We start from the raw sequence: 72,089 nt of genomic DNA on the forward strand, positions 1-72,089 counted from the left end.
TGACAGGACACTGCCTGGGGCAACCTGGTCTTGGTGGCCCTACCTGAGTGGGGGGGCAATGTGTGGACTAGACAATCTCCAGAGGTCCCCTCCAACCTCAACTATTTTGTGATTCTGTGATTTTATTTTTAGTTAAGGAACCAACCCATTATAGCTTTAATACTCGAACGCTGGGGTTTCCATATTTTTCTTTGGGATACTAGACCTTCAGAATATGAGGACTTATGTGTTACTAAGATTATACCTCTCCATTTTAACACATCACCCTAATCAAGTGGTCATTTTTTATATTTGTTTAAATAAAATGTGGAACAAATATTTTCTGTCTTCTTCCTGAAGAGTTAATTAAGAGTTAACATATGAGGTAAAGTTTACAGTCATATGACATCATTAACTTTATATGTCATGCAGAAAATTTACTATATATCAATGTCTTAAAACTACATATCAGTTTTGAAATCTGGATGTCTTCCTTTATTAATTCCATTTCAGTGTCACTATGGGACCAAGGCATGCAGTTCTACACGTTCTTCCATTTCCTTTTTCCTCACACCCTTGTTTTCATAGAAGGCAAAATCAGGATGGATGGGACTGCAGTGTCTTCTAGGAGTACAGAACTTGTTCTGTGTTACATTCAGTGTATGTCTACCCTGAAGTTAGATGTAGCCTTGGAGTATAATATTGAGAAAAGGTAGTCCAATATCCAATTTGTTACTTATGATCCCTCCCTTTTGTAATCAATACCATCTAGATATATTAGTTTAAGTTCAAATTCTTCAGAAATGTGGAAGCACATAGGTCCTCCAAGATATTCAATATATTGAAAATGCTGAAGCCTCAGACACACAAGGGGGTGAGCATGGAAAGACACTCAGATGATTCCAGCAGGCAGATCAAGCACTGTATGATATAGGAAGCTCAAAATCCAGAATGCTTCTATTTGACATGGAGTCAAAGTTCTTCCTAACTCATCTTGACATTCTTTGGCAGAGCAACCCAAACAATGGACTCAGGTATAGACTATAGACTATGAATACATTTTGCTTGTATCTCTCCCAGGGCCTGGTCATGAGACCTGTACTCCCAATAACATTTTATAAAGACCTTACGTTTCCTATTATTACAGAAGTCTGAAGAATTACTGCACTATCACTGCAGTAGGCAGCTACAGTTTGCAGAGGAGCTATGCCACACCTTGCTGGTTAGAACTAGAGCAGGTCATCAGTTTCCTACCTAGCAAATCTAAATAGAAATTAATAGCCTTCTATAAAATTATCTCACAGATTTTATTAACATTTAATTGAGCAGTTTTGCTTAGATCAACACTAAAAATTGGTTGTAAAATTATAAGAAGTGGCTATTTTTAAGTATTAGACCTCAACTAAGATCACCTGAGGCTGCAGTCTGACTGAAAGCAATAAGAGATTCCAGATATTTGTAAAATGAAAGTTTATTGCACTTTCTTAGTAGAGTATTATTCTGTGTCTGCCTCTAATAAAGATGACATTCTGAAATCATATTGGAAGATGCAACAAGACATAGTGGTGTCCAATACAAGGAATAGAATTTATGGTGGGATATTCTGTGAAACAAAGTTATGCTTTCAGTACATAAATTACTGGGAATTTTCAGTAACTGGCAATAGTAGTAAAACACATTTACTTCTGATATCTAATGGTTACAGCAGGAGCCACAACAATGACAGCATAATTAATAATATGAATATAATACACAGGATCTGTCACTTGGGAGTTAAAGGCAAAAATCCTTCAGCCTTAAAGTTGTCTACTGATGTTCCTGGGGCATCTATTGGATTTTGGTTACTTCTGGCAAAAGGGAGCCATCTGCTATTGTGATGTAGAAGAAAGTAAGTAATCACATAATAGAATTTTTAATTGTTTACTTTCAAATATATTGATCATTATTTTTGTGACACTACCTGTAATGTTTTCACAGTGTGTTTCTTCAAAATCTAAATCAAACTAATCTTCACACTGAAACTGATAAATGTTATTTACCAAAAATATAGCATTCTCCTATTGTCAGGTTTTAAGAAATTGAAATACTCTTCTGCTACAACAAATAAATTACTCATACAGCTTTTACAATTTCATTTAAAATGTAAAGGAACATTGTTAGAAAAAAATGTACAAAATAAAAATAGGAATTTTCTCCTTCATCATCTATTTCTTCCAAATTTAGTGAAAGAGGAAATTAGTTCCCTTATCTGTCTTTATTAGAAGCTGTTTGCTTTTGCTTGAACAGAAAAACTGTTGAAGATCCTCCAAAAGATATCTTTGTGTACTGAGCTTCCAAAATGCTTCCTCAGGCTGTGAAACAAGATTGTGAATTATGCTGAATTATTAATGTTACTTTGTTTTCACAGAGGAAATCGGTATTGAAAGATATCCGGATTCAGTGTCATGCAAATTTGCATTGGTTTGTCTTCTAAAATTATTATTTTTTGTTATCTGTACATGCATCTGTATCTAGTGTATCTAGCTACTATCTGTAGCTAGTGTTTCTTGATGTGGTTTTGCATCCACATCTTGATTATTATACTGCAAAGTATGACATTGAAAAGAGGACTAATCATAAAAATAATTCACAGACAGGAAGTGAGAGGGATTTTGTCTTTGACAGGTGCAGAAAGAGGATCAGAATTGCTGGCTGTGTACAGCACTTTTCTAGATTAAAACTTTTCCTGCAGTAGCTTTTATAACATCTAAAACTGACCGTTACAGTCACTTATGCTGCTATTAACTTCATTACTAGTCTAATGGTTCTGTTATCGAGAGGTTTTTTGTTTGTTTATTTGTTTTTAAATATGATGGAAATCAGAATTAATAACTCAAATGTAGATAATAAAATCAACTTTTTATTTTCTATAGAAACACTAGAAACTCTGGACATTCATTTGTTGTTGAAGATGTATGGGACAGTTTTAGAGAAATCTATAGTTAATGATAAAATATCTCTCTTTTCAGAAGCAAAAGTGCCAGGTTCAGTAAAGCTATATCTGAAATAACTAGGAAAAGAATTGCTCTTTATGTGTCATTAAAACATATATATGGAAAGAAATTATTTGTGAATCAGATTTTTTCATCAAAAATTTCTGTTAAATTCTCAGAAATTAAATAACTCTATAAAAGAGATAATTTTAATACAAATTTAATAAACGTAATCAGTTTAACAATGTTCGATTATAGGGAAAGGGAACATTAGTAAATAAGAAAGCTACATAAATGCAACAAGTCCAGAATTATAGCTGCAGACTTAAAACAACCACAACAAAAAATCAAAACTACTAAGAGTTTGCCATTTGGGGCATTTTCCAATATGATAACAACCTATTGAGTAGTGTCCCTTGCTGCCATTTATGTGTACATATATATATTTATATATATAGGCTTTTGTCTTTATTACATTCAAACTGATTATGAAATTAGTTTCAACTGTTCATCATTTCAGACTCTTAAGATTCCTGAAGTTTTGTAGAAAATTATAATTTCATACAAATCATTCCTTCACAGAAGAAAGAGATACAATACAGTAAGAAAATGCATCCCTAATGCATTCTCACATTTCTTTTGTAGCATTCAATAATACCTGGAAGAATGAAAGGACAAACTTTTAAATTGCCATTAATCTCATGCATGATCTTCGGATGAGGACCATCTGTGATAATATTGAAATGGTCAAAGTGGTCTAAGAAAGACTGCTAACGAAGGAAAAGACATATGTAAGAAAGAAACTATTAAGAGCTTTATTTACTTGATTTCATAAACTATGTAATTTATTGACCCTTGTGACCTTTACTAATCTTTATAACATTGGCCCATTAGACACTGGCATTTCTCATCAGACACGTAAAAAAAAAAAAAAAAAAAGAAGTTGCAATTATTGTTGATTCTCAGAGGAATAACTACCCTTGCTCTTCTGATTCCATCTCATGCCCCTCTTCCCCTGGCCATATGAGCTGGTACTTCATCAAAACAGCTATGGGGTAAATGAAAGTGGAAGAAACTACTGTGCTCTAAGTGGGAGCAACCCATCACGTTAGCGTATCATATTATATTTGCCCTATAACAATTCCTTTTTGTAAGGTTTGCAGTTGTCTTTACTCATAGATACTGCATTTGATACAATACTATACAATGCCTTTTTTTTAAATTTATTTTTTGTAGTCGCTCTGTTTCAATGCAGATTAAGCTTTGAGTGATTTCAGGATAGTTGAATTTCTCCACTGCCCTGGCTAGCAATAACACCAGAAGAGGTCAACTTCATTAACAAGAGAGTAATTCAGTTTATCATGACATTAATGCATTCAACAAAACATTGCTCCTGTGCAGCCATATTGCCATGGGCTTTGATTGTCAGGTCCTATAAACTAAGTAAGATTGGGTTGCTGGTAGCTGGATTCAAGAATTCATAAAAAATAAAATGAAAAAAAGGAAGTGACAGAACATGATTTTTTTTTTTTGTTTTGGACTTGACTCAAAATTTATTCCTAAAGTTTTAGTTTTGCAGGCTCTTCTTTATTGTTTATTTCAGTCTACTCTCTTTCTGATTAAAAAAACCCCATATTAATTCTTTTGATTTAATAAATAATGAAAAATTGTATTAGTATTTATTTTAATTCTTCCCTTTTATGGACGAAAGAACATTTGAAAATAATGTTTGAATAATTAAAATCTTCCTGTAGGTTAGAAGAATTGTTAGTGTAGAATAATTTTTACCATTCTTGAAGTAAAATGATTAAAACAAGAATCTAGGAGAACAGCTAAATTAAGCACCTTTGGAAAGAGGTTAAACTAGATTCTGTCTGGATCATTTTTTGTCTACAGTTGATATTTAGCACCTTTTCAACAAATAAAAACAGACAACTATAAAGAGGATTAAATAAGCTGACTATATACAAAGGATTTGGCTCCTGTTAAAGCCCATTTCCTTATTTTTGAGTTAATACTGCTTCAAGGCAGCAGCTGAAAAGTACACATCTTTTACTGGTGGAATAGACAGGTGGCCAATATGTGCTAGCTGGAGTGAGGGAGCTGAAGAAATTAGTTCATAAACCCATTCATGCTTTTCACTACCCTATCTGGGCATATTAACTTTTATTTTGAGAAACTTCAACAATGTACAAAATAAACAGAAGACATGGAAGCATAAAGTATCAGATAGTGCTTCTGCATTATGGTAGCTTTTCCTGATATTTAGAAGACTGGTAGGTAAAATTTCAAATGCATCTTCAAGTTAATAGAAGAAGCATATTTGCTTGTAAAAAAAAAAGCATTTGACCTTTTGTTTTCTTCATATAACAAAAGCTCCCAGCATGGTGCATATATAATAGTAACCTTCCAAAACTTTTAGCTATTTCTTCAGGGAATTAAGACTTTGAGTTTGGGTTTTTTGTTGTTGTTGTTGTTGTTTTTCTAAAGTAATTTTACATGAGGTATTCGCACTAGGTTCTTCTTATACTATGGTATTATTTGGCTCATAAAATGCTATTTGTTGCATATGATTTGCATGGAGAAAATAGATTTTTTTTTTCATTTCATTGTGTATTTGTTAATCCATTTCAGAAAGTGTTATGCTAATTATAACTGTGCTTCACATTTAGCATCTGAATTGCTCATTTTCAAGTTTTTTTTTTAAATTGTAATCTGTTAATTACTTGTTTAATGGAGTGTGTAATTACCTACTTTAAGTTAGAAAACTGTTTCCATTTCAAAGCAAGAAGTCTGTTCTAGAAATGAAAGTATGTAAATGCATTCCTTCCAGATACAGTATATAACTCTTTTGCTTCAATAATTGTTTCATTTGTGTCTGAAAAGAAATTGTTGCCTACCCTCTGTCTGTAGTTATCATTGACACTGTGTTCTAGAAGATTGAGTCCTTACATAAGAAAGAAATATTTCTTTAGCGAATATGTGCAGAAGGATTCATGTTGAAGAATGTATTTTTTACTAGAAATGAGGAAGAAATAGTTTTCTACTCTTAAGAGGTTTCTCTGGTGACAGGAAAAGAGAGGAAAAGGCCAATTCTTCATTTTTTGTGCATTCAATTTTTTTGCAAAAATCAAGCTGAGTCTGAAATCTAATTTCTAAACTAATATTTAATTAAATATTTGAAGTTAAAAGTGGCTTTGAAATAAAAATTAGAAAGGTAATGTAACCAACTGGCTATGCTTGACACTTGCTTAAGTATCACTTAACTTTAGTTAAGCCAGCCATCTACCAAATGCACATCTAATTTTTCCTTAATATATTTTTTTTTATTACTAAAACTACTGAAGTCTTTCAGTCCTAAGCAGGAAGTCACTAAATTGAAGGGCCAAAATTTGGGATTCCTTCTGTCCACCTCACTTACAGGATTGCATACCTACTGTCAGTCTCAGAATATGTGCAATTGCTGATGAAAAAAACCCAAACAAACCATGAATTATGGACAGTAATCATTCAACATTTCAGTGTTCACTAGTTTGGTAGCTTGAAACGCTCATCTGAGAATTGACAGATTCAGTGTGAGGAGGCTTAAATTTACATTTTCTTGTAGGTTACTGAAATAACTTCCAGTATATAGGATTATCTATGGTGATTCTTTATCAGTCTTTCTCAGTTAAATGATTTTTTTCCATTCCATAATAAAGAATTATTTGAGGTAAAGTAAAACAGGTAGCATAATCTTATGGTCACTAGATAAAAATTCAGAAAGTTTTAAGGGATTAAATTTCTTCTCAAATAACTGCATCTAATATAAATTTTAAAGGACTATTGAAGGACGGTTTGGAGTCCATGTCTCCCTTCTTTGAGGAAATAACATGATGACTGTGTCATGAAGTCTCTTTCCACCTTATTGGATGTTCTATTCAAAATACAAGAGTCCAGTGCCATTGACAGAGCAATTATTCCCTGCTACTGATGGGAAGACTTCATTGGGAGGTAGGAGATGTTCAAATAGCGTCTCTAAAAAGTCTTAATTTTTCTTTGCTTTCTGAAATAGGGGTTAATACTGTGATTACTGAATTACTTAATAACCTTCTTTGTAACTACAATATATAAAAAAGGTAAAGACTTGTAGTTCAAATAGAAAGCTCAGTCTTATGAATCTTTACTGTTGGTGGAAGAAAAATTCTGCAGTGGAAAATGATGCAGGAGACATTCCTTTTCAATTTGTATTCACTAATTTAGGTAGCTTCCTGCTGAAGATTCAAATTTTTTTTGGATCTCATTCCTATGTGCTTAACTTTCCACATGTATGGAGACAATTTAAACCTACGGATTTCCTTAGGTCCCTGAGGGACAGTTGAATTTTGCTTAAAGAGCAAATGCACTCAGTCTCAAATACAAGTTTGCACACAGGTGAATTGTTGTGAACAAGTCTAAAAGGGCCAAGAAGTATTCCTGGAAGATAAAATCATCCCTGAACGATTTAGTCCAGCTTCAGTGTTATGCTTACAGTTCTCTGAAAACTAGATATTGTTCACCATTGCTGGATTTAAGTTCTTCTCTGGGTTTTGGCTTAGTTTTGTCTCAGGAAATGGAACACATAGGTTACTTGCTTTGCAAAATATCAAGCAAAAGAATTAATAAAAACCAGTATATGAAAATCTGACCTTTTTTTTTTCTGCAGTATGTGTTATAGACAGTCTCATAAAAGCCAAAAAACCTCAATAAAGATGGTTGGGTAAGCTTTTGGAGGAAACCAGTTTAGTTCAAAAAGTCATCTCAAACAAACAGTACTTATAACCAAAGAAAATGCATTATTACATGAAACAGAACTAGGTTTCTCTAAAAGTAAGTTTTAAAAGTACAGTGATTGTATATTTTAGCTCAGTTATATATATCCCTGCTACTGTTTTGTTCCATTATGTGTCTATGGCCCTACCATAGACACAGGTAAAACATTTTTAATGCTTTTTTGTCTTACTGTAGCCTTCAAGAACCTTGCTGGCTTTCTTATTTGAGTGAAAATCATGCCTATGTAAAAATTTATCACCCAAATAACTTTTGTCTTGTAATTTTTTGTAGGCTGTTCAGTTCTTGTGTTCCTGTATTTCAGGTTTTGCATTAAGGTACTTCCTTTTCCTGAGTTTCTGTTCTTGTTAAAACTATTATATTTAAACCTCAGTATCATGTTTCTCTCCCACTGAAAGAAGATTTGAGAAACACGGTTCAAAGCATAGTATGAAAGGCTATTTTCTAAATTTACACAAAATCGTAAAGAAGGATGCAGAGTTTGAAAGCAGGAATGGGGCTAAGTGTGCTTGCTTTGGATTGTTGGCAGCACTAGTAAAGGGTTGAGGTTTTTTTGTTTACAAAAATATCTTATAAAAATGAAATTGAAAGAAACTACCAGATTAATGAACTAGACTTTCACACTGGAGGCCTATGTTCAAATCCTGTCAAATTCACAAATGAGTGAGTTTGGTGGTCTGTGTTTCATTCTCTGTGAACATCTGTCTGTGTCACTAAGCCGTTCACATGGTTTAACACGATTGGCAGCTCTGTCCAGAAGGGACTCAGACTATGACAGCGTGAGCACTGCAGATCAGGCTGAAGGTGCATTGAAGGTGTATGGAACTTGCATGTGATTTATCATTACTTTGCTGTGCTGCATTAAATCAGAAACATGGAAACCTCCAAGAAGGTACCTTTTGCTATAGGTGACCATACATATTTTTTTTGCAAGGACAAACTCTTTGGAAAGAATAGCTAGAGGGAAGGTTAATGTTAAAAAAGTTAACTAATCCCCAATTCAATTTCTGTATATTATATAAAGTCCTACATCTGTTTGAAGGAATTTGCCTGTGTGGACATTTTTGTTGCTCTTTTCAACCACACAACTCAGTCTGCTATTCTGATCCTTCGGTTGCAGTAGCAATCATTCTATGTTAATTCTTAAAGATTCTAACATGTTCCAAATTTAAAAGAAGTGCAAAGAAGAAAAAAGCTAACAAAAGCAAACTTCACTTAAAAAGTTGTTATCAAAACATTTAGTATCTGTCAAAACTAAATAAACATGTACAGAATTGTCAAATTAAGACCTATATTTTCTTTTCTTCATTCTCTTTTCCAAAGGAAGAAAGCAAAGGGGTCTTTGGGGATTTCACTCTTTTTTTGCCCTTCACAAAGATGGATGTTACCCTGCATAACTAGGCAAGCAACCTGGCAAAAGCAGTATAACAATAAAGCTATATTTAAACAACTCTAGTTTCAGGTACAGACACCATAATGTCTTTTCTTCTCATACTTCATCCTCCCTCTAAAAAACAACTTTTTGACCTAAGTGGTACATTTTAAAGCAGCTTTTACTTCTTAGCAAGGGAATTCTGCTGGTTGTTTACACCCTGCCATCCTTATAAGAACTTGTTCCCTGGTGCTGATAAAGGTTAAGTGCTCTGTATTGGAGACCTATTGGTAAATGTGTCATTCTTTATGGTGCAAGCAACCTAATTTCATTATTTCAAATAATATTTGCAACCCATTTTTGTGTCAACTAAATAGCAGGATATAAAGGACTAGTTTTTTCTAACATCCTCCCAGACCTAGGGATGCATATAGTCACTGGTTTTACAAAAGCACTTAACTGAATTAAGAGCTTAACTCCTGCTGACTTTCAAAATACTACACATATTTATGATGCATTAGATTCTAATCTGGTGTAGCACGTAGATCTCACATGTTTATTTTTAAGCAAGGAACATTCTTAACAAGTGTTCTTCTGAACCAGGATTATACATTCATTTGTTCCTGCAGCCACTTTAGGACAGAGAAAACAATGAATGTTTTGCAATTCTATCTTCAAAAATATTTAAATGATTAAAAATGTTCTTATTTCTAGAAAACTTTTAAACCCACATAAAACAAGAATAGTTCAAAATCAAAATAAAATATTTAAGTACAAGAGTTTCCACTTCATGCACTTAAATTTTATACAATTTACTTTTTCATTAAAAGTAATGTTGCAGTTTTCACTTATATTTATTCAAGCCATTGTCTACTTTAAAAAAAAAAAAAAATCACTGCTAGTGACCAGAAAATCAGCTATTCCCATGTATATCCTACTTTTTAAGCAAACTACATTTACTTTTTTTTTTAATTGAAAATGCAAAATTGATGCTCATCAAGAAAAGATGATCCTATGTTTTCATACTATCCATCCTGTTGTTCTCTTTAAGGACTCCTAAAGTAATTTTAACCAAAGGAGTTTTACCACCTTTTGAAAATATTCCAATGTACAATTAATTGCCACACTGAGATTTAAAAAGGCCAGGACCCTTGGTATTTTGTAGGTGTTCATAAACTTACAAGTTTTCTGTGTCCTGACATAAAATCTGAGAAATTCCCTGTTATTTTGCTGCACTGATAAACCATTTTATGAAGTATTCTTATTAAAAAAATATTCTTAAAATTCTACTGACATTTGCTATGTAACGATATGCCATCTCCAGTCTCATACATTCTCTGATTTGGGACTGAACTACTGAATGGAACTATAACAATATTAAATTAAAAGATGGTGATCTTTGCCTATTTGATTCACTGTCTTTTCATTGTTTGCTTCTTAAAAAAGAAGATTAAAACAAAAGATCATACTTTCTGTTTTTTCTTCATGGTAGAACAATTGAGCATAAAAAGTGAAAGGATTCAGACTGTCATTATGTGAGAATAAAAGAAACGCTTTTCTCTATGGTATTTTTGCAAGCCTCCCAGAAGCATATCTACTGGAAGGACAGAGATTAGAGCTTATACAAAAAGCTGCTAAAAGCTGAGGAACTGTTTCTAATATGCACTTTGTTGCAAAATTTAATTCTTGTCTATATGTTGTTAATTATTGAGTTTGGCTTGTGGGTTTTTTCCTTTCTCTTTCATAGGAAGACAGTAGGCTTATTGCAGGAGAAGTTCCTAAAATTTACATCATAGAATTTCCTAAACTGATAGGCAAAGGTTAATAACTGGAAAAAGGTCATAAAGAGTAGAGCGTCAAGAAGACAAACAGGAGGAATAAACAGTAGAGTGTTGAATAAGATGATAAAACTAAGGGCTAGGGGAACACCCTAGGTAAGATGCTAAGGGCTAGGGGTACACCCCTTAAAGACTATGGAAAAAACTTGAACTATCCTGCTTGTGGATGTGAACTTGAAAATTGATATGCAGCACTACAGGTAGCACCTGTAGAAGATTCACAGACCCTTTGAGCATATTCCAAATAATTCTTCAGCCAATGACTATAAACAGAGCTACTGGACTGTTTTGGACTACTGAAGATTGGGTTCAATTATGTTTGTTTTTTTCTTGAATGTTTTGTACATCCCTGTGTGTTGACTTTTTTTAGACCACATAAATGAATTACAGTGAAAGAGCTCACAGGCTAGGTCTGTACAAGAAAAGTGTTTAAAGAAACTACAGGAAACGAATATCAAATTCTTACTAGTGTAATGAGAGCTTTGGTACTGACAAAAATAAGGTACATGCAGTCCTACTTTTTTCAGTCATCCAAAGAAATCTGGGACAAAATAATTAAAGGCATTAATGTGGAATTTGAATGAAACTGTATAAAATCAATCTTTCAGTAAATAGATTATGTCTTGCCTTTTATTGAATTTAATAACTAATTTTTAATGAATTCATTACTATTGTTTTTGAATCTCCCTTTGTGTTTTAAACAAATTTTGTTTGCATGTTTTTTATGCAGTTGGATGCATTCCATTATGTAATTTTTTTAAAATTCATTTTGTGTGGCACCAGGTATCTTCTTTTCTTCTTCTTGTCATTTGTGTAGTTATTAATGCTTCTCTCATTATATTACTGCATCATGCTTTTGTAGTGTAGAAAAAACATATAATTGAGATTTAGTGAGGAAGAATGCAAAATGAGTTATTTTTTAACTAAGCTGCTCTTCATTGTACCTTTTGATACAAAAAAGGAGCATTAATATAACAAAACAGAAGAAAGAATTTACACAGTTTTCTGTTTCAGACCTGTAATGCTGAGGTGTTGAAGTAATAGAAAAAGTCTTCCAAAACAGTTTGGAATTCAACTTCCTTTTAGTCCATTCACTTAAAAGATATTTATGTTTTCAAATTATTTCAAGTACTTTTCAATATTCTATTTTGGGTTTAATGTGAATGTCACTGAATTCCTTGAAAAGCCCTACCCTACACTGTTTCCTGAAGAATCAAATCCTTAAAATGCTCTGAGAATTGTTCCTACTTCCTTATGCTTAACTAGGGAATGGATGCCATATAGCAGAACATTTGCATATAGACTATATGGCTGGTGACCTTTCATGCAAAAGAAAAATATTGCATATTCACCAAGGGATCTTTTTAAGAAAAGTTTTTTAAAAACTCTCTTTGAAAATACATCCCTGAAAATAAAAATATTTTATAGTAGAGATTATGTTTTTGAATAAGACTCAGACTGCAATAGATTTGAGATTCCTATAGCACCCTCCTGTTGTTGTTATACTGCATGTAGGCAAATTAACCAAAACCCAATTAATTTAAATGTAGACTTTACATTGTAGCTGCTGATTATAGATATGATCCTGTAGTAAACTTCTTGATTTTCTTAGATTACTTAAGCATAAGTAGAAGCTTCAGACACAGGGTCTCCATAAACATTGACCTGGTTTAAGCATTCCCAGAAGCTCGTGAAGTTAACAGAGAGAAAATATACTGAGTAATCAGAAGAGGTCAGGGTTGTGCCCACCAAAGCCATTCTATCACTCCCCCCTTCTCAGCTGGTTCTTTAAGATACTTACCATTAAGAAGATATTCTATGGCATTATGTTTTGTATCCAGGTATGTTTAATTCCTAGAGGTCATATGGGTGCTAGAGGTCATACAAAGCCATAGTAGACCACTGTCAGCTTTCCAGGGCATTGAAATAATCCTGCAAATTTTACCTATTTACATAGGTAAAAAACATATATTACTGTGTGATCTCATACAGATGAGATCAGTATCCTTCAGAAGAGCATTTATGACAGGCCTTATGAACTCTACATTGTACCATCCTATTTCTACAGAGGATGTAACATAAGGTTATCACCTCACCAATGTTATAGTTGTTGGCTGGTGATACTTATTAAAGGTGGATTTTCTAAGATTTCCAAAAAGCCTATCATTTTTATGTACCTGAAATACTTTCTATCTGTTTTTTTTTGTAGCTTCATAAACCAACTATAGTAAAAATGCTAGATTACCATGGATCACTGTGGACATAGAGTAATCATAATGGTTTTTTGGAAAGGATGTCCATCTGTTTATTTTGGAAGAGTCTTTTAAAAAAACTTGGTCTCAATTACACAGCATAATCATTTTACATCATTCCAAAGAAGCATGTTGTCCATATAATATGGGTTCTCAGCTACTTCTAATTTATAATACTGGTGCACATAATTAGCACATGGATTTAATTTACATCCCTAGCACAGTTAAAAAACCCCATATTTTAAAACTGTGTCTTATCTCTAACTGTTTTTCTTTACTTTTCACCCATGTTACACCATCATATTCATAGCTCACAGGACACCATATGGAAATTTCATTACTAAAAATATACTTCAAGAAATGTTAAAGGAAACCGCTACTCTTGTGTTGTTTCTTTATTACTACTATTTTTGCATTATAATGTCTTAACTTCTAAAGAGGCACAAAAATCACTGTAATTTAAGTTGTAAATGTGCAGGCAATTGTCTAAAAACTATAAATGAAGGCTTTTTTTTTTTTTAGTTCCTCATCAATCTATTTGAATTATTCTTTATCTTTTGTTTGCTTGCTTATTTGGATGCTTGGGCATTTTTTGTTGGTTTTTTTTTTTTAACATTCCTCTAGAATGAGACTATATTATTGTAAAATACTTGAAAAATTGTGTTTCACCAAAAGTAGTAGTTATCAAGCTTAAAGGGTAAGAAAGTTTTGACTTTTTTTTCTTTTGTTCTGTTACATTTTATTTATTTACTTGCACTTGAGGAAATACATTCATAGAAGACATCTGGGAAATAAATGATAGCTCAGTATCACATTGGAAACCTTTGTAAAAGCACTAGTTGGAGCATTTTTGTTAGATTAATTTTTTTGTCTTACTTACTTTATAATGAAAAAGAAAAATCTTCCTAACATCATATCAACAACTTTTGTTTGAAAAAATAGTTTTCACACGGTAAGATAAATAATCTTTTTAATAAATAATCTTTTAAATCTTTTTAATTTACGTATTTAAATCTTAAATAACTTTGTCTGTGCCTCATCCCTTATAATCCCATGCCTGTAATCCTCTATGCCACATCCTCTGTGCCCACTTCTCGAGGACCCTGCTGTTGCACCAGGTCTGTATTTCTCTACCTCATTGTGTTACAGTTGTAAAATCTCATTCTATACAGAATAACTGCTTCTTCCTTTCTATAAAACTATGCTTATACCACATAAAGATAAACACAAGTAAAATAAATTAGCCATAAATACCTGGATAAATAGAGAAATTGTTGTCACAGTGAAACAAAGTAAAAGAAATCTGTAAGGCTGTCCATGTAAAGTTCAGGTAAAGCAAGCCTGATATCTTGCAAATTCAACACAGAGCTTATGGCCTGTTAGTAGCCATGGCAATACTTATTATTGGTCTACATGGTCACAGCTTGTTGTGCTTGCGAATGGCTATCCATAGATGGTATGTCCTCATGATTATTCAAACCACACTATAGCAAAAGCAGGTCTGCTACTTTTATTTGCAAGTACCATAAAGTACTACATTTTAATTCAGGTCTATTATTTTCATTAATTGCTGGATAAGCCAAATTTCCTTAATCTGTAAATGTGCATTATATATATATATTTATATACATATATATAAATGCATGGCTTTATATATTATTATTATAGTTATTATAATACCTAGGAGGCATCTATGGAATTTACGCAATGACAGCAAGATCTTTAGAAGAGGGCATTATATTCTTACATCACGGAAAACTGGATATGAGGTATTAAAATTTAACTTGTTTTGCAACAAAAAAAAAGTAATTCAGGCCAAAACCACACCTTCAGTCCTTCACTAAACTTTTAAAGTACAGAAAGCCCATAGAAATGTAATGCTTCAAAAGAATCTCACCAAGCTCTGCAGCAGAGGGATGCTGCAATAGAGGTTTATTTGCTGAGCATCTGGTGATCACAGGTAAAAACCTGAACTTTTTTTAGCCAGTGTAAAAGGATTTGTTTGCTAGAATTCATATCTCTTGAGAACAGCTCAAAGCAGCTCAATATTCTTTGGCTGCCAGTTGTTGCTGATGGCCATTTTCTCTGTCAGAGTGGCTGTCAGAAGGTGCCTTTAAGAAAGATTTATTTAGTAAAGAGGGCAGGGGTTTTTTTTTTTAACACACAGGGATGTTGGATCTACTTTCTATTTCTTTGTCTCTTTCTTAGCTGAGCCTTTTCTCCCTCTGAATGCAGCTTGGACTAATGGGTATTTTCTATCAAACTGTATTTTTGGTTGAACTCATTTAATGAAATGCACTAGAGAGGAATGCATGTTGTACATTTGACACTAGAGTTTATATTTTATTTGAATTCTGTTTATTTTTACACCTACCAAATATACAAACCTTCTTTTTTTTGTTGTTGTTTAATAATGAAATTTTTAATGGCTATGCTCTTGAAAGTCTCACTGTCACAAAGTGGCCTTTATGTCATGGACTGGCAGGTAACTTTTTTTGAGCTCAGTGCTTTTGATTGGCCACTTAAACTACAACAATAAGATTTTTACATATTTATATATATTCATATATAAACTGTTCATGGAATAGAAATCTGACAAAGAATCCACAAAAATAAGAAAGAGTATAAATAAACCATGGAAGAACCCATGGTCAGTAATGGGGTGTTTTATTCAAAGAGGATTATAGTTTGAAACTGGAGTGTTAAAAAGCTTTGCATTTAACTGAAGACACTACAATAAAAGTGCATGATATTAGATGTCACAAATTATTTAAGTACTTAAGATCAATTTGGAGATGTCTGAAGATTGGGAATGGGTTTAGGACCTCAAAAGATCTTTTGCAGCAATTGAAAACTATTTGAGATATCTTTAAAAATATGTGTTTTTACCTATGACTTTTAAATATGCCTCTACTTTACAGTATAATATCATTGCACCGTAAATAAATCTCACTGTAAGCAAACATTTCAATTTACATATCTAATATCGGATACCTATTCTGTCTTCCATAAAATGCCTGATTTCAGACCACACCTGTAAGACTGGACACTGAAACTAACTTTTACATGAGATGTAAAAAGACTCAGTAGCAAAGATATCACTTTATTGAGGTCATTCAAGCCTTCAGATCACTGCCTTCCTTTGAAGAAGAACCACTGATCAAGGTCCACCACTTTGTGCAAAGTTGTACTAGCTATCAGGTTAGTAATGTCACAAATCTCCTACTCATTTTTGGTGAAGGTTCACAAGTTATTTGAGGATTAACTACTCAGAAAACCAGAAACTCATAATGATGGTGTAACCTAGTCATTAGATGTTTGGAAGTTTGAATCTCAAGTCTCTGTTTCAAGAAGGCTTATTTATTGTAAATACATGCATAGTAATAAAGAAACCTGAATATTCTCCAACTGGAAAGGCAGCAGATATCCACCCTGGGATACCTGTTATGGAAGCCTGCGGAACAGTGCTATGGAAGCCAGTGCTTGAGACAGGCACCCTGCTGCCTGCCTGCCTGCCGACAGTTCTCTTGGATACCGCAGGAGCAGGGCAGCAATCCTGTGCCTCTACTCCTCCCCACTGGAGTGCCCTGCTGCCTGTTGTTGAGACTTCTGTTTGCCATTTGCTTGGAATTTAGAGCACACCTGTAAGACTAAGCACCACAAAGGAACAACTAATCTCTGGGGCTAGGTAAAAAGGTTAAATATACAGGGCACATTCAATAGCCCTGTGCTCGAGAGCAATAAATATACACTTGAAGATCTCAGTGTTAGATTGTTAGATGCAGAGACCTAAAGTGGTACTTCAGTGCTTTATTTTGTTTGATAAAACAAAAAACCATGCTTTCCCATTCTAGGTAGAGTAACATCTAAATCCTTTCAGAACTTGATTTTCTATGTAAGTGAATGATTGGCACTGAAAATGTTCAGCACCATTACTATTTGCTTGTTTTGCATTTAATTTAAATTAGAAAAGAAAAAAACAAAACCAACATAGTTGCTTGGAATCAGAAGCTGGAACTTCTCACAGAGGTAGTCTTCAGAAATCCTTTATTCTGTGTAAGTTAGTTGCCAGAATCCTGAAAATGAATTCCACTGATGTGGAAAAGCTACTTATCAGAATACACATAAACAACTTTGCTTTTGTGAAATCATATGTATGAACTAATTTTCCATCTTTCAGAGATAATGGGCACAAATCCTAGATGTTTTCCAGTAGTTAAGTGGCCATATGTCTTTTTCTGTGCATTTTATTTGTTCTTCTTGTGACATCATTATTTCATGTAAATTTGCCTTGTTCCACTTATTTTTAACTAGTTCCTTCCCTTTGCATACCTCCAGCTTCTACAGATTTTAAAATCTTTAAATCCATACCCAGATGACATGCAGAGTATCAGAAAAAACATATACAAAATCAACTAACATCCTTTCAAGAAGTCAATGTTATATAATTTTTAGCAGATTTTTCCCAGATGAGCAGATGAGCACTTATGGTTAATGAAAGTTTGAAAACACCTTGTGGGTTATTATTTTTTTAATCACTAAGATATAGAGTAGCTTATTTCCTCCTTTTGTATCAAGAAAAGCACAGTGTAAAAAAACCCAGAATGTAACCAGAAAAGGATGGTGCTATGTGTACTGTTGCTAGCCTGCTGCATCTAATCACAAAATGGCAACCGACACTGAAATAAGGAAGGAAAATTCTATTTAAAAGCATCATGCAAAGAAATATGAAAGCAACTCCCTGCAACAGTCAGTGTTTTAATGCTGACTCAATGCTGTGAGTACATATTCCTGTACCTATTCCTCAGTATCTGTCCTTTACAAGTGTATGCTTTTGTGGCAGAAAAAATGGTTACCAAGTTTATGATTATTATTTAATTATTAAATATACAGATGAAACAACAGTTGCAATAAGATGAAGAAATGTTTCAAAAATAAATGTGCCGTTTTGTTTTGGAAATGAATACAGTTCTGTTCCATTGTTTCTACTTAAAAAGAGAATAATTAGACTATTTTTGTCTCATCTATGCTCACCAGCAAAATTTACTGGCTTTAGAGATTTAATAAAGTCTTGTTCAGATTTCATTAATCTGCATACCCTATAATTTGTACCCCACAAAAAAAAAAAAAAAAAAAAAAAAGATTTCTCAGTTAAGATCTGTAGGGAGAAAGAAGAAAAAAAAGGAAATATCATCCAAAACATAAATACCCCCAAATACTTTCAATGAAGCTGTGCATCATATAAATGAGTAGTAGATATTTTGTAGTTAATTATTCTTGCTATTTTTCTTGTTCATTTACCTTGATACCAATCAAACTACAATTGCAAGTCCATGAGAGTTTTATCATTTATTTCACTTAGTGTCTCATAATAAACTTCAGTCATTTACAGTAGGTCTCCAAGTCATTAATGTGAATTAGTGAGGTTCTTCTGTATTGCAACAGAAGTAATGAGCTTATGCCTTGGAGTATTTACAGTTTACTGAACAACTCTTCCTTTTTGTACCTTGCATATTAAACAACATCCTCTTGGAATGGTCTTTATTGTATCCATTGAATGTAACAATGAAAAACATGTAATTACATCTAGCCACCTGGATTATTGGATAAGAATTGAATTTTAATTAACTATGATAGGACTGGTCAATTCCCTTTCCTGGGGATGGTGAGAAAATGATTCATCCTAAAACTAAGAAAATGTTCCATGGCTACCTTCTAGCATAACCTCAGTGCCTTGAATAAATTTCACTTTGAATGTTACTTCTATCTGCCTAAATACTCTCTGCAGTTTTATTGAAATTTAGTACTCTTATTTACTTCCTTTCTTAATGTATTTCACAACATTGGTTTGCATGATTAAGCTGGTTCTGCAAATTATTTCAAGGGCAGCCTTATTTCAGTGGGGACAGAAAAAGATTTTATGAATTTTTGCTCAGATTTTTCTTTCAGTTTTCCAGAATGAATATGTAATATAAAAAAATGTATGTTCTATGGGAAGAATTTGCAATAGCTCTGATTCTCCTTTTTGATTTGTAAGTCAGGTGGATTTATTTCTTTGTCACAAGCTCTAAAAAACTATAGAATGCCTTCCAATATTTTGATCTTTATGGTGGTGACAGCACTGCCTACAAATTTTATAAGTACATTGTGTCCTGTGGCATTCTTTACTACACTGAATTGTAGTAAGCTACAAGTAGACACTACTAAGAATTGCATATATACAATAATATATTTAAATTATTATTATATTAATAATTAATAAATTATATTAATAGTTAATTATTATACCTATCATTAATAATTTATTATGATTATATAATCATTAATGCAACTAATAAGAATTGCATATATACAATAATATATTAAAAGTATTATTATATTAATCATTAATTGAGAACTATAACTAGTTTTAAAAAACTTTAAATAAATGTATATTGTACTGTAGACGTGGGATGATATTCAGGCCTAAAATGGACTTGCATATCCTCTGCATGAATCCAAGTCCAAATTAATTGATTTTAATTATCATATCAAAGGAGAAAGTTTAGGTTCACACTATGTATGAGTCTGGACTCCTGTAAGCACCTGTACTGTCAACAGTATAGGCCGGCCTACCGTGAGATTCTTTTTTATTGTTCTGCCTTCATGCCATAAGGTGCTTCCTAGAAGGAAGCCTGGCACGGTATGCAGCTGTAATTTTTAGATAACTAAGGGGTTGAGTTGCCATCACAAAACAGAGGAAACACAATACTGAGGTAGATTTCCACATCCCACTCTTGTTTCTGGGTGTCTGTAGAGTTCTACCTGGTTCTCTCACTAACAGCCCAGCTGATTTTTCTCAGCACATCCCAGTGTCCCTGTAATTACTGGACCTGTTGATCTGGGTATGTAGAAGTGCAATCTGTAAAATTCCTGGTGCCTCTAAGGGGCTAAAATATGAACCCTAGTATTTGAAAGAGCTGATTTATGAGGTTTGAGAGGATTCCCTCCCACTGTCATTTTGGGGTGGCATTTTTTTTTTTTTCAAACCTGGATGTAACTGTGTCCTGGATGTCATTGTCTAACTGCAAGAACTTCCTAATTAATTTTAACTACTGACTCTGATACATAAAATGAGCAGGATATGGGTGAAAGATGAGAGGAGAGAGTCACGTAACTCCCAACACTGGAAAGGGAAGCAGGACTCACAGCACTTTTCAATTGGATTCTGTGCCTCTGCAGAACAGGAACTTGGTCAACAAAAGACTAATAGTTGCATACTGCTTCAGTCTTCATGTTTGTGAGAGAAAATTGTGATCTTGCTCCAGAAGTTTCTCCTTGCCTCTTCTTCCTTTAGAAAGAAAAAAATTAAGAAATGCTGCCAATCCTGTTACCAGTAAAGAAGGGAAAAATATTAGGAGGAATGTTATTTGGTTTACGTAAAAGACAAAAAGGACAGAGGTGATAAGAAAACAACACAGAAGTGGGAAAATCAGCAGGTAGGACATGACAATATTACTATTTTTGTTATCATAAGAAATTTAGAATACAAATATTAAAAAAGAGGCCTTTACTAGGCCTATATGTGAAAGCTTCTGTCATCATTTAACTGAAGGTCCTGAATTAGACAACAAGCACCTTAGAACCCTGCAAAGTATACCTGAACCTTTAATAACAATCTAAACTATAACTTATAAATAACTTTTTCTTATTCTCAATCCCATAAAACAGAATTACAAACGTTCAGTAACACTGTATGTGAAGCTGAATTTTGTGTCCATACTGTGATTCAGTTTAACAAATTAATTGGCTGTTAGAACACTGAGTTAGGTTATATCTTTGCAAATGCTAAAATAAATAATAGAAATTGTCAAGATTATCCATTACTGCAATAGATTTTGCTTTTAAGTGTCGCTATCAAGATACTCCTTCTTGTAGAGTGTCATTTAGGGAAAGCTGAGCAAGTACTCTTACTCATTTTATGAATTGACAGGATGACTAGGTGATCAAAACATTTAACATCGTCAAAAGCAATCACTTACTTCCACAACATAAAAATATTGTCTTCTTCAGGACTATAGCTATATTTTTCTGCTGCTCAAGTGCACAACATTTTTTCCTTCTGTTTCTGGACAAATATGGACAACTTAGTAAGCTAAGGGTTTCATCTATAAAACACCATGTTTGTTAATTGACTGTTAAATGTTAGTGGGGCCAAATAATTTTCCAATGGCATGTGAGACATTAGAGTTTGCTTAAAGTTTGCATGTGTACATCTCCACATTGTCTACCAGTGGAGTTTAGATGATAAGGGAGAGGCTGAAAAGAAAATTAATTGGAAACTAGGCCATTTAGTCCCTGTTATCTTCTTCATGGATTGTGAGTGTATTTTATAAAACTGCGGAAATATAACTAGGACAAACCCCAAATTTTGCAAGAATAAGATTAATATCTCTCACATTCACCACTTTTGTTTTCAATTGTTTTTTTTCTTCCTATTTCATATTCAAAATCAAGGTTTCTAACTTTATGATGCTTTACAGTACTCAGATAATTCAAATAACTGTAATACTAAAAGCAAAAAGAAAATTTTATATTTTGCAAGTTTATTTCTTTAGCTCACTATATTATGTGCTTATATTAAGAATTATGGTGTTAGTCTTCATCATCTTCATATTTTATCCCTGCTTGGAAGCACTGATGTGAAAACTGGTCACATGGTCAATATTTTACCCTTCAAATATTACTGATGATGATGAAATACAATGACTATTTTATGACTCATTGATATATGGATAAAAAAAACGGGTATGTCACACAGGTATAAAGATGCTTTAAGCTGAACTTGAATGAAGACTGTTTCTTTTTTTTTTGCTTTTTTTTCTCCTCCTGCCCCGTTTTGGAACGTAAAGTATTTGGAAAAAGATTATTCATTTATGTTACAGAATTTTAATATTCCTGCTTAGACAGTCTCTTCCAAATTAGAAATCCAATTCCCACCACCAGTATCCTACCCAGATCTTATTTCTTACCATAGTCATGGAGGTCTTCTAGCATCTTCTTCACTTCTGCATGAGATGACTAGTTCAGTGTCAGTAGTAGTTCTAATGAAGGTATTTTTCATGCCAGGAAAAAAAATAGTCACAATTTGATTTGTTTATAAAGCTGCAGCTAAAGAATATGGGGGTCAGAAAAACCTTTTAAAATGCTTCAAATCATAGGTATTTGCTATTTCAAGTACAGTATTGGGCTATATTTCCTTCCAGAAAGGGACTGCAGAGTTATTCCCAGAGTTTATAGACTCCTTCATTTCCACTTACTCCTTAGCTATCTAGTTATACTCCTAGCCTTGGCTTAACTAGCACAATATAAAATAAAAAACAAACTAAGAGACAATCCTGAGACAAAAGCAAATTCAAGGTAATTTTATTGTATTTTAATTCATCATTGTTCAATGATGTGGGAATTAATTTTAGTATAACTATTCTTTTTCTAAATTTAGTAAGAGAGTGTTTAATAAAGATGCTTAATAGGGACCTAAAATACTTGTTCACTGATAAGTCCTTAACTACTTGCATTACATTTATTAATCCAGTTATTTTCAGTGGTGGATGGCAGCCAGAAGGAAAAAGATTTCCTCTTCTTGGCTCTGTTCCACTCTGCCAGTTCTATTTCCATCTGCACCATTTTATCATGCCCTTTAATAAGCATAGTTCTGCTCAATCATATCACCTGTTTGACATCTGATGTTGCAAGAGTGTGGTTCAGTGAGGTGGCCAACAATAACATCCAGAAGGCAAAGAGAAAAACTCAACAGAACAACCAGATTTTTTTTTCTTCTGTATATCTCTTGAAGACATTATGCCATTTACCTTACCATGTTCCATTCTTTTAAGAGCATTTCTTAATTCATCTGTCTTACTCATATATGCAAATCAATGAGCTTTCTTATACCATCCATACAATATTTCTAACCTGTCACAAATTTCAGAAAGCAAAAGAGTAAATACTGCAGTGACTTATGACATAGAAAAATGCAATAAATTAATTATGCTAGCAGTTTTTTCTTGCAAGGTCTTTAAGTTGAGTGTATGCAGGCATCTAAACATGAAATTCTTTTTATTCATATTTGTACATGCACAGATGCACAAAACCCAAACCAACCAACAAAACGAAACAAAAACCCAAACAAATCTGTCTTCCAGATAACACAAGTCCACTGCCTGAGAAACCTGGAGGCCAAAAATCTTGTAACCTTGGCAACCTTGGTAGGTGCCTTGTAAACAGTAGACTTTCTAGGAAATAGTTTGTTTTTACAAAGCACTAACTTTAATCTATACCAGACAAGTGTTTAATCTATGTAAGACAAGTGTTTAAAATAAATTCAAGTATTTCTAAATGGTTCTGACTTGTACCTCAGCTTGTCATAAAATTTGTCTGTTATATATGAAGTTTTGTAGACACATTCTCACACAGAACTGTACCTTTGGAAACAGGTAAAACTACACAAGCTGGCAGAGCTACGTTAAAGAATAAGTGGACTATCCATAAGGTCATAAAGAGTCATTAAGGAATTATTCCTTGAAAAAATGGTGTACAAGGCTCATGAATTGAACACACCATGGATTCACTTTTGTTCTACAAAATGGATTGCCAAGAAGTTTGACAGTCCTAAAAAAGGGATGTGTTGGTATTGAAGTCATCCAGAAACACCATAATAGCTCTTTCTCAGAGTTGAAAGAGTCTGCAAACCTTCCAGCTGAATGTAATGACGAGCCCATTGACAAGATGACATTCATTTGAGCAGCAGGCAGCGATAGATGGATAGATAAGTCAAATTCCTTCAGCTGACACAGTCTAAATATGCAGTCGTAATCAGTATTTCAGAACAGTATCTCTAATTTGACACTGATGCAGAGAGGTTTCTATGCAGGTTTCTAAAAATGGACTTTGTTGTCACATTGGCGTGTGTGTGTGTAAAACATGCTGTCACTCTCACAACCTCTAGTCCTGACTCTTGATGGAGCTCCACTTATTTTCAAGGCATTTATGAATAGACGAGAGAATGCAAAAACCACACTTGCAGATTTGTCCTGAAGTGAAGTGTCAAATTCAATGTGTGTTGAACTGTCTTTTTCAGGAGCATGAACAAGGCAAAGCAACCAGCAGAAGAAACTTTAGCCTTTCTGATGCTGGATATGAAAAAGAAGAATCTTTTGCTACAGGGTTTTTGTTATTTTGTTCTCACTGAATTTCAGAGGAGAGCTTTGGAGGTAAGAGGGGGAGGAAATTTTACTTTTGTCAGTCTAAAGAACCTATGAACATTTATAATTGTGGTATATTCCATGTTTTTCTTTATGGAAAAACAGCTACATTAGTCAAATGTTTTTGCCTCAGTAGGTAACATTTTGATGAGTTCCAGTAACAGATAATTGGATGGAGAGCAACTGTATAAATATGAACCATAAATATTACTTTAAAACTACAAGGAAGAGTAAAATTAGACATTACTGTATTAGGAATTAAAATCAGCAGATACGGTAGTTTTTAAAAGATTTCTTTTGATAGTATTTTCAATTATTTAGTGTTCCTGTGGATGTACTAACAAGAGTTTTAAAGTTCCAGCATTCAGCCTAACAAAGAATTGGATGCAAATGTTGCTAGGCAGTTATAGAAAAATTGTGGAATCTGTGATTTGAGCAACTGCATCAAAAACTCATTCTAGCAGTGACACTTAATAGAAATGTATCCTATTAGTCATATGTTCAACCAAACAACATTAATTTAGAGTTTTAAATTCTCTAGAACTGTTCACAAGTAATGTTAGTTTCAGTCCTGAGATTAGATCTGCCACATGCTAAATATCATAGCAGAAAGCAGTGTCTTTCATATACAGGAGTGCCTCAGCCCCAATTTATCTGTAAGTATGGGGTTTGAGAATGAATTGTAGCTAAATGGGAGACCACTTAAGAGTTCCAGGTATTGCAGTAATTTGCCTGTGGACATCCAGTGACAAATGAAGACATCATCAGAAGAAAGTCAGACAAAGCAAGAATTTCTGAAGAGAGAAAAATAGTGAAACTGATAAAGCAAATTGTGTTTGCAAATGTCTTAGATTTTATGATAACATTTTGATTTTAAACAATAAAAATAAATTTATTGTATATGAAATTGTTTTTATTTCTAAAGTCGTGATAAAGAACAAATATAAAGCTTCAAGTTGTCATTTGTGACTATACATTTTCAGCAAATGTGAAAGCATTATTAGTGGAAGCCCAGACCTGACACTTTTTAAATGAGCTATTTTTATTGGAGGCAAAATCCAGTGGACAACCTGTCGCTACAGTAATAGCACATAGCCGCTTCCTATCCTCTCATTGCTAGAGAACAAAGCAGACACATCACTGTCATATCTATATTTCTCAGGTGCAAACATATGCTACAATTAATAGTATTTCATGCACATGCTAAATAAGTTAACACTATGCAGTAGTCTGTCAGTTATAGTTTAACGATATATAGCTTAACGGTTTAATGTGCAAAGGTGGTAGTTTTTTTAAAGGCTGAATATGTAAGCAGGTGCGGTGAAACTCTGTCACTGAAGCAAAGAAATGATTAGGTACTCACTGAAGACCCCAGCCAGGTGGAGTTTTGTGGTTGTTCTGCTGACAAGTTTTTCTTAAAGTGGGGACATAAGAACCACTCAAATTATTTTAAGTTCTAAACAATTGAGCAAAAGCTAGAACAAAAAGCTTTAAAACTGGAAGATGCAGAACTGTCAGTGAGAGAGAGAATGTAATATTAAAGAAATTTATGCATGAATCTGCCCACTGTGTCCTTATTCATTGAGTCCTGTTCACTGGTTCTGTCCTTAATTCAACAAACTTTTGTGTTCCCCTAGATTGTAATAATCTTTATCCAGCTTCTTGACATTCCTGGAAAAAGTGTCTTTCTTCTGTAACTCTGCAGGTATGTGCACCTGTATTACTTGCTGTATTCCTCCTGTTTCTACCTGCCTGAACACTACAGTCCTGAAGGTACCCTCACTTAAGCATTCTCATTTGCTTTTTCTAAGAAATTATATTCCCTCTATTCCTAAGGTTCCAAGAAAACCAAAACCATATTCCTTTTTTAAACCTTTTTAAAATGAGAAAATAGTAAATATATTAATCTGATTGGTGAAAAATGGGATAGAAACCCCTTGGAGAAGATGATTTGTATGTTAAGGAAACCAAAGGCACAGATATAGATACTCTAAGTCACTGTATTTGAGAATGTGTTACTCCATTTACATCAGGGTCATGAACTGAAAGTGGAAATATTCATTTATAGTGAAGATTACAAGTATATTGAAAATATTAATGAAGCTTTATATAATAATACATCTTTAAATATTTTTAAGTACAGTTGGTATTCAAACTTGTTTTAATCGTAAGATGTTATGAACTTTGATCCAAATTCATTAGTAAGCTCAACTGCTTGGAGTTAATTTGTTTTTGCAAAACAACTGTAGTTTGTCAATGATTCGGAAACGTATCAGAGTTTTTTTTCCTGGGATTCATGACAGAATTACTACCTCTTCAGTTTTCATTATGTGAACTAAAGTTTTTAAAGCAAAACTTTTCAGCCCAGTTCTGGAGTCTGAATTCAATATAATTTGTGTTCTCAAGGCAGGATCTCAACTGAAACAGTAGAATTGCACTTCATCCACCCGCATGATGGTTCAGACTAGCATCTGAGAATCTGAAGCTGCAGTTGAACAAGAGTCATAAGTACTTATAAAAATAGTCTCAGTGTTAACAGTGAAAAATTGCAGTAGCAATTACAGCATGCTTACTGATAACAATGCAGTTGCTCTAGCAATTTTTAAGTTACCACAAACTTTATCAACTCCATGCTTTGGTTTTGTGTTTTTTGTTTTTGTTTTTTGTAAGAAGTTTCTGTAAGTTTAGAAAAAAAAGAAGTGGTGACCCTCTTTATGGAGTTAGTAACCTAAATGTGCCTTTGGTACTTATCTGAGGATTTCAGCAGTGAAAAGAACAAATGAATGTTGTGCAACAATAGGGGTGTGCAAAGACAGAAGAATAATAGAAGCAACTTTTATTTTGAGAATATCTTTAGCTGAAAAAAGGCTTGTTCTTTTAATGTGGAATGGCAAATACTTGAAATGGGAATTAGAAGGCTGATACTCTTAAAGTGGAGTGGAATTCCCATTACCTGAGTGAACACTTCTGTATATTCTCCTGTAACAGGGTGTAGTTAAATAGAATTGGAAGAATAGAATAGAATTGGCTAGATAATAAAAAGTTCCTGTGTGCTACTGATTGGTACCAATGTACTTTGTACTTCTGAATAGCTCTCTTAGTGACTTAAAAACCCAGGAAAAATGAAGAGGAAATTAACTTAGGTAATTTTCTTGAATTTTAGGTACCCTTGTGGGTCTGATCTGACAGATGCAATCAGATTGTCTCTGGAACAAATAAGTGGCAAATTTATGAACAGTATCTGTCAACATCCTGTATGAACAATGATTAATAACTGACAGATATAGTATGTGTGTGAACTGTTTGTTGTTTTATAATAGATTTTTCTGTAATACCTCTGTCTTAAATAAAATGTACTGTTATTTCTGAAAGCTGTTTGGCCACTGGTTAAATTCCCTCATTTTTCCTGAGATAAAAGGGAAGTCCAGGTGTTAAACTGAATTCATACTTGCTGAAATAATCACAATAGATTGTGAGAGCATTATACCTCTAAAATGCTGCTCTGAAGAGCAGCTCTCAAGTTACTGCCCCAAGAAAAATGAAGACTGGAGGCCTAAGACCTACAGGCATTCTCCAGAGAAGGTCACAGTCTGTCAGAGATGCAGTTAACCCTGTTCAGCTAACAGGTACAAAAACTAATCCTTATTTCTATTGCTCCTGAAGATAATAATTTTATGTTCCATACAGTACCTCCTTTAAAACCAAAGTGATTGACATTAATGATATTTTTAGTGTCTAATACTTTATTAATGAATTTAGACAGAATTATTTTTGTCAAAAATTAATATATACTTTAGTCTGTCATTTATGGATCACCCTTCTAATGTGCCAGAATTTAGCAAATGTTATGCTGTATTCTGAATTTGCCTCCCCAGAATATATTTAAAATTAGCTTCTCATCCTTTTCTTTACTATACTCAGTGCACCTGAGTGTCCATATCTAGTAACCTGAACAAATTCAATTTAAGAGAGACTTGTTTTGCAACTCTTTTATAGATGGCATAGGCAACATTCTCAGTTCTTAATGTATCCTCTTCCGTTAGTTCAAACTCAGCATAAAAAATGATATATTTTACCCTATTAATATGAATATCTGGTTCTTGGTTTGCTATTTTAAAATTTGTTTTCTTTCAGTTCTTTTTAGCTTCTTAAGTTATTGATAGATCAGTGCCTTCTTCATTCTTTTTTGTCAGCCATGTATATTTTTTCCAAAACTCTAATCCTTTTGCACTTGCCTTGCATTTGTACATCTCTAAGAGTTGACAAGTTTTGGTCTGTACAGTTAAAGCACTTCTGTTTGTCACGTTTTTCTGAACCACTTAAAACCCACTGTACTAGTGCTGAAACTTTGGAAAGTTGTTTTTCTTCATCATTTGCATGGGAAATGTGTACAAGGACCTCAAAATAAAAACTGGTTCACCAACAGATCTCAAAATACTGTTGTTAATGAATCTTATTTATCAGAGAGTTAGTGCTAGAAATATTCCAAAGAACCATTTTTTAACTGATATGTTGATTAAAATACCAAAATCCAAGGCTGATTTAAAATCTAATAAACTTTGGCAGGATTCTTAATAATGTGTAGGAAAGGTTATTGCTATAAAAGAACACCTGCATTGGCTGGTGAGGCTGCTAACAATCCAATAAAATATACCAGTGCCAAACTAAACCAAAACCACAGACTATGTCTTCACTTGACAGTCCTATGTCTTGAAAAAGAACGATACAGATAAGGATTTAGGAATCACAACAAAATCTCTTCAATTTGTACTGTCAGTACAAAAACTGAGGGAAAAGATAGATGGAGATGCTGAGGAAGGAGAGACAAAGCTATAGTGATCATCAGATACATGTTTCTATATAAGTAACAACTTCAGGATATCCAATGACTTTTACTGTTCACACGTGGAAGATGTGAAAACAGCTAAAAGCATTTCAGCAGCCTAAACACTTCAGCCTTAGCTGGGGCTTGAGGAGATCAAATAAACCATCTTATTGAAGAGAAAGTTGAGAAACAATTTGGTCTCTGTGTATACAAAAACACATAGAAAATGGTAATGGGAGGCTTTTCAGCCCTTTTGACTGAGGTATGAAAGGATGCAAGGATTGAAAGCCTGATTCCTGGCTTTGAGGGTAGTACAGCAGTGCAATAATACAGCAGGTGATACAATTAGCAGTGTTCAAAGTCTTCTGAAAAGAATTAGCTGAACTTTCAAAAGATGTTCTCTAATACAGTTCTGTGAAAAGTTCAGCAGCATTTTTGCATAATGGTTATTTCTGGCGCAAGTTGGGAGTTTTGGAATCAGCATCTTCATTCCCTTTTTGCATGCCTCAATGAACAGAATTGTCTGTGTGTGCAACATGCTTGTAACGGTTGCAGCTCTTAGTTAAAACAATTCCTATTTCAGCAAATCAGCTACTAGCCTCTGGGTTATATATCTTTTGTGTGTATGATGCGCAATCAGCTTGATGTCATCTGTTCTGCTCCTGTCAGATACTGGCCATGATAAAGTCAAGAAAAGGCAGATAAGTAATCAACGATTGTTCGAAGAATGTTTTTCACATTGATGGCTGCCTAGTGTTTCTTGCTCACCTCCTTAGGGACATACTGACAGCTAAATTTAAGTCTGAGCAGTCTCTTCCCACCACTCCTGAGAAATTTTGAATAAATTCTCTTCTAAACTCCTTCTACTCTCCATTCTCTTCCCCCTCTTCACAGTACAGACATGATTCAGCTCCTAGAATTACCTGGGTGTGTTCCACCCAGCTGATCCCCTGCTATTTCAAAAGCTTCAGACATTTTGGCTTTACCTACTCTTGGAATGTTGTACATGGATAAGTTTTTTAAGAATGGATATACTTTGCTTTTCAGGATTCATATTTGGTTGAAAATAATCTAACTCTCAAAAGGAAAATGTTTTAATTATGTCATATATTTAGTCATCAGTACAATTTCTGTTAACATATTTTCTACCTTATGATGTGGAGGTCAAATAAGAAGGAAACAAACTAGGATGCCACACAGAAACATAGAAACTTACAGTGGCATATACATTTCTAAGGAAGACCTTTTAGATAGGCAATATAATAAATTTCCAATCTACTGGCATATTTTGTACACAGAAATAACTTGTATCCCACTGATTTAATTCTTACATAGCAAAATGATGGTCAGACAGATCTTCTGGACTTCCCAGGCAAAGCAAAACTCCCACTGCTAAGGGAGGAATTTTCTTCAAATTAGTTTTTAGACTTCAAGAAAAGGACAACATGCAGAGCCCTAAAATAAAGACAGCAAATCAAAACAATGGAAATAAATAAGAACAAATATACAGCAAGACATATCCTATATAATAATATTAATCTGTCAGCTTTGTGTGGCTCTCAGTCTGTAAAACTACTCAATTATATTTGCAGTAAAATCCATTTCTACAGTTTTGGTATGATTCAGGTAAGTGACATGCTATTTAAATTCCCTTTTCCTGAGTGTATGTAGGGTATTAGAAGAAACTGAATGAAAGCTTTGGTATTCATTTAAGACACTTAAATCATTCTACAGCTACAGTAAGAGAATAGCAAGGGATGGGGAATAATTTATTTACAAAAAAGTAGAATAATTTTTTTTATGATTTCTAAGGACAGTTTTTTCTTATTGAAGTTTGGTTCATTTAATTACAAACCTAGATGCTGAATTGAAGATGAGAGCTGGCTGATAGAATCACATCAAAGGAGTCCTTCAGAGGAAATAAGTTGTATGGTATGCTAGAAATGGAGCTGTCCATGTAGCATTTCAAAATTGGAAGGTCAGAAAAGAAGTTTGATGTATTGGATACAATAGAGAACAACAGTGACTTTTGAAAAGTTGGTAATACTACCTGACTGACACATAAAAGGTTGGTTTTTTTTTTAGTTTGTTGACTGCAAGCTGCAGAAACAGAAGTGATTAAGGAAAACAGTGAGATGATGAAGTTGCAGTAAGCATTGAGATGAGCAGATATGCTGTGCAACCCAGGAAAGAAGATAAGTCACATACTCCACTCGAGAAAAAAAAAATAAAAAAAAAAGACTCAGAAATAGACAAGATACAAAGAGATAAGATAATACTGCAAATTTCATCGATCGCACCATGTTGGTTGGTGTTCCTTTTCCTCTGTGACACTCTCGTGTTAGGTAAAATCTGATGTTACAGCTATGAATATCTTTGGATACTTCAATCTTTCTTAATGTCCATTCTCTTGTATACCACATTATGGAGATGAGAAATGTGTTTCTCTAAACAAAATGCCAACCCACAAAACTGGTTTTATTGCTCTTACTCAGAACTGTTTCCTAGATTCAGTTCACATAAATATGCTCATATTTGGGTCTGAGTGGAATTCAGATGATCAGTAAAACTGGTGTTTCAGATGTTTAAAAATCTAATATCTTATTTTGAGTTTCGTTTTGTTTCCCCAAACTATTCACACCTTCCAGAAAATTCTTCTCATCTATGTTATTAAGTATTACCTCAAATGAACAAACTCAGAGTGTATGTAGTATTTATTAATATGAACAAGCATAATGCAAGTTACTAACAAAACCGACCTTATTTCATAGAAAGTGGGGAAAAAAAATCCATACTCTCTCACATACTGCAAAATTCATGAAACATATTAATAGTCAAAACATTCACAAATACTGTTCAAAGAAAATGTCAGACTACAATTGATCCTTCTTGCAATTTACATCTAACAACACAAAAATAACAGTTGAAAACAAAGCTTCACAAGCACTGTACATAACTACCACATCAACTAATTTAAAAGTCTTTATTGTTCCATTATTTTTTCACTTTGACCAAGTGTTATAGAAGTGTTTGATTTTACTGAACATAATGAGAATACTGTAAAAAGATCCAGATATAATGTGTTCTATTCTACATTAAATCCAAAGGTCAAAAGGGTTTTTTCTTACTAAACAAACCTCATCAGTGTAGTTTATTAATACAATTAGATGAAGTACATTCTCCAATTTCAGATATCAATTTACTCTTAGGCACTTTCTGCTTTACTTAATCAAATTGGGAGATTTTTTCCAGCTATATAATCAACATATAAATTAAATTGTAAAGAACCTTAAAAAAAAGTCAATTATTTTATCAGTTAATTTTTCCATAGGATCTAAATACAATAGTCTTTATTCAGAAAGGGGGAATGGGAAACACACTTTTGGTAATATATATTTTCATTGTATTTTTCCTTTCCAGAATATTGCTATCATTAACATTATAATGGCAAGCCAGTAAATTGGTATTTTAATTTTGAGACAAGGGGCTTATACTTATTATGGGATGCTAGCATTTTAATGGGAAAAGATTATTTGATGTAAATGATAAACAGATCATTTAGTACTGCTAATGCTTTGCATTATGTGCTTCATTAATTGCATGTCTTATGTAGCTTACATTTAAGTTTACACAATTATGTCAAGCTCATTTATTTAGCTATATGTGCTGGCACAATATAGAGCTGCTATTTGTCTAATCTAAAATCCAAAGACCATTTACCATTCTCTTCAGCTTTCAATTTATAAACAATTAGAACAGCTACTGTATATGAGATTAATGCAGAAAAGAAAAAATCAACACTTGTATGACATTTTATCAAGGAAGTTCAAGAACAGTTCACTTAGAGTTTATTTCAAGAACTGTTGAAGGTTACTGATGAACACAATATATGAACTATTGATCTAACACCCACACAGTCTCTACAGGATAATTATGGGCAAATTTATTTACTAACACAAGACATTACTTTGCAGTCTGTTGGCTATACAGTGTATTTCCCTGAATAACAGTATTATTTTGAAGAAAATTGCTGAAACTTCCCTTTAAAGTAGTAGTTATTTAAAGTATTATTACTCAGTTAACTTAGAATTTAATCTATGTTTCTTCCATGGTTCATTCTGGAGTCTTGAACTTGAAAATTTATTTAGTTTCTTGTTTATATTTTATATCTCTGAATCTGGAAATGTTACTTATCTCGCAGCTGTGAAACCCAATATCTGGGACAAAGAAGTTGAGGGGTTTTGTAAGACACCTGCAGCTAACACTTAATGCTGTACTTGGGAGTAATAGGCATTACAGATACTATAATTTTATGCATATAATCCTGTCTCTAAGATTCTGCATAATTCTGAAATAGTGCTTCTTAAAAGTAAGTACTCAAACAATGGGAAAATGATTCTGTCTTTTGCAGGTCATTACAATGGGAAGATATCAAAGGCTTCTGCTCTTTCCATTTTTACGGAAGAGCTCTGAGTATAAGTTTCTCTTTATAATATCTTTTGGAGTCCCAGTGACTTTAGCTAGTGTTCTTACAGGCACACTTATCAGCCTGATAATGCTGATAGAAATTGGAAAAGAATGTTAAAGAATGACAAGGATCTGGTGAACCATGAAGGTTCTCTACTATCAGTTGAGGAGGGTGAATATAATTAGCTAATGATCATTTTTTTACTTCTTTAAAATATTAAAATAGATATTATCTGGTTGTCAAAAATCAGATAGCTTTAATGAATATAGCAAAGAGACAAATGTGAAAAAATTGACACATTTCTTTCCCTGTATTTGTGGATATGAAGGAGAAAGAAAGAGTGATAAGAAGGCACCAAACATTTCCATTATGAACATAGTATTTTGAAGCAGTCATAGATGGCTTATCCAAAGAACACAAGCCTGTATAGCAAACTCAGGAACAGAACCACATCTTGTCTAACAATCCACATCTTAGAGAGTTAGTTTCTCCTTTTTCCAGGATATGAGTCTTAGAATTCTTGGAATTCTTAGAGATTTTTTTTTCCCCCTTATATGCCTCTGCAGTTTCCACACAATTCTTGCTTCACTGAGTGTTCAAAACAGATGAAACAAAATGTTGGCCTCATAGAACAATTTTTTTAAAAAGCCCTAACTAGCCCAAAATCATGCTACAGTTGCCTTCAGCTAACCTACAGCATTTTTCAGTTTGGTATCAAAGTCAAATTCAGGGAAGGTATTCAAGGGTCTGAAACAAGGTCACATTATTTCTGAAGCATCTAAGTTATTAGAATCTAAAAGGCTATCTTCTCTATGGTCATCTGAAATATACAATATAGTGTATCTTCTTATTGCCACTGCACAGACACCTTGTATTCGCTCATGCAATAGCTATGTTTTTGCTTCTGATTCTGCTCACTCCATATTTGTTTTTCTGTATGATCTTTTTATTGTTTGCTCTCTCCTTTTTTACATCATTTTTGTAAACAAACTTAGCCCATAACATTCAGACAAGTTTGAAGTGAAGCCAGAGAAGTTTACTTATCCAAATGAAGATACTTGCATTAAATTTCTATGAACTAATGTAGTTAATTGACTGAGACAGATATCAAAAGAGGAATACTGCAAATGATTATTCATTGACTATGTCAGGGAAGGATTAAGGCATTTCTGTGACTGAAAATGGATATTCTTGCTCCATGTTGGTTTCTCCCATCTTCTGTGCTATGAGTGGTTTTCTCCCAGAAATATAGTAATTTTTTTTTAATCTTTGGCCTGTTTCTGCACCATAATGTTAAAGACCATACCAATACTATACAAATTTAAATAACTTCTAACTCATAGTCTAGGATTATTCCTTTCTTCTAAAGATGTAGTTAAACATTTCAAGTGTTTGGTATCTAATTCTGAGTTAAACGATTTCCTGAATATGAAGAGGTAGGCAACATTTTCTGAAAAAAATACTGCATGCCTTTGTAATAACCTGACAGTTTATTGATTTACTGATCTTAAATCTATTGATCTTAAACTTACTACATAATATAGTTGTTTAAAAATAAGTGTGTAGAAATAATGTCTTTCTGGTATTCTTTAAAAAGTCCTTAAAATAGATGAATGTAATCTCATAATTTAATATCTCAGAAAACAACATTTTGACATTTCACATCACCATTGGGAGTGACAAATTCCTTTCAACTTGTTCATCATTTGTCTTTGTTAATACTCATTGCTTTTGAAATGTCTGGAAAAGATTGGAAACAGGTCTTTATTCAAAATCACTTTTAATTGAGTAAATCTATGAGTGCTTTGGTAGATGGAAAGAACATACATTAACGTGGCATTTGTACAACATAGTCCTATGGATATCTTTCAGTTTTACAGTAAGCTGAATTATTCTAGCAATAAAAGTACTTTCATTTCAAAGAAATGATGCTGCAACACTGAAATTCAAAGGCTTAAGTAAGTTGAAAAATTTAGCATATGCAATAAATATTTCTATATTATTTAAACAAACAAAGATAGGTTACTTATCAAAATAAGCCATATTGAAATGAAAATAATAAGTTCAAGCAGCATGAGTTATTCAAGGAATTTAGTTTCTCACTATTACTTCCAATATTTACTTGTTTTTGAAAGCATTTTCACCATGGAGATGAGATTCTGAATGCTGATTTTCATATTTAAAATTCAAAGTGCAGGTAAGTGAATAAAGACTACATTTCTTCTACTTCTTGTCTGCATGTGTATTTGCATGATGGATACATTGAAATATTTTTACAGCTGACATACCTTACCTTTCTCCCCTTTTCTCTCAGTTCTTATCAACTGCTTGGCTGGGACAGAGCTCTCCATCATGTTCTAAGAGTAGATCACACAACTGTTTTCTTTACACATTTTCTTTCACCATTGTTAAGCTGCTGAACTAGTCATTTTATTAATTTTCATTTTTCAAGATACTGGCCAGGATTTTCTGACAAGCAACCTATTCATTTCTTACTTTGACTTTTCTTTTAAACTAGTCTATCCTGGTGGCTTGCAAGACTATCATAGGGCTGAAAATTCATCAGCGTATTTTAAATCTTGTGTCAGTTTTAAGCTCAGGTTTTCAGTTTTGGATAGCAATGACCTCTGCTTCTCTTCCCAGCAGAATACACCTTGCAAACATGTCCTTATCTGTGTAGATTTCAGAATCAAAACTGAAAAAAAGGAGACTCAGTGACTGCTTCCAGAATACCTGTTTTCCAAGCCCATGCATCTGCAACCCCTTCTGCAGCCAATTCTGCCACGTCCCCCCAATCCTTTATCAGTAATACCAATCGATACCAGTAATACCCTAAAACTAATAAATCCCAACATTCTTAAGACCCAGATAAGTTTGTTCCTTATCAGAGCATCAAGTTATGTGGGTTCAGAGCAACCTTCTACTAAAGACTCGATATATGTAAATAGCAGTTTAACCATAAAGAGGTAAAGGAAGTAGGAGAGTGAAACGCTGCTTGCCTAAGGATACAGGTGGTTGCTTGGGAAGACTAAGCCCTAAATTCCAATCCCAGGATCTGTTCAGAATCAATTATTCAAATTACTCTCATTGAGGTGATCTGCCAGTTTGTGTTAAGGGAAGGAAAAATATCACCATAGTTAGGTATTACTCTATTTTAAATGTAATTCAAGGACTAATTTCACACTTGTTGTGGTTTAATCCCAGCCAGCAGCTAAGCACCATGCAGCCGCTTGCTCACTCCCCACCCCCCCAGTGGGATGGGGCAGGGAATAGGAAGGAAAAAGGTAAAACTCATGGCTTAGAGATAAGAACCGTTTAGCAGAACAGAAAGGAAGAAACTAATAATGATAATATTAACAATAATAAAATGAAAATAATAATAGAAGGATTGGAATATGCAAAACAAGTGATGCACAATGCAATTGCTCACCACTCACTGACAAATGCCCAGTTAGTTCTGAAGCAACGATCCCACCCCAGGCCAACTCCCCCCCAGTTTATATACTGGGCATGATGTCACATGGTATGGAATACCCTTTTGGCCAGTTTGGGTCAGCTGTCCTGGCTGTGTCCCCTCTCAATTTCTTGGGCCCCTTCAGCCTTCTCACTGTCTGCACATGAGAAGCTGAGAAATCCTTGACTCAGTCTAAACATACCTTAGCAACAACTGAAAACATCAGTGTGTTATCAACATTCCTCTCATACTAAACCCAAGACATAAGACTATACCAGCTACTAGAAAGAAAATGAACTCTATCCCAGCTGAAACCAGGACAAGCTTCAAGGAGTAAAGGATATCAGCCCAGGTCCTGTCATTAGCTTTCACCAATGGTGCTCCAATTTTATCAAACTGGAGAGTTTGCGAGCTCTGAGAGGCGTCCCACTCATGCTGGTCGCAGCCCACTGGTGCCCAGGAGAGCTCAAAGGGCCTCACTTGGGATGGCTATTTACAGGTTCACAAGATGATTGACTTTGGTCAGTGTAATTCCACTCTGTCCATAATTCTTGTCAGGCAACCACAAAAGTGAGTCATGATCCAAGCAGCAGGAATTTCAGGTATGGTTCCAGGCAACAGGAGTTTCAGGTGCAATTAGGGGTTGCCTAATTGTCCTGACTCACTGTACCATAGCCAGGACAAGAAAGTACTGGGCTGTCCCTACTCACTGTACAAGAACACAATGTTGAGTGGTCCTGACATTGCAATGTGGCCCAGGGAGGGGGGTTTTGCATGACCAAAATATGTTATATGTTGTGTGTTGCATGTTGTATCTCATATGTTATATATTATTATATATTATATATTACTATATATTATATATTTATTATATATTGAAAGGCTACAATAAGGTCTCCCCAGAGCATTCTCTTCTCCAGGCTGAACAACCCCAACTCTTTCAGTCTGTCTTCATGTGAGAGGTGATCTAATCAATTTCATGGCCCTCCTCTGGACCCACTTCAACAGGTCCATGTCTTTCTTCTGCTGGGGGCCCCAGAGCTGGATGCAGTACTCCAGATGGGGTCTCATAAGAATGGAGTAGAAGGAGAGAATCACCTCCCTCAGCCTGATGGCCACACTGCTTTTTTATGCAGCTGTGCTGTCTTTTGATGGGATACAGTTAATTTTCTTCACAGTAGCTGATATGGGGCTATGTTTGGATTTGTGCTCAAAACAGTGTTGATAATTTAGTTGATGTTTTAATTATTGCTGAGCAGTGCTTACACAGAGTCAAGGCCTTTTCTGCTTCTCGCCCCACCAGCGAGTAGGCTGGGGGTGCATAAAAAGTTGGGAGGGGTCATGGCTGGGACAGCTGACCCAAACTGACCAAAAAGATATTCCAGACCGTATGATGGCATGCTCTGCATATAAAGCTGGGAGAGGGAGAAGGGATTGGGGGATGTTCGGAGTTATGGCATTTGCCTTCCTAAGTAACAATTACATGTGATGGAGCGCTGCTTTCCTAGAGATGGCTGAACACCTGCCTGCTGATGGAAAGTAGTGAGTGAATTCCTTGTTTTGCTTTGCTTGCATGTGCGGCTTTTTGCTTTACCTATTAAACTGTCTTTATCTCAAATTAAGAGTTTTCTCATTTTTACTCTTCTCATTCTCTTCCCCATCCCACTGGGGGGGGGAGGGGAAGTGAGCAAGTGGCTGTGTGCTGCTTAGTTGCCAGCTGGGGTTAAACCACGACAGTAGCCCAGGATATGATTAACTTTCTGGGCTGCAAGCGTACATTTCCAGCTCATATCTAGTTTTTCATCTACCAACATCCCCAAGCCCTTCTCTGCAGGGCTGCTCTCAATCCATTTATCACTGTCTGTATGGATACTGGTGTTTTCCCTACACTTGGCCTTGTTGAACTTCATGAGGTTCACATTGGCTCGCCTCTCAAGCCTGTCAAGGTCCTGCTGGATGGCATCCCTTCCCTCTAGCTTATCAACTGCGACACTCAGCTCGGTGTCATCCACAAACTTTCTGAGGGTGCACTTAATCCCACTATATCACTGATGAACACATTGACCAGTACCAGTCCTGATACAGACCCCTGAGAGACACTACTTGTTACTGATCTCCTCTGGACATAGAGCCATGGCCTGTAACTCTTCAGATGCAGCTATCTGGCTATTTCCTTATCCATTGAAAAGTGCATCTATCAAAACCATGTCCCGCCAATTTAGAAACAAGGTTGTTGTGTGGGACTATGTCAAATTCCTTACAACAGTCAAGGTGGATTGTGTCATTTGCTCTTCCCTTGTTTACCAATGCAGTCACTCCATGGTAGAAGGGTGCTAGATTAGCCAGGCACAATTTGCCCTTTTTGGAGCCATGTTGGCTGTCTGTAATCATCTCCCTGTCACCCCTATGACTTGACATAGCTTCCAGGAGGATCTGTTCCATGATCTCGCTGGGCATAGAGCTGAGGCTCACTAGTCAATCTTTCAACTTCAGTGAAAGTGACACGAATCTCGAGTTGCTCTTTATTTATCCATTTCTTCTTGTCTTCTATTTACATGTATTGTAACTACAAAAATAAAATGTCATTTTGTATTTCACTATAGGTTTTTATATAGCTTACTCTAACCTTATGCAGTTTGCTTTTCAGTTTTATCTAAACTTTTCAGAATAAGTTAGTCCATACATTTTTCCCCTCAGTCAATATGTATGAGTTGTTTTGGATAGTGACTTAGCTTTAACATTCATTGCAAGTTCCATAAACGGGAATGTGACAACTACGTGTTTTATGGAAATTTTTTTTAGTAGTCTGAAGTTGATGAGGTTTTATTCAAGTCACACAACTTCTATGAAAGAACAAGAAGAGTGATCTAAATAGAATTTCTGTCTCTTTGGGTAACAAAAATACATGACATTACAAAGACATTTCAAAGGTGAAAATCTATCCAGAATTTTCAAAACTAAAATAAAAGGAGGAAACCTATAATAGTTAAATATAATTGAATTATTATCTAGGTATTTTAGAGACACTTGTGTTAAAAATGTGCCATAACCTTTTTGGATTTTAATTTCGTAAGGTCACAAAAAACTCAGTCCAGGAAAAACAAGTTTTCCAAACTGGAGAAAATGAAACAATCAAACAATAAACCCCTAAATCACTCCACACCACTGTTTCCATTTATACATGCTTGGCTGCATGCAAATCAATAGAAATCAAAACAACACAGAACACAAATGGTTTTTAAATTTTGTTCTTTCTTTTCTTTATGTAGACACTTTTCAACATACACAATACTATCATCCTTAAAAATAATTTTAAATGCATGCTAAATTATTTCTAATTAGGGTATATAAATTCTACTAGTAAATGAGAGATTAACAATTCTTTTTATTTTTATAGTCCTTTTTTTACTAATTTTGAAAATTATAATAATACTTAGATTAATTTTAATCTAGAAATTAAAAAAGGTTTCTAGAAAATCCTTTGATAAAATTTAAGAATAAACAATCTGCAGAGTAATGCAAATGAACAAAGGTTTAAAGTTTAAGATCAGAATTTTATCCATATTTAACTGATATTACCACATAGATGCCCACGGCAGATAAAAAGTTATATTTACAGTAATATACAAATATCATATACATGCATCTATGTTTATATCATATAGATCCATACCCATGACCATGTATATCTGCAATAGCTTAAGAAGGTGTGGCAAAATGGTTTGTTCCTTTTAACCCATTTCAGTAATAGCACAATTTAAGCAGAAATAGTTCACTTAACATGATATTTTTTCCCAAATCTTCCATTTTATCTTCAATACTGTATTAAAAATGGCTAGATTTTTCAGTAGCCTTTTTAAAAAAATGTATTAGATAGTCAAAGTTGGTTTTAAGTAGTTTGCTTTCTTGAATTTTCAGGCTATCATCTTCAGTCAAGTGCATGGATTTGATTACCTCTTATTGTGTGTGGGGTTTTTTTGTTGCTGTTTGGGTTTTTTTGTTGTTTTGTTTTGGTTTTGTTTTTTCTTACTTACTTGTAAAATAAGTGATGCAATGGTCATTTATCTAAATAGAGTTTTCAGGAATAAAGGTTTTTACATGCTTAACTGTAGGCACAAGAGGAAATTAATCATTATTTAATAAATTATTTAGGCCTTTGTTCATCTCACCCAACTTAGTGAAGTGCTCAATTAGGGACATAGTTAAATTAGTCTGCAGTCAAGGAAAACATGTCTCCCATGTGATTCAACACAAGCAAGACTGGAGTCATCCTCTGATAGCCTTTCTTTCCTTGCAGAAATAACATTCCCTGGTGCTTGCAGAGGAAGCCTATTATGACTATGTTCTACATACAGATATGGGTATGCTTTCACTTACTACACTTGAAGCCTACTGCTCACCTCCATTTTCTTCATTTTTATGACCTTTGATATCAACTGCTTACAGTGTCTGTCAAGGGATGCTGGAAGAAATCCCAGTGTACATGCTGCTCTTTCCTGACATGAAGGATGAGCATCACTGGTGTGCTTCCTAGCAGCCAGAGCTCTCTGTACTGTAGGTAAATCTGAGAGGCATCATCAGGCCCAATAACAACACTTTTATGCTTGTATTCACAGAAAGGTGAATTTTTAAGGATTTCCAACACTTTAAGAAAAGCTAAGTCAGAGGGATTCCTGAGCTTAATGCACTTCTGTGTAAGACATGTCTGGTAAAAATGAGCTTGGTCTTCTGATGCTCTGAGCAGAAAGGACACAAATTACGTCCTAGTCAAATGTAGTGTGATAATAGTAGTACTAGTACTATGCCAAACACAGACTATAATCTCATGAAATCTCAGAGCGGGAATGATTCAGGTTTGCATCAGACTAATATGTCCTAACAGCTTTAGTTGGCTCAGAGCACAGACCAAGCAAGCCTGTGTCTTTTAGCAATGTACCATGTCAGCTAAAAATAGTCACATCCTGAAATGCTTTGATAGTGAGGCCTTAGTGAATGCTAAATGGTATGAGATTATGAGGTTCTTCATCAAAGGTCACTGTGGAAATATGAAGTAGCATTGCTTTTTGTTAATTTGTGTTAATATTGAACTCAAATATGGATGTGTTGGGGTATTACCCTACGTTCTTTTACTGCTGATGAGGTTTTGTCTTGGTGTACACTGAACGTGCCAAATAATCATTGGTTATTTTATTTTATACACATATTTCTAACTAGTAAGCCTATAGCCAGGATTAGTAGAATTTCTTTCATGAAGTTCAAAGCTTAGTATACACACATTAGGGTGCCTAGACACTTATAGAATAGCAAGCACATTCCACAAGTAATGAGAACACCTCTTAATTCAGCTGAAGCCAAAGCCACAAGTGAGTTATAAATGTATTTGTTCTCCAGTTAAATCGATTCCATGCAGTGCTCCAAGTGCTTATTATGTATTCTGTTTATTCCACAAGGAGGAAAATAATAGTTCTTTTCCTGTTCTGTTAAAATACCACAGTACAAGGCAGCTTATTTGGTTTCATTTTAACTATACCAATTTTACTTCCAATCAGCTTCTGTGCGATGCTTACAGTGATCTCTAAGCTGGTGCTGGACTGTTGATTTCTATTAAGAAATAAGAAAGAAGCATCAGTTTGCATGCCATGAACACCAATTTACTATGTAGACAGCTGGGGGTTTTTTTCCAAAAAGAAATCTGAATATGCATTTCTTAGAAGCATGCATATTAGTTAGTGATGTGTATCACTGAGACAAGATTCAGGATCTTATATAAAATTACTTTTTTTGTCAGTGCAGTTCTCAGTTGATAGTGTCCAAAGATAGCATATGCTTCTACCAGAAAGGGTATTAATAGGCTTTCAGATTGCTTAGGGAGTCTATATGGCAATTCCCTTAGACAGTAGAATAACTTGACTTAGCAAAGAAAAAACACTTTTGGATGCTGTTTCTTCAGAAGCAGATGAGAGAAATAGAACCGATAAATTTACTGTGCTGTGATGTAAAACCATGATTCAGAGAAACCTTAGAGGGTTACTCTACAAATGGACCATTGGTCGCAAAGATGCATCTGCTAGTTATAATGCAAAATAGAACAGAAACAAGCAATGTAGAACTCATTCCTTCCTTCCTTCACATTCTACACATCCTTATCAGCTAATTAATGACTTGAATAAATGTTACAAAAAGGAAGGAAAGAAAAAAAAAAGAAACTATACATTTTACTTTAAAAATAAAGAACCTGAAGTGGATCTGAATAGGCTTAGGCCTATTAACAGGCTTTGACAGAAACACAGCAAATATTGGAACACAAAATTGAGAATTAGGTTATAGATAATAAAACAAACTCTACTTTGAAAAGCTAGCGAGGCCCACTCTAATTAGACACACTTCTTATTATTTCTTTCCAATACTTACCTTGAAAAATTATAAACAAGTTTCTAAAGTTGCAAAAAACCTTTTGAAATCCAAGTAATCAATCAGTTTCAATATTTCTCAGCCCACTTTCTGCCATAGTACTCTTCACCATCTATCACGTCTGTCATACCAAATGCTTGGCTAGAACATTCAGTGTATTTGACCACCAATAAAAAAATGACAGTGATGCACAAAACTGTCAAGCTTATCAGCAAGGTTGAATTCCCCTCATAACAAATGCTCCCCCTGCCACATTTAGATTTTCTTTGTCAAAATTTTATTTTAATTCACTCACTGAGTAGGGAGCAGTTTCTTTTCAACTTAGACTTCTAATGTTACATAATATTTAATAATATTCTGCTATATCATTATAATAATTTCAGAAACTGCACATGCATTTTTACATGGCACAATTAAATTACTTGTCCCCTCATATAATAAGGCAAAAGGAATCTCATTACTTTTAGTGACAGAAAAATAAAATAACCTGGCATAGTCAGGCACAGTAAGGGAAAGAGGCAGTACTTGTGAGAGGATAGACATGCCATCTTATTTAGACATGAATAGTTGAAGTAGGGCTCATACAATTTCTGAAAGAAAGGTCTAGAATATAAAGTTATGTTTTTCTATGAATGGAAATATTTCTACAGAAGACTGCAGTGCAGAGCAGGAAAAAAACCCAAGAAGTAATTAATTCTTTATTCTCTTGCTTTTCAGAAAAGAAAAAAAAAAATGCATCCATGTTTGCAAGAGGATGTGACTTTAGACACTGCTTGAATGAATTACATCAACACGGTTATGTTAATATGGAGCCTGTTACATAATTTCCCCCCCTCCAGAATCTATGCTCAACAAGATCCTTACATACTTACACTTTGCTGTTTGTCAGCCTATGTGAACTCCAAATCATTGTTGGGAAATTCTTCATGCACTAACATGCTTTTCATTGAAGTCCTGCATATAAAAATTAAAGCTGAGTTAAGAACCCATGGAAAAGACACCATAAATAACTGAGAAAGAAGAAATCTTGTGTTAGAATTGGCCCAGAACATGCTGTGTTAAAGGAATTTGCACAATATTTTATTGAACATAGTGTCAGAAAAAAAATCAGTAATGTTAATTAGAAGCCTAGGGCAGATTCAAAACATGCAGTGTTCATAGAATCAAAGAATCATATCATGGGTTGGGTTGGAAGGGACCTTAAAGATCACCTAGTTCCACCCCCTGACATGGACAGGGACACATTCCACCAGACCAGGTTACTCAAAGCCCCATCCAACCTGGCTCGAATGTGTTCTTTTGTAAGTGTTGGTTAACTATGTAGTAAGACATGATTAGATATCACTAGATATTAGCACTAACTGTTTGCAGGTTCCATAAAAAAAAATACATGGATATCAACATTTTTGATTATCACATGTGTCTGATATATGATAATTCCCCTTTTGGGAAAAATACTGCACCTGGATGCTAAACCAGCAGCATGCCTATGAATGTGACTACTCCTGTGACTAAGGTAAAGCATCTGCTTGATTAACCTCAAAGATTAAGACTTTTTTTTTCTTTTTATTTGAATGTCCTTCAGTAAAAATGTCATTCAGGATTTCATTTGTAAATATCAGTATTTTGTTTAAAAATCCCCTTAAAGATTTCCTGGAAGGTACAAATGAAGACAAGGAGGGGGGGCAAGCAAGTGATGGAGAAAAAGTGGAGTGAAAAGAAAGTTTCATATGTAGATTTACCTGCAATATAATGTCTAAAATTTTCACTGGGATTATAAGAGGAAACTTGCGTTACAGATCCTGCTTATGTTACTATAGATTAGTTAATTATTAATTGGAATAGTAACTGCATTTCCCTGCTGTAAGTTCTCTTGCCATACTTGCCTTTTCCTCATTCAGGACGGGCCATAATTAAAAGGAAAAAACCCTAGTATTATTATGCTGCCTTGTACCTACTGAATTCTCTGGCTGCATTCAGCACCTGTATCACTTCATAGGTGTGTGTGAAGTACTTGCTCTGCTCTTTCTCCCTAGTGGGTAAAGGCTATTTTCACTTTCCTATTGGTTAAACCAAACAAGCTAAATAGCAGGGAGTGTGTGATAAGAAAAATTCATCCTCAGCTGTTATGCCTAATATCTTCATAAATCTTCTCTCCTGGTTTAGCTCTCATTACTGAGCAAAAGAGATAACAATATATCGCTTTGGGAGGTTTTAAGAGCATTTCTCTACTAGTCCATCTAATTTAAAGTGACTTTATGCTACGAGCAATGTGTAAGCAAATCCCTTCTGTTACACTAAGCACTGTAAACTGTGGTACATGATAAAAATGGTAAAATAAACAGGTCACCATCTGAAGACTCAACAGTCAGTCACTGCCGTGTCTCTGAAATACTTCTGTTTAATTTTAACAAAGAAGTAACTGTGCCAGCTATGTGGCAGCTGACGATATTTTAACGATGACCACTGCAACCTCAGAAATACTTTAAACAAAATCTTCAAAAAGGACTACTGACTACCTAGTTCATTTTAACGAACACCATAATCATACTATAAACTGCAACTCTTCTTAAGCAGAAGTGTTTTATAACATCATTGTCATGAAAAAGAAAATCATGGGTGCCATGAAAAACAGACACTTTCACTGACACATGATGCCCACATTCATTAAATGCTTGCCTTACTCTAGACAATTGATATGAACTATTAGGAGACAAGATACTTCCAAGGTGGTTGGAGTGAGTGGCTATGTGTACAACAGCAAGTAGTGTACATAAATGGGAATGTGTTTAAAAATTAAAACAGTTGGGCTGAAGACCTGAAATCCACACTGTACATATTGAAGGCACTTCTGACTTTGGGTTATCTCTAGTTGGGTCCCATAGGCATAATGAATGTTGAAACCTGGAAAGCATTAGTTCCTCTGAAGCAAATATTGTAGCTTACCTTCATCGGAAAGGGAGCCAGTTCATGCACACTGAAACTGCTTCACAGTGCAAAGCTAAGCACAGTATGTGGGGACTACTGGGCGATTCACTTTAAAAGTGCACTGCTGGCCTTCATTCAATTATCTGTGTAGAAGTATCCACGAAGGCCATTCCTATGTTTCTGAGCTATATTTATATACTTTTAAGTTTCACTGGATGTAAAGATCTGTCTGCACCTCTCAACTATTTGGCTATTGCAACAATGGGTTTATTCCTTTATTGTTTTTTATGTCATGATACTATTTCCATCTGAACAGACTGAGTGTACACAAAATGCAAAATGCTGAAATACTGCACAGTCACAATGAAAGCAATCTGTATTTTTTTTGCAATTACTTTGCCTTGGTTCTGTAACCACTAGAAACGTTAGTAATGGAAACTCCAACCATTGTCTGTTAGTACAGGTTTAGTTTGCTCCATAACTCAGACCATTACCAGGGCAGCCTTCCTAAAAGAATATGTCAAAGTTACAAGACCAGATTTTTCATCTGAGGTGCATGTCAGTTTTGTTGATTGTTCAAAGTACTTCTCATTTGCCAGATCTTCAAAAGGAAGTCTATTTGATGCATTAATACTCTGTGAGCACAGGGTGACTCATACATTGCAACAGCTGTTTCATAATAACTACTCCTTAAGCAGATGTGAAGATGTTACATACAGGTGACATGTTCATTTGATTCCATGAAAGCATAAAAAATCCCAAAGCTCAAAAAAAATTGTCTTTAAGTATTTAACTTCTTCTGTTTCCCAGAATCTGTCAGTTACAGTTCAAGCTTCTATTTTTTAACTTTTTTTTTAATCACCTTCAGTATGGTTGGAACATTTATGTGTTGTTGAGAATTTGATTTGATCCTTATAATTTCTGGGAAAGACACCAACAGACAACCTTGGAGTTGCATGTTTTAATCATAACATTATATAACATGTGTTTTATGACCTAGTATAAAAATTAAAGAACAGTTGAGAATGTTATGCATAATGTGCTACTGTACAAATGCATAACAAAAAGATGACTGATATCTCTAACAGCTACGTACAGAAAATAGTTTAAAAATAGAGCAGATTGATATAACATAAAACATACAGCAACATTTTAGAACAACCATGCCCAAGCTCTATAATGATGTGAGGTGAGAACTACCTTGAATGAGGTAGGGTAAGGATTTCAGAAATGCCAGGGCCCATCAAGTAAAAAAAAGGAAATAATAGGATTGATAATTCATATCTGAAATTAAGGATCTCTTTCTGTGATTTTAGTAGCCATCCACATGCTTAAAAGAACAATGCATAACAAAACCATCTTTATTTATTTATACTGCACAAGGAGAAAATACAGAGGGCTTGAACTCAGGATCAAATTACCTTACACTTGTTACATTGCTTGGAAGAATTTGCAGGGGTTACAGTTGTTATAATGAAGGTATTTAATCTTTTTTTACATGCTGATTAAGTTAATTTGAGAGGAAGACAGTGTATAAGAAATACAGTGGTGAGAGATACACTTTTAGAGGGGTATTTTCAGAGTAGAACCACGTTTTACAAAGAGCAGATGACATTACTGTGCATATCTAGTTATTTTACAATGTATGGTCAAATTTTGTATGGGACAAACATACATATGTCTGGAAAATGTAAGGATATGCATGATTTTTCCTGTACCACAATTATTCTTGATTAAAAACAACAACAGCAACAACAAAATTTGAAGTTATTTCTGTTTCTTTAGTGTAGACAAAGCAGAGGCATATGAAAATTATGGATTATAAATGGATTAATCTGGATACAGGTAATATAAGCTTGTCTCCAACCCAAATATGTGTACTAAAATATTATAACCAAGAACAGTCTTTCATGTATTTTGTAATACTATAATGGCTTAGCCAGGAAATTTACATAAGTATACGAGCAATATGGTCATGAGAGAGGCAGACAAAGATGCACTTAGTTGCATGTAGGAAGCATATGAGTTACAAAAATTGCAAGAATATATACATATATATACATACTTATATACGTATATACCTCTGTGTGTATCACACATACATGTTCAGTTGCAATGCTGGTACAAACAGACATATTAAGCAAGACAATACTTATAACTGCTATTTAAATGTCAATGACCTCTGCTACTGTTTTAGATTCCTTAGTAGTCAGTATGCCAGAGAAAGATTGCAATGTCCAAAGTCTAGCTTAGCTTGCTACTTCCTTGTCCATGGCATGTTCATTCCTTATTATGCATGCTAGGGATATGAGGCATCCAAATTGGAACTCTTTCTGTGAAACAGAAGGACGTTATGTCTTTGACAAGTCTCTTCTGCTCGCATACATCAGGATTATGGTCCTCATTCTCCACATGAAAAATAAAGTAGGATCATAGAGCTTGGGAGACTGGCTATTCATTGCCAGACAATGGGAGTAGAAATAGCAAATTACAAATATAGCTAATATTATGTCATCATTTTGCTTCCACTTATTTTATGTATTTTCTAAACCAAACACTTTTAGTGAACAGTGGTAAACACATAGCTGCTGCAGGAGATGCAATAAATACACATAGCAATGCTTAACAGTCCTTCTAATTCAAGATTTCTGATAATTTCAAAAAACAAGGTTACAAAGGTAGAAGATGTGGGAAATGAAATTCAAATCTGATGCAGCATAACCAAAGTCAGATTTTTTCCCAGAAAAATCATGAATCTACTAATCCTTGGGTATTTTTTGTTCTTAAAATATCTTCAGTGAGGATTTAAATTATAATTTGCATAACAGCATTGTCTTTTAGGCAAAACTGAATCAGGGCCTTGCTTTTCAGGCATCATACATAATAATAAGCAACCTTTGTAATGAAGATCTGATAATCTAAAGAGACAGGCTGGTAGGAGGAATAAAATTACTCCCGTTTTTCTGATGAGGACTTTGGGCACGAACACATCAAGTACCTCATTCAGAATCACATTCAGAAGTTGGAAAAAGTGTCAGAATCTGAAGTCTCCTCTTTCTGACTCACACTTCTGTCCCTAAGACAACGTTATTTTTCTCAAATTATCTATGATTTAATACTTTGTATTAGGCCATAAATGTTTCAGTTTCAGCTTCACGTATTGGTCAGACTCTTTGATGTTACCGTTGTAAGTCATTTGTTTATGGGGTATAACTGTTATGGAAGCCTTTCATAAGTACTTCATAGATATACTTCAGACATAAAGAATGCAAAGACACAAAGAGAAAAGAAATAAAACCATGAAATCATTTTTCTGTAACTTCTGAGAGATTTTGGTATAAACTATAGTACAAATGATTACCTGTGGCAAAGATTTTAGTACGGACAAACACAAAATTGATTACCCTTCCTGAGCATGGGTATATTTCTCAAAGGAAAAAACCTACTATTGAGGAAAAACAAAAACAAAGGGAATTTATCTATGTACCTGGAGGATGAACTTTGCAGGCTAAACTCTGCAAATTAAGATTGAGAGCATTTAATATTTCTTACCTCATTCTAAAATATAACATAATATACTCAGTCAGCCAGTTATGATGTAAAAGGAGATATATTTTATATTACTCAGTAGGTATTTTAATAGTTAAATGAGTATTTATTGTTTTGAAGTTTGTACACAACTATGGATTTGTTTTAAAACACAGTCTTAATGAGAACTCTATTAAATTATGTGCAAAAGGAATTACCGACATGATTATAAACCGATGTTCTAAATTATCAGAAAACCCAAACCAAGAGAACCTCCTGATTTGGGATTGCTTAAAAAGATAAACCTAATGTGAATAGGTTCAGAATAATATGTTTTTTGAAAGAGTATGCCATTTTGTCAAAGTCAAACTGTATCATCTAGTTAGCCTACAACATTGTGTACAACAAATGGAACATGGGCAGTTTGGTATGATTCTGTTCCAAGAAAATGTTGTGAGCAGAATTAAAAGCAAATTTGAAAGTTCAAACTTTGTTGCAAACCAGAAATGTTATCTGCCAATCAGCTGTGTTATTAAACAAATATCTAGGAGATGCGACCAATCTACTCACTTGAAAAAATGTGGAAGTGAAGTAGGAAGAATTGAAAAAAACCCACATAACCTTCACATTTGAGAAAGCATCTGAGCGCATGTGTGTGTCTATTCTGACTGCATGCTAGTGTAAGCTTAATTTTAAGCTCCAATTTAAATCCCATTGACTTAATAGTAAAACAGTGGTTTTCTGCAATGAGACCCAAGTGTACAGAATGAGATCTTAACAGTGAAATGAAGGCAGAAAGAAAAATCACATACTTGGAAACTAAATGCTGGAAGGACAGAGACAGAAATAATGAGATAAATCTGTGGTATGAAGAAGAACGTGCACTGAAATTGGAAGGTTAATGCCATTAAATATAGTATAATTTCTTGCACCTGTTAAGTAATATATTATGTGATTCTCACATGCCAAACTTATTTAAATTCTCTTACTCTCAAACATACTGTAAGCAAAAGTTAAAATGTATAGGGTCCATGGAACAGCATAATGTATCTCTGTTTGCATGTTTCAGAAGTCATCAGCCACAAGGCACAGCAACTGGGGCACATAAGCATTTACACTGTCATCCCTATCTTTTTTTTTTTTTCCCACTGGTAATCTGGGATATTATCCTTCTTCAGGAATGACTGTGGTCTTTTCAAAAATCTTGTCTGTGCTCCTGGCCTAAGGGATATATGTGCAACCAGGTTTCACATAGTATATTTAGATATTAAACATGATTATTTGCACTATATGATTCCTTCAGAATGGTTTGGTTGTTCTGAAAAATGACATGCTTCTTTATGTATTTATGTATTAATTGTACTTTTTCATGTGAGGGACCACTTAGAAATACAGTTACCCTTTGCATGTACAGCACTTCTATTACATTTGTATCCTGAAAGCTATTTATACAGCTTAACATATAATTGTGAACATCTATTGCTCACTGATGGAGTCTATTTGAAATAGAATAATTTCATATCATGCACTTGTACATCATTCAATTAGGAATGCAATAAAGTTCATATTGCATATATTTATTAAAGTGAAAACATTATCCTTTAATTCTCCTTTAATAAATTAAGAATATTTGCCTCAGACAGCATTATTTCAATATTTATGTGCATATGTGTGTATATGTGTAATTCTGTATCAACAATGTGCTACAAAATGAGCTAAATTGCAAGGAAATTTTAAGTTTCTGAAGTGGCTAAAGGGATTTTACTATAACTCTGTTTAATGCTAACATTTGTGCACAATATGTTCTTTGTCTCATAGGTAAGAGAACAAAATTGTTTTAAGACTGAATTTATCTTTTTTTTTCTTTATTAATTTTTTTTCCCCCCCAAAAAACATAAAAGAAAATTTCAGGATCAAGTAAAGGCCATTTAGCTCATCAAAGATAGCTTCTTTCCTCAGTACTTTAGTCCCTCTGGGTGCCATCTGTTTTATGAAAAGTTCTGATGCTTTGTTTTTGCAGCCTTGGCCAGTATGCCAGTCTACAAATTTATAATTTGATTAGGACAGGATATATCCTTTTGCGTTTCTTTAAATGTATTTTATGACTATTCCCTTTTTACTTAATCTATGGTAAACTAATGCAGTTAGTATACCATTTCACCAAATATGTTTGACTAAGAGGTTTAAAAAAGTATTTCTTGCCTTTTACATAGCAGTAGTCCCCAAAGATAAGCATCTTTTAAAATTAATTAATTACCATTATGATCTTAAAAATAAGTCATTCTAACATGTCACATCTACTTTCTTTTACCTTTGCTTGTCTTTTTCTCTGTATAAGATTCAGCTCAAGAAAGCTGTACATCTCACAAATATTTATTAACCTTTCTGCTTTGTAACTTTTGAACTTTAATTCTTTTTAAAGTACATGTAATGAAATGATAACAGAGCAATAATCATTAGAACCTTACTGGAAATCATAGAAGAGTTTAATTTCCATAAGCTCATCTCCTTTATTTTCAGAAGAATATAACAACAACTATATCTTGGAATTTTAATTTACTTCTCAATTTTAAATGTTAGCAAAAGATCCATCATAACTCTTTCATTCCTGTAATGGACTCATAAATTTTTTAAAAACTGTATTTAATTCTTATTTTGATCACTGAAGCTAATGTATGCATAAGCTCACAAGCTGGGAGGCTTAGAGGGACTGATCTCTTTGTCCTCAATACTAGCAAAAAGTCATGGCTGGACAGCCTCATTTACATTAATTATAATGTTGCTTCAACATAGTTTCAATTACTGGTTTTTATTGCTTTAGCTGGTATGTAGTGGATTGTTTATGCTCTTGGTAGATTTGTTATTGATCAAGGACATATGCGATAGAAATTCTGTCTGAACAATGCTTCACACTCTTCACCTAGCTAAGAAAGTCATTAGCTCACAAAACAGAGAGCAGCTCTGCCACTACCAGCAAATCCCAGTTACCACCTAACTGTCTTCCCAATACTTTGGTGTAAGGTCCAATAACGCAATGTCAGGTATAGTCTTCTGTGTCAAGAGAAATTGTTCCTACAATGACAGGCACACTCTCTTGTATGCTTTGTGAGCACGACAGATTCACTTTCAAGCTGGCACCTAACTGAGGTACTTTTAACCAAAATACTGCTGAGTCTGATCAGAATTTTTTAAACTGAAGAGATATTTCCTGTTTTAAACTCTGACTTAGTAATTTCTGCAGTATATGTTAAATCACAATATAGCTTTGTTTTGCTCTCTAAGTACATGAAAAACAAGTGGAAACTGGTAAGGTCTCAAGTCTAAGATGTACAATGAACTCGGTTTCTAGGATACCTTTATGTTTAACAGAAGCCTATATATTACAAAGACTTTTATTCAAGCATTTAGGAATTCCATCTAAGGTTCCTATCCTAGCTTCTGCAACAGGATATTTGGAAGTTAATGGAACTGAGTTAATTGAATTAGTGGCAACAGTATAGAGAAACCTGTCAGGCTTCACAGAAGGTCTTACTTAAACCAGTAGCAATCAGCAGAGACAATGTAAAGCTGACATCCCAAACTATGAGGAGCAGAGGGAAAAGAAGATTTTTGTAGATTCCAAAGGCACTGGCAATGCAAATCTCATTTCTGAGTAAGAAGAAGTTATATTAGGAATAACAGTAGTGATGTCACAGAATGGGACAGATTACTTCTGCATCAGAGCAAAACTCTGCAAAAAGTCATTCTAGGTGTCTATCTCACCTATGAACAAAATTTTACCTAAGTGAGTGTTTCTGTGCAAATATGCTTGACCCCACAGGACAGATGACTAGTAACCCACTATTCAGTTGGTTATATTCCTAATGTGGAATTCATGGATTTTGCTTGTTTAACAAAATGTTAGTATCTCTATACTGTCTTTTTTTGTTGTTTTGTTAGTTTTTTCCTCCCAGAGAAGTTATATATGGGTTTGTATTTCTATAGGCACTGTAATTTTTGAATGTTTGTGCATGGGAAAACTATTTCTAAAGCAGAACAAGCAGAACACCTCAAAAAATAGCAGCACAGAGCTCTGTCATTACTTCCTCCATGAACATAACATGTAAAATTGATGGGTTGATCACAAATCTGAAGTATCTTGGCAAGAGCTGCTTTCACACGTAGCCGTGTTTTCACATTTTTGCTGTTACAGAAAAATATCATTAATTGAAACCTGTAATTTGGATTATTATTTTAAATCAATAATCAATAAATATAAATAATAAAAATAAGTAAGAACTTTAATAAATAACATTTAAAATAGAAGTTGTCCAGATCACCTGTTTTCCAACAATTATAATAGACCGTAAACTGCATACTTTCATCCAAGACAAAAGCAAAAGCAAGGAAGCTCAAGAATCAGAGTTTTGGCAAGATGTTATTTGGCATATTAGGATACCAGAAGAGTAGAAGACCAGATGGCTCTTCTGTTTAAAATACTGCTTCAAAAATTTACATGAGGGTGTTTGGTACGTTTGCTGTATTTGGTGGTGTCAGCCACAGCAGCCTGCAAACTTGAATAATGAAGGAGGGAGACAACAGAGACTCATCTAAACAGATAGATTTCTGGGCCAGAGAGTTTGATTTGTCACTGTTTGGTACTTTGTTTGCATACTAGAGATTATTATTTTTTTTTACAGTTAGAAGAAGAACCTGATTCTGAAAAGTGGGAAATGGGTGACAGTCTAGTGTATACAGGCACTTTTGGAAAATCAAATTATTTGCTTTATTGTCATCTTTTAGAATTTCATCTGTAAATGTGGTCTGTGTGTTTTATATCTGGAAGTTTTGGACTTATTAAGATAGCTCTTAAATGGTAGTAAAATAGTAGTAAATTAGTAGCAATTTAAATGGTAGTAAAACGAGGCAAATCAGCACAAAATCTTATTCGCAAAGGCACATGGAATGGCTCCTGAACTACTCTGGGCACACTCTTGACCCAAGATAGAACATTTCAAATACTCTGTACTTAGTGTCAGACATGCTAAATTATGCTAGATTAAGCATTTTATTTTATGAATAGGTGTCCTGGTTTCAGCTGGGATAGAGTTAACTGTCTTCCTAGTAGCTGGTACAGTGCTATGTTTTGAGTTCAGTATGAGAAGAATGTTGATAACACTGATGTTTTCAGTTGTTGCTAAGTAGTGTTTAGACTAAAGTCAAGGATTTTTCAGCTTCTCATGCCCAGCCAGCGAGAAAGCTGGAGGGGCACAAGAAGTTGGCACAGGACACAGCCAGGGCAGCTGACCCAAACTGGCCAACAGGGTATTCCATACCATGGGATGTCGCATTTAGTATAGGAACTGGGGAATGGGGGTGGGGAATCGCCGCTCGGGGACTGGTGGGGTGTTGGTCGGTGGGTGGTGAGCAATTGCACTGCACATCATTTGTACATTCCAATCCTTTCATTATTACTGTTGTAATTTTATTAGTGTTATTATCATTATTAGTTTCTTCTTTTCTGTTCTATTAAACTGTTCTTATCTCAACCCACGAGTTTTACTTCTTTTCCCGATTTTCTCCCCCATCCCACTGGGTGGAGGGGGAGTGAGTGAGTGGCTGCGTGGTGCTTAGTTGCTGGCTGGGGTTAAACCACGACAGTAGGAACAAAATTAAATACAAGTTTAAGTTCTTGCCTCATCCAAGTAATAAAAGAACAGGCGTTGTTGCCTGCCTGTGTTGATCTGAATTTCATATAGTGCACTTTGCAATGACTGTCGATTTTGTCATATTTACTTTATTACATCTTCCACAATTTCTGCATAGTCATCATAGCTCTATCTATTCCCCGAACAAGCATGTAAGCTAGCAGAATACCATGTCTATATTTTATTATTAACTTTCACACTTATCCTTGAATAGGCAGATTAAATCATATTTGTCATTTTAGTTTCCACACTACTTACATGATAAAAGTTATTTAATAGATTTTATGAGGCCAGAGAACAGTATGACAACCATTTAGTTTGATCCTGACCAAAAAATACCACAGGATTTAGTGAGGTTACATATTCAAATCAGTAACCATGAGCTACTGCATGTCTTTTCACAGGGCTTTCAGACTTTTAAGTGATAAAGAATGAGAATGATTTTGGATGCAGTTCCTATGATTTACACTATAATAACAAAAAAAGCAAAAAGCATTGGAATTTAAAAAAGGCACAGCATATCTTCTGAACTTCGATAGATTTCATACCTTAGTTGACATCTTTAGTAAAATGAGAAGTATCCCTCCATTTAGCTACTGGTCAAGTTCCTTCTAGTTTGTTAAACAAAAATAACTATATTTGCCTCAAATAATAAGGCAATCACTGTCAGGAAGCAGCAATACCAAGGCTGCTCCCAAGGGAGGAGTGCGAGGGTGAGAGGGTGTGGCAGTACATTCCCCCCTCCATCCTGCCAGCAGGAAACAAAACTTCTCCAGGCAGGGAGAAGGGGAAGGAAACCCTGGAGGCTCCAGGTTGAAATTTGAACTGGCCAGTCGAGATGTGCCAGGTACACCGAGGTGACCCTCCTGGACAACAGAATTAAATGACCACAGGTCAGATTCGACAGGGCTATAAATGTGGTCCCACCGGAGGACACGTTGGCAGTCCTCCTCGGAGCAGCGGGTCTGCAGCTGGGGACTCCCCCTGGGGTCGGGGCACTGCCCGAGGTAACTCCTCGAGGGAGAGAGCCCTCAGCTTTTAGGGGAGTGGTACACGTGTTTTGAGCCATCACTTTAAGTCTTGGGGATTCTTAAGTCAGCCCTGTAGTATTAATTCTCTTTACATCGAGTCTGTGGTTTTATAAAATGTTACCGGACTTCTAACTAACTTTTGCTGAAGAATAAATCTGAGTTTTAACACCTGTTGGATTTGGTTAGTCGTGCATCCGTAACAGAGGGTGGCCCCAGGGCAGGCAGGGCAGTGCCCTCCCTGACGGGGTGCTGTCCCGCCGTTGAGCAGAGCCGAGCAGGGTGGCCGCAGCGCTCCATCCCACCAGCAGCGCAGCCATCACCAGACAAATGTGAGGCGACAAGTGAGGTCAAAGATCAGCCTGGGGAGCGCAGCCAGCAAGTCAGGATGGGCAGGAGCGGGGCTGAGCTCAGGAACATCTATGGCAGGGCTGAGGCAGGGATCTGGTGCTCAGACCTGAGCTGAGCTGGAGCCCCTGGGCACAGAGGCAGGGGTATATGTATGGATGCATATGTGCACGTATTTGGGGGATGTTCAGGGGAAGCTGGCTGGGGCCATTAAGGCCCATGCACGAAGTCAGGGCCCCAGTTTTCAACTTCTCAGAATATTTTTGTCCCTGTCCTCTAAACTCAGTTTTTCAGTATCTCTTTTTGAAGTGTGGACATTAGAACTGAATGCTGTATTCCCGGGTGATCCCATTAATCCCATGTTAACAGTGTCTTCTTTTTAAGTACTCCTCTGCCAATATAGAAAAAGAAAATATTCAGCCTCAGAGCTATTGTGAAAGGTGCTACCTAATGTTCAGTACCCATGTGAACAAGAATTCCTAATATTTTTCTGATGCACAGATTTTTAAGGCTATCGGATCCATCCGGTAGGTGTGAAATTCATGTTCCTAATTGTATCATCATTTAATAACTTTACTAATACACATGCATGACCTCTTTATTTATTTAAACCCCCTTCATCTAACATCCTGGTTTTTATTTACAAACACAATATATAGTCTATGGTCTATTTATTATAGAATTCTAATATGTCTGTTGAGTTTTTTCCAGGGATTCATACACAGAATTTATTCGGTACAAGAAATAAGACAAATTATACTAGGTTTATGACTTGCTGGTAACCTAAGTTAACAGGTTTTAGTACTTATCTGATCTGCAAACAGTTTTTTTCCACCGGCAAAGGCAGTCCACCTGCTGGAAGATAAAGCTGATGGAGTTTGTGTCCTCAGTTCAGCTCTAAGACTTAAAATCAATTCAGTTAGCAAAGAGTGATAAAATCATTCTAGTAAAGCTAAGATACCATGGGTTTCCACATATATGTGATTAAGCCCCCAGCTGCTACTGTTTCACAGGGATCTACAGTATGCATATCTTATATAAATTCTTGCAAAGATTGTTGACTGTTAGTTGCCTCTACTGTAAGAAAAGCATTTTTACAACCTGCAGATTTGTGAATTTATTTAAGTCTATTTTGCTTCTCTTAAATGCTTAACTATGAACTACCAAAAAAACCCCAAAAGACAATGCACAATGCTTGGTTAATATCTTGATTTTACAAATAAAACATGAATACAAAGGATGCATAGGTTATCTATAACCTGGAAAAGCTGTATAAAAAGTCATGGTGCTTAGGGACATGGTTTAGTGGTGGACTTGGTCATGTTAGTTTAGTGGTTGGACACAATGATCTTAAGGGTTTTTTCCAACCCAAATGATTCTATGATTCTATGAAAACTGTAATAAACACATTTTTAAAATATTTTGCAAAAGTAAAGTTCATATAAACCTCACTTCAGTCTTTTAAGTGTATCATTATATAAGTGTCATGAGCATCAGATCATCTTTTTTCACAGCTATGCACAGCACAAAAATAGTTTCTACCTTTATTCATACATCAATTGAAATGGATACCTTAAGTTACCTAAAATTAACATAAGCATATAATAAATAATATATAATGTGCAATATGGCATATTTTTTGCTATGTAGTACATATGTATCATATATAGTGTATAATATACGGTATGCTGAACACCTAAATCTAGTTTCCAGTTTGGTTGAGATTTGTAATTTTTTCCACAAAATTTACTTAAGTATTCCAAAATTAAAAATCTAAAATATAACTAAAATTACACAAAAATAATTATTGCAGTTCTGGAAACAATTTGAAAATTTAAAATGAACACATTATGAAGGGAAAAATACATTGTAGTTTATTTTGAGTTGCTTTGTCAAGAAAAGTACCTACTAAATGATGATGGAACATGAAGCAAATGCATAAGATTGAGTGCAAGACAAATGACAAATTGTCCTGGTTTCAGCTGGGATAGAATTAACTGTCTTCCTAATAGCTGGTACAGTGCTGTGTTTTGAGTTCAGTATGTGAAGAATGCTGATAACACTGATGTTTTCAGTTGTTGCTCAGTGGTGTTTAGACTATAGTCAAGGATTTTTCAGCTTCTCATGCCCAGCCAGGGCACCTGACCCAAACTGGCCAACAGTGTATTCCATACCATGGGACGTCCCATCTAGTTTAGGAACTGGGAAGGGGGGGCAGGGATTGGCTGCTCGGGGACTGGCTGGGTGTCGGTCGGCGGGTGGTGAGCAATTGCCCTGCGCATCATTTGTACATTTCAATCCTTTTATTACTACTGCTGTCATTTTATTAGTGTTATCATTATCATTATTAGTTTCTTCTTTTCTGTTCTATTAAACCGTTCTTATCTCAACCCAGGAGTTTTACTTCTTTTCCTGATTTTCTCCCCCATCCCACTGGGTGGGGGGGGAGTGAGTGAGCGGCTGCGTGGTGCTTAGTTGCTGGCTGGAGTTAAACCACGACACAAATTCATTAATATCTCCTTGAAATTCAGGTGGCACTTACCTGTAAGGATATTTTCTTCCTTTTTTTTTCCTGTTCATTCCACAGATGTGCACTGTCTGTGATGGTAATGCTGTCTTGTGTGTAAAATTATGGTTACAATCATAGTTTTCTGACTTCCACCATTCCTTCCTTCATAGGGTAAAGTAACTAAAGATAAAGGTAACTGAAGATCTACTAAACTACCAGTGCTGAATCAGGTTCAAGGTTTCATAATTTCTAATGTGTATTTGGATGAATTAATTATATATATAATTACTATGCTTGTAGCTGCTTTCAATTATGTTTTTATTTGAACATATCTGTTTCATTAATAATAAATCCTATTAATAATAGGATTTACTATTTAACAAAAGTGGGCTTCTATTGTCCTAAGCACTCTATACACACAGTATATATAGATCATGCTGCTCAAACAACATACAGTTCACATATATAGACTAGAAACAGAGCTGTACATTGGAGGTATACATAAAGTGATTCAATGTCAGTAAAAACCATGTTGATCCTAAATGTATGTATATAGTGCAAATAGAGAGAATGAGGAGAAAGAAGAATGGGATCAACCAAAATAAAAGTGGAAAGGAAAAACAGTAGGACCAATAACATAGGAGAAAACAGATGATGTGAGCCTGAAAACAGGAGCAGAAGGTCTAGAAGTAATGAGCACAAGAAGGGAAGCTTCTATTTATTTGATGCTTAATAACTTTCTCTTTGCAGTTTTAACCAAGAAACATATGGAGGAGGAAGTGGAGGCAAGAGACAGAGACATCAACATGAGAGACACGCAAAAAATCTATTGCCTGATCTTAGTATAGCCAGAGTTAGGATGCCTTTCATCAGCTGTTTTGGCTTCTGTTTAGAGCTTGTATTATTCCTCTCACCCTTGTGTCGTGCAACTGTGCTTAGTTTTGCTAGCTTCTGCAAGAACTCCTTTCAGCTAAAGTCTAATTGGAATCAACTTACTAAAAAATCAGGTACATTTAAACTTAGTATCTCTAACACTTCCAGCATAATAAATAATGATGTTTGCAGAGCAATTATTCCAAGTGAGAACAATATTAACTAATTATCAGACTTCAAACATATATGCTTGCTACTTGATTTTCTCAAGAGCACTCATGCATGACAACAGCAACACACATAGACAAGTTCAGTGGACTAATTAGCAATTGGTAATAAAAAGAAAATACTGTCAAGGACTCTCTTGTATACAATCTCATATGTTGGTAGATAAAAAGACAATCTTGTTTCTATTATAATATTTGTTCTTCTCCAAGGAAGTTTGTAATAGAAAATACCTGAGTAGGCAGTTTAGAATTTCAGCAAACCTCTTGTCAGATTTCACAAAATTTCTTACATAATAAATATCCAATGCTTTTGAATTTTATAGCATTTTCCAGATGTAATAAAAAACATAAAGAATCCCACTGAAGTGATATGACAGCTATGGTTAGTGAAATATGTAAACAATGCTATATTTAGGGAAAATTGTGGGAAGTTTTATGACTTTTTAAAGAAAAAAAAAAGAATTAATTTCATACTTCTTTTCCAGACTAATGGGAAGCCTAGCACACAACATAAAATGAAGACTGAGATGTGTTTCACGTTTTACAAAATTTTATGTGTTGGTATTATCTCATTACTATATAATTTCTTATATAATACCCAATTCCTCGACAGATCTAAAACTCAAAAAATGCTTAATAAGCTCTTGTGAGGTTGACACTTCAGCTGTGCAAAAATCAAGAATGATATGCTTTTGTAGAATTTACCTATTAAGTTCTCTTCTGTCAAGCAGTGTAATACCGAAACATTCCCTCTGGTAAATTATGAAGCTTATAAGGCTCAGACTGACCTAGAGTATAAATTAACCCAACCTACCACTAAAAGAGGGTCAGAGAAGCAACAGGACAAATTCAGGTGCCACATATGGATGTCTCTGCTAGGAAAGTCTTCCTTCTATTCCTTTTCTCCTATACTGATGATCTGTTAGAGACAACTAAGTTCATAAGTCAGTAGTCTTAATTTTTACTTTTAACAAAGTAAGTTCAATTCGAAAATATTATCTCATTATCTCAACACTCTGTACACTTGCAAACTCATATCTGTTCAAGCTGCACTAAATAATATTGATACAAATGATATAACCTGGTTCTGCTTCATAATAATTTTCTGAACTGTCCTGGTTTTGGCTGGAGTAAAGTTAATTTTCTTCATAGTAGCTAGCATGGGTGCTATGTTTTGGATTTGTGCTGAAAACAGCATTGACAAGGCAGAGATGTTTTCTTTATTGCTGGGCAGTGCTTACACAGAGCCAAGGCCTTTTCTGCTTCTCACCCTACCCCACCAGCGAGTAGGCTAGGGGTGCATAAGAAATTGGAAGGGGACATGGCTGAGACAGCTGACCCCAACTGATCAAAGGGATATTCAAGACCACATGACATCATGGTCAGCATATAAAGCTGGGGGAAGAAGGAGGAATTGGGGGACATTCAGAGTGATGGTGTTTGTCTTCCCAAGTAACGGCTACGTGTGATGGAGCCCTGCTTTCCTGGAGATGGCTGAACATCTGCCTGCCGATGGGAAGTAATGAGTGAATTCCTTGTTTTGCTTTGCTTGCATGCGCGGCTTTTGCTTTACCTATTAAACTGTCCTTATTTCAACCCACAAGTTTTCTCACTTTTACTCTTCTTATTCTCTTCCCCATCCCACCTGGGGGGAGTGAGCAAGCTGCTGTGTGGTGCTTAGTTTCTGGCTGGGGTTAAACCATGACATGAACAAACTGAAATTCTACTGTCAAAGAAACCTAAACAATAGAAAAAACATTTCCAGTTTTATTTCGTTATGTACTTTATCACCACGTACATCTTAGAGATGTTTTGATTTTTTTGTGAATTTGATCCTAACTAAACAAAAGAAAATACAAAAAAGCTGCTGAAGACTGCATGGAAAGGAAGCTGAAGGTACATTCATTTTACCTTTCCAACAGAACAAACTGTAGTTAATGTTAGTGAAGAAGAAGCCTGTGACAGACAATAGTTTGTGTGTCAAACCATATGTATGAGGAATGTATAGCCACAGGCAAGCCAGTGTCAGCAGTGGTACCTGGGGACAACAATGAATCACAAAGAAAGGAACCTGAAAGAGAGGAAGGCCCAAATTGCATACTTGTGGCTTAGAGACAGCAGTCAGCCAACAGCAGTGTTTAATTCCTTTTCACATGGGACAGAAGAAAATGAAAGACTCTGCAACCACTTTCTCCTTCAGGAAGAATCCTGATAACAAAGAGAACAAGCAAGAAGAAAGAAAACAGATGTCTTTCTACCATAGTCAATGAATTTGTATTGTGTTAACACAGGCACCAGGCTATCAGTAGTCAAGTTTTTAGAATGTATATTTTACAAGTAAAATAAAAGTAAGAAAACAATCTCCCTTAAAAAGAAAAATCAACCTAAGCACAGTAGAGATGATCTTCTAAATTTCATAGGTTTCAAGCACGTTGCCAGTCATTTTTCAATACCTCTGTCTTCTACTGGGCATCATTGCTCTTTTTGAAAAGAATATGTTAAAATCAAAAAGTTATCTGGGGCCATCTTTCATATACTGATATATGACACACTTGTGTTTTTGTTCTTGTAATAGTCAAAGAGCTTTTGAGAAACCCCATGTCAACATACCCTGAATTAAAGGAAAGGTATTTCTTCAATTATTATTTTAGTGGTTTTGGCTTATCATTGATGTGAGCAGCCATAAAAGTGGCCTGGTTAGAAAGGAAAAATTACTGAGCAAAATAAAATGTCTGTTGAAAAATATTGACAGAAAAAGGACTGCCAGCCTGGAACTGCCAGCTTGGGAACTAGGCCTGGGAATCAGAAACATCCTTGAAGTACAGCTGGGTACGTAGAAACTGGACACATCCTGAGATGCTACTGATAAGCACAAAAACAGGGCACTATAACAGCAACTTATCATCTGAAAAGGTGGAAAACAGTTTGGAAAAATAAAATTGCTCTGAAAGAACAGAAAACATCATCATCTATTGGCTGTTACAAGTGAAAAATTGAAATTAAAAGCATTTATTGGCTGCTCAAAGTAGTATGTCCTATACCCTCTTACATTTCTCTGTTATAAAAAGGACTTAATTTTTATCCAGAATGGAGCCTCTATCTCTGAGAACTACCCATGCCGCTCTTACTTTTTCTTTCCTAAACAGATGGAATTGTCCACATGAACTTTCTATGAAATCTTGGACTCCCACTGGGGATGCCTGGTTGACTCCAGACTCTGAGACTCAGATCATATTTGATGTGAGACTCTGTTATCTTATTGGACCCCACTTTTGGGGGTTGGTTCAGTTTGTCCTCTTGCCCCTGGGATGGTTGGGTCCCCCTCTGGGATTGGTTTGTCTTCCCCTTTGGGTTTGTCCTCTTCTGAAATATGTCTAATTCACTTGACAGTGATCAAAGAATATCTGCTGTTATACTGTTGATAAGTTGCTTCATTAATGATAAGTTTATGTAATGGTATATGCCTGTTTGGCTCTTGCTGTTGATTGTTGCTATACAATTGATTACTGTTATTATTGATTGTTGCCATACTTCTGCTTGATACTATATCATTGATTGCTAATAGTAATTTGTAATAGTTTGATATACATATGTTCATTTTGTTAATCATAGGTATACGTGCTAGTGGTGACTTTTGTGATAGCTTACTTGCTAGTGGTGATTCGTGTGGTATTTGTGGTAATCTGTAATAAAGTAGAGAAATTTAGAGGATAAACTCTGTATCCTTGTGTACTACAGAATCATACGAACACATGGTTGTGATCTCTGTGCATCTGCAGACCACCTTTAGGTTGTGACAATCATTAAACTCAGTGGATCCAAGCTTCTTTTTTGAAAATACAGACTAAAGTAAAATGAGTAATTCTGAGTATTCACAGGTAACTATTGAAACAGAGATGTGCTACCTTTTTCTTTAAGTTGTCAGAAGTTTGAGGGTGTATCATTTTTATATCAACTGCTTCACAAGAATAGCAATAAATGTAAGTAATTTGAATACAATGTTTGAGTATTTAAAAACAGGAGGAGGAAGGGAGGAGTTAATAGGATAAGTACTGGAAAGGATTAACTATGGCTAGAAAGGAGAGAGGATTAACTATTATCCTGTCTAAACAGACACCTACATTTAATGTAGCTAAAAAAAAGATAGGGTACACCAAGTCAGCACTGAAAAAAGGTATTTTTTTCCTCATTCCTAAATTGAAACTTAATTCAGATTTATTAAAACCTGTAGATAAGTAAATCTCATACTACATAAACTCTCAAATGAGTAGTCTAGAAATATTTCTTACAATATAAGATTTCAGAAAACAAGGTACATATTATTTTTAAAAGACATTTAACACATGCTATTGAGGTCAAAGTTTATGGATAATCTAGCTTGTGACACATCTGTAAAGAGCAGGTTTCATTTAAGTCTTAACAGTCTAAAGAAAGTAAAAATCACAGAATTGGTTCAATTGTGTAGCAAAGAAGACATTGTAGCCTACTACAAGCTCAAGGACAATGTTCCATTCAATACATTACTATGTGACCAAAAACTATCTTACATCATGACTTCAAAAATATGACAAAAAAATCCCAATAGATATTTAGAGCAAACTTTAATTTATACATGGTATATGTGTATGTGTGCATTGTATTTCTTGCTAAATCTGTGGATTTTATTATTTTACTCTTGTTGCAGAGCTGATGATCACTTATAGTAATTACATGTGTGTAGCTTGACTTAATACAGTTCTCTGTTTCTAAAAGGCCTCTGTCATTCTTTCATGTTCACAGGGCGGTTCTAAAGCACTTTATGCATTCCTCATCGCATAAGGTTATGCTATTCTTAAAATCAAACATTATCTAACATTACCTCCACTTAAACTAGAACCAAATAGATGAGACAAATAAAAATATCACAAGAATTTATGATAAGGTCACACACCTAGTTAGTGAAGGGAAGGCGGTGGTTGCAGCTTTTGTGGATTTTAGTAAGGCTTTTTATGCCCTCCCTCACAGCATTCTTCTGGACAAGTTGTCCAACTGTGAGAAGAGCAGGTGCACAGTGTGCTGGGTGAAGAAATGGCTGAAGGGCAGGGCTCAAAGTGTTACAGTGAATAGGTCTGCATCTGGCTGGTGACCAGTCACTAGCGCTGTTCCTCAGAGCTCTATTCTAGGGCCAGCTCTGTTCAATATTTTTATGAATCATCTGGAGGCAGGAGTTGAATGCACCATTAATAAGTTTGCTGTTGATACTAAACTGGGAGGTGCTGTTCACTCTCTTGAGCGACAAGAGGCCCTGCAGAAGGATCTAGACAGATTGGAGCATTGGGCAATCTGCACCTGGGACAGAGAAATGCCAGACACAAGTAAAATTTGGGAAAAGAGTGGCTGGAGAGCAGCCCTGCAGAAAAGGATCTGGGGGGTGCTGGTTGCCAGCAGCCTCAATATGAGTCAGCAGTGTGCCCTGGCAGCCACAAGGACAAACTGCATCCTGGGGTGCATCAAACACAGCATAAGCAGTCAGTCAAAAGAGGTGATTATGCCACTGTATTCAGTGTTGGTGCAGCCTCACCTTGAGTATTGTGTGTGGTTCTGGACCCCACAATTTAAGAAGGATGTTAAGGTACTTGAATGCATCCAGAGGAGGGCAACAAAGCTGGTGGAAGGGCTGGAAGGAATGTCCTATGAGGAGTGGTTGAGGACTCTGGGATTGTCTAGTTTAGAGAAAAGGAGGCTGAAGATGACTTCCTTGCTCTCTACAGCCTCCAGAAGGGGGCAAGTGGAGAGGGGAGTGCTGATCTCTTCTCCCTGGTATCTGGTGACATTATGCATGGGAATGGTTCAAAGCTGGATCAGGGGAGGTTTAGACTAGATAGTAAGAACCATTTCCTCACCAAGAGGGCAGTCAAACACTGGAAAAGACTTCCTAGAGAGGTGGTCGATGCCCTAAGCCTGTCAGTGTTTCACAGGCATTTAGACAATGCCCTTAATAATAGGCTTTAACTTTTGGTCAGCCCTGGAGTGGTCAGGCAGTAAGACCAGATGACCGTTGTAGGTCCCTTCCAGCTGGAACTATTTTATTCTATTCTATTCTATTCTATTCTATTCTATTCTATTCTATATCAATGTTTGTGAAAGCTGCTGAACCAAAGGAAACTAGAAAGTGGTTTTCTGACATTGCAGCTTATGGAAGCTGTTGCACCTTTGGACATCTTTGCTACATTTCCCACTGGCAATGCTTTCTCTTCCAGGACTTCAGCAAATATCCCTTTACAGGATATGAGATTTGTGCTCTGGGTTGTGGCCACTCAGGTCTTGAAGGCTGGCCTCCAGGCTCAGGGACCCCATCTCCTCTCTGGGCAACCAACTCCAGTACTTCATGATCCTCACAGGGATTTTGGGTTTGATTCCTTATCTCCAGCCTGAGACTCTCTAGTTTCAGAAGATGTCACCGCCTCTCACCCTCCCACCACGCAGTGCTGGGAAGAACCTGTCCCCATCCCCTTGACACCTTGCCCAGAGGCACGAGGGTGTGCTTTGAGGTGCCCTGACACCTTCTCTGCTCCATGCTGAACCAGCCCCAGCCCTACAGACCCTCGCCTTGCCTCTAGTTTGTCAGCCTCCCTCCTGTCCAGGACCCCAAATGGAACGTAGTGCCTAGATGAGCCAGGGGAGCCCAGGGGCTGGCCAGCAGTGCTGGAGTGTGGGGACAGCCTGTGGGACTTTGTTCTGCAGCCTCCAAGGGAGGCATGAGGAGTTATGAAATGAACGCTCTTGCCATAAGTGCCTGGAGACATCTGCCATGGCCAAAGTGACCTCACAGGGCCCTGGGAAGACACAGCTGAGGCCTCAGTGACTGGTGAGAAACATTGATGCCAAGCACAAGACAAGACATGGGGGGATGGAGTGCGCAGTGGCATTGTGGTAACCCCAGACGTGCGCTGGGGCTGCAGCACTGCCAGAATGAGCACCATGGGCAAGGATGGCCTGCTGTAACATCCCTAAGTGATGGACTGTGACACTGCCAAGTGATGGGCTCTGATGTCACTGAGGGAGGGACTGAGACATCCTTGAGTGACAAACTGCGATGTTACCTAGCAATGGATTGAGACATCCCCAAGCAATGGATTGTGACCACATGTCCCTTGCTGCTTATATTTGGGCACTGAGTCCCACCCAGCTGGTTTGCACCTGCACTCCACCTGAGCAAGTTTGCAAGGTCTGGAGTATTGAGCGAGGCCTTGGTGTTGGTGTCATGCTTGGGAAATTGTTCACTGCAGCTCTCAGTGCCCGGCCCCAGAGTCGTCAAAGGATTTTCCCCAGCCCTGCCAGGTTCAGACAGCCAGGGCACCCAGGAGGCATGCTCGCAGCCTCAGAGGTGAACTGTGCAGGGAAACCTCACCCTCAGGAGCTGGGAGGGTTTCCTTCTTGAGGGACGTGGGCATTTATTCCACCCCGGCCCAGGCCAGCCAACGATCATGGCACCTCTTCCTTTTCTTGTGTGACACCTGCTACTGCAGTGCTAGTGAAAGGGAGTCATTCGACATCCCCAGCTCACGCCAGCCCACCACAGCACGTGGAGAGTGTGGCCACAAAACTGGAGAATGGCTTGTCCCATATGCCTGGACAGCTGAGAGGAGGCCAGCTTTGTGATCCCATGCCTCCACGGGTTCTGATACCTGTGCATCCTGTGGTGGGCTGAGAGCATGCCCAAGTGCCCCCCCGACAAACAAGCTCCAGCACTTCGCACGTCTCTGCTTGGCTTGCCCACCGGCCTGCACAGAAGGGTGGCCATGGAGAGAGCCCACAGCTAGTCTCCACAGCAGTGCTACAGTCTGTGCAAACGGCCCACCAACAACCACCCCTCAGCTCCCAGAAGCAGGCCTGGCATGGACTGACTGTGCAGAGGCGGAGCACAGCTCTGGGGCCCTCCAATGCCATCTCTCAGCAGGCTCTCACACCCAGAGCTTCTTGGAAGCCAACACCACCAAGGACAAGCAAGCATCCGTCTGGCCCTGCTGCTGCTCCAAACCCACACAATGGCACTGTGTAGCTGCAGCCCCTCAGCATCCACATCTTCCTCATCCAATAAACACCTTGATGCTTTCCAGCGTGTGTGTGTGTTTCATGACTAAAGAGCAACCTACCGCAGGGAATGCTTTTCAACACTGTCTCAGCAGTGTGGGAAAGCCAAATGGGAGAATTTCTCAGAGTTCAGCACGATTTCATTTCACCTAAGTGCTGCAACAGGCGACACATCCCTCATGCTCTCCCAGCCGCACACTCCTGAGCACCAGGGCAGAGCTTCCCAAGAATCTTTAGCAGTGTCCTCTGGAAATCTGCTTGTGAGGGTTTAGGGGTCCATAAGCACTGGTCACTTTTGAAGAACCATTGTTTAAAAGCACAGGAGCAGGCAATCGCATTGTGTCATAAGCCAATCAAGTGAGGCAGAAGACCGGCTTGGCTGAACACAGAACTCCTCTTTGAACTCAGGAGTAAAAAGAGATTGGAGGATCTCTAGAAGCAAGGTCAGGCTTCACAGGAAGATTACAGAGCTGTGGTTTGCATATGCATGGAGAAGACATGAAGGCCAAAGCTCAACTAGAGTTGAAACTAGGTATTGCTGTGCCAGAAAAAAGAAAGGATTTATGTTAATAGCAAAAGGAGGTACAAGGAAAACATTGGACCGATACTTGATGAAGATGGTCCCCTGAAAAACAGGGATGCAGAAAAAGCTGAGGCATTCAACGTTTTTTTGTTGCAGTCTTTAATACCTATGATAGACTTTGGGCTGTCTGGTCCTCTGAGTTGGAGGACCACTACTGCAGGAACAGTGACTTTCCATCTGTGGACATGGAAATTGTAAGGGGCCAGCTGTGTTAGTTGAATGTTCATAAGTCCACAGGCTCTGGTGGGATTCATCCCAGAGTACTAAATGAGCTAGTGGATGTTATGGTGAGTTCCCTCTCGATCATCTACCAAAGGTCTTGAGAGTCTGCAGAGGTCCCCACAGACTGGAAGCTAGTCAACATTATTCCAATTTACAAGAAGGACACAAGGAAATAGAATAGAATTAGAACAGAATATAATAGAACTAGAATAGCATAGCATAGCAGAGCAGAGCAGAGCATAGCATAGCATAGAATAGAAAAGAAAATATCATAAGAATATCTCTTGATCTTGACTTCAGTAAGGCTTTGACACAGTCCCACACAACATACTTGTTGCTAAAGGGAGAGATATGGGTTTGATGGATGGACTCCTTAATGGATAAGGAATTGGCTGGGTGGCTGCATCTGAAGAGTTGTAGTCCATGGCTCTGAGTCCAAATGGAGATCAATAGCAAGTGGTGTCCCTCAGGGGTCTATATTGGGGCCTATACTGCTCAATATATTCATCAATGACATAGTGGGATTGAATGCACTCTCAGCAAGTTTGTGGGTGACACCAAACTGAGTGATTCAGTTGATATGCTAGAAGGAAGTGATGCCATCTAGAGGGACCCTTACAGACTGGAGAAGTGGGCCAGTATGAACCTCATGAAATTCAACAAGGCCAAGCACAAGGTCTTGCGCCTGAGTTCAGGACAAGCCCCAGTATCAGTACGTACTGGGGGATGGATGGATTGAGATCAGCCCTGTGGTGAAGTACATGGGGATATTGGTGGATGAAAAAGTAGATATGAGACAGCAATGTGCGCTTGCAGCCCAGAAAGACAATCATATCCTGGGCTGCATAAAAAGAAGAGTGGCCAGCAGGTCGAGGGAGGTGATTCTACCCTTCTACTCTGCTCTCATGACATCCCACCTGGAGTACTGTGTTCAGCGCTGGGGCCCCCAACACAAGAACGATATGGACCTGTTGGAGCCAGTCCAGAGGAGGGACATGAAATTGATGAGAAGGCTGCGACACCCATGCTGTGAAGAAAGGCTGAGAGAGTTGGGGGTGTTCAGCCTGGAGAAGAGAAGGCTCTGGGGAGACCTTATTGCAGCCTTCAATATATAGAGGGTGCTTATAAGAAAGACAGAGAGAGACTTTTTTACCAGGGCCTGTAGTGATAGGACAAGAGTAACAGTTTTAAACTAAAAGAGGGTAGATTTAGTTTGGTTATAAGGAAGGATGGGGAGACACTGGAACAGGTTGTTCAGAGAAGTTGTGGATGGCCCATCCCTGGAAGTGTTCGAGACCAGGTTGGATGGGGCTTTGAGCAGCCTGATCTAGTGGAAGATGTCCCTGCCCATGACAGAGGGGCTGGAACTAGGTGAACTTAAAAGGTCCCTTCCAACCCAAACCATCCTCTGATTCTATGATTCTAAGTCCTAAAAACGTGAAACTTGTACTTTTTGCCCTCTCTTCACTTTAATAGATTCCATTTCCATTGTCTTTCTCTGTGTTGTAAAAAGCAGTGTAAAATACAAGTTAGACTTACAGATTTCACTGGGCAGAAATACTAAAAGTATCCCTTGTGAATCTACACTTGGTTTCAATGGTTCACGTTTGCAATCCCTAGAATTTAATTACATATAGCGTATCTGATATAACTTAATATAATGTTTCAAGTATTATTGAAAAGATTACATGAAAATACTCTATAACCTTCACTTTGACTGATAGTTGGAGTTTTATTGTATTGCAGTTTTCACAAATAGTGTTATTATACATTGATACCTAAAATTCCCAGTCTTTTTGTGATAGGTTGTAAGAGTGTATAAAAAAGCTTTGCTTCTATCTAAGAAGAAATTTCAGTGTAAGATGCAAGCTGAGAGCCATTGTATGAATAAAACACTGAGAGGGTATAAATAGAAAAAATAGCCACGATAATATGTAGCATCTCTTATTTTACTGCAGTTTATACTACATTAAATTTCTAGCCCTTGCTTGCATTGGCTGAATTAGCCATTATAATTCCATTTACAGTTAAAAAATTGCTTCAAAGTCATGCATACAGTAATGTAGAAAATAGTTCAAGTTCAATATATGGTGTATGTTTTCTGAGTCATATTTACTATAGAACTACCATCCAGCTTACCAGTATGTAATATGATCAATGAAGATCATACAAATAGCTGTTTCTCTTGAAGACATCAAGTCCTTAAAAGGAATTTCAACAATTTTATGTAATTAATTTTTTTACATGGTTATTCAAATGCAAACCTAGCATTATTTATAAACTATGTTATTAAATTATTTCACATTTTGTGGTATCAGAAATAAGCATGAAATAACTACAGGAGTTTAATTAATGATTCTACTGTTTTGGACTGGAATACAGCTAATTTTGATTGCAGCTCATATGGTGCTATGTTCTTGATTTGTGACCAAAACAGTGTTGATAACGCACTGTTTTAGT

General features: G+C 35.8%; 1 long non-coding RNA gene across 1 annotated transcript; it reads left to right on the top strand.

Moving 5' to 3' along the window:
• Positions 1-24,187: 24,187 nt before the first annotated feature.
• On the top strand, positions 24,188-48,305 carry LOC142029415 (uncharacterized). Its single transcript, XR_012649912.1, has 5 exons — positions 24,188-24,474; positions 26,103-26,170; positions 35,894-35,955; positions 41,510-41,573; positions 44,341-48,305. It is a non-coding gene; the product is annotated as an uncharacterized LOC142029415 (long non-coding RNA).
• The last annotated feature ends 23,784 nt before the right edge of the window (positions 48,306-72,089 follow it).

This window comes from Buteo buteo, chromosome 1 (genome assembly GCF_964188355.1).
Source record: "Buteo buteo chromosome 1, bButBut1.hap1.1, whole genome shotgun sequence".
Lineage (NCBI taxonomy): Eukaryota > Metazoa > Chordata > Aves > Accipitriformes > Accipitridae > Buteo > Buteo buteo.